Genomic DNA, 72,089 nt, shown 5'->3' on the forward strand with positions numbered 1-72,089 from the left:
AAAAATCTCTTACAGGTTACATGCAGTGATCTGCATGCTAGACGACCCGCAAGGGTTTTTGACCACACCACCAAGGACAGGCTTTATCGTCTTGCATGGGCCAGGGAGCAATTACGCTGGACGAGGGACCGGTGGGCCTCAGTGCTGTTCACTGATGGAAGTAGATTCACACTGAGCAGAATTTATGGCCACCAACGATGATGGAGACGTTAAGGAGAGCATTATGCATCAGCCACTGTTGTCTCCAGACGGGCCTTTGGAGTTGGTGATGTTAGAGTGTGGGCAGATGTGTCTCAACAATACAGAACTGCCCTACTCTTTGTGAATGGTACAGTGACAAGCCCATACTTGAATAACGTCATTAATCCAACCATTGTGGCTCTGCATGAGCAACACAAGCCTAATTTCATCTTCATGGATGACTTCATGCTACACGACTACAGCTCATCAAGGCTGCATCATTATGGATAGGCTGCTGGAGACTGGGATATCTAAAATGGAGTGGTCTGCACTTTCTGCAGACCTGAGTCCCATAGAAAACCTATGAGCTGAGTCACCATGTAGAGGCTCGTAACTCTGTACCCCAGAACCTCAGTGAAGAGTGGGATGCCATGACTCATCAGCCAATAAGTCAACTTGTGAACAGCAAGAGATATTGTTGTCAAGCTGTAATTGATGCTCCAGTGCACATGACAAGTTATCGAGACACTGACATTTTTTGTTGGAGTATACATACCACCACATACCACTGTTTTGCTTTTGTTTCAATAAAGTTTTGATATGAGGGATCACCATGACATGCTTTTACTTAAATGCCCTAGTTTCATGATATAATATGACTGTTGAGTGAACTTTTTGTGTCTTCCATAAATAAAAAAAGTGACACCCTTGTTTAAATTCATTCAGCCTTGTTTAAAGATTCATTTTGAAGTGCTCTTTTCAAAGTATTAAGGCTATGTCACAGCTAATAGAGAAATACTGACATGATTATTTAACATTGCAATTTTACTCACATTAAAATGCAGTTGCACTGTCACTGCAAGTGAAATTTTTGAAAAACACTTCACATTTTTGAGTGAAATCCAAATGCATATTGTGGTGAAGTGACTATTGTAGAGTACAGGTGATTTTATTTTTCCTCTGTATTCTGTGTCAGGAGTCACACATTATTTTCTTCTGTGGCACTACAAATACATAGTATTATATATAAAAATTATATCAAATGTAGTTTTTTATTGTGCTGTTATTACCTAATAAGACCTATACATATTACATAATAAAACTTTTCAGCTTTTTTAGAGGTTTAATTCTCCATAAAAATTAACCTGTGGAGTTATGAAGATCATGTAAAGAGCAGCTTGTTGCAGACACAAATAGAGTCTAGAATTGATTCTAAAATCAACTCAATTCATGTCATTGATTTGAACTTCAACTTACCACAAAACTTGCTTCTATCAGGCTTTAGGAACATACTACCAATATGTTAAGTACAAATAAGTATATGAATAGTGGACTTTTCAAGGATTACAAAGGTCTATTTTTGAAGGGGAGTCTAGAATGTAAACCAGTAGAACAGTCATTCTTGCACTACGCACTTGAAAGTCTTTCAAAATTGCTTATTATAAAACAAAACTTGGTTCATATCTGTAGTGCTTATTCACTGTAGTTCAGAAATGTGTCCCCATGCCAAGTTCCTACCACACCCAATTACGAGAATAAAACAGGCAGGTTTGATGAGAATAGTCCAAGCATCACTTGTCTGATTTAGTGCCGGGAAGTGAGAGGCATCTGAAGACACACTGATTGTTACCTGCCTACATACGTCAGCACTGTGAAGAAAGAGCCGTGAAAAGAAATGTGTATGGAATCCTACTGCAATAAGCTCCAGCAAGGATGAAGCAGGATTCTGGCTGGCTGAGACAAAAGTCCTATTATTATTAATATATATAATATGTTGTTGTTGCTAGTAAGACTTCAGCTCTTAGTTCATTATAGAAAAATGTAAACAAGTTGCGTAATATTTCACGTGGAAATTTTTCAGTGAGGAAAAACAAAAGAATGGTGACGAAACATGACTAGGTGAGTAAAAGTTAGAGGAAATCACAGAGGCAGGAAATGAAGCTGCCAATAAAACACTGTTGTACTTAGATATTTCAAACATGCGTTTTTAAGTTGAATGAGATCATCTTTATGTTGAATTAAATGATTAACAAGTTACTATACATACCACTGTTATCTTCTATCATCTATAAAAATTGTGAAAGGTTGCAATAAAATTATCATTTTAATCCATGTGAGTTAAATGCTATTAAAATGCTTGCACCAGAATGTGTAAATTTCTGCAGCACATATTTATATAATCTCCTCTTATCCGAGGTTGATCTGATAATGAATTAATTGTCTTTTTTTCCTCCCAAAAAATCCTAATTGCAAAGTCACAGTACAATTGCAGTAAATTAAAACTTTACATATACAGAGTTTATGATGTCACATAATAGCAGGGCAATTTGTATGCGCATAGAAAAGCACCAGAAGCACTCCTTCACTGTTGGTCTCCACCCCTAGGATTAACAGAGTGATGGCACCCATGGCTACAACTTCCTCTTACAGTAAAGGTGAAGTTTGCAGATTTCCCCATCCATCCTAATATAAGGGCCACTAAGGACAGCATGGAGAAACACAACACTCTGAGCAAAAGCGTGCATCAGACATCACCAGGTAACAACACTTCACAGACACTGCCATGAGACTAACTACCATAGATATTTGTTAGATGTATTAAATGCATGTGGTGTCACAAGACTAGGTAAAATGACAGATATGCAGGTAGTTTGCCTGCCACGACACCTAAATTATTTATATGATGTGTTCAGTAATCAAGGTTATATGATTATAATTGCACATATTTATTCATGATTAGTGATTATGATTAACTTCTTAGATCTTATTACAGTGAATGTTTATGTTGAAATTATACAAAGTAAAGGTAATAAACCAGCTGCTATGTTTTTAAGACATCACAAAACTCTTTAAAAAACTGTTTCTCAACCCAGTCTTTATTCAGAACCAACCTGGTCTCATCTTGGGGCCCAGTAAAAAGTCTACATTATTGCTCTGTCTGAGCTCCCACCCATCTGACTCAAGACGTTAGGAACAGCGACTACCTGGTACAGGTGTGCCCGGAGCAGGGCTGGATGGATAGTAATGACTGAGTGGTGGTCTCCAAGGACTGGGTTGAGAAACTTTGATTTCAAGTTTGATTTAAATGCGTGAAATTAACACAGGTGTGTCCTGCAGGTCAGATAATCAAGCTTGCGATGAAGACCTCCCTGATAATCTGTGACCTGTTCGTGTGTGCCTTGCTGGCCAACCTGTGGGGCTCATCCATGGGGCACAGGCTTCACCTGGGCCCCTGTGCCCTGACCGTACATACTCACGAGCTCAGGCATCACTTCCAGCACATTCGCAAGAACATGGTGAGAAAGTGAAGCCTTTAGGCTCCAAATGGCCATTGTTGTATTAGCAGTGAAATGCGAGCAGTTATGCAGTCTGGCTTGTAACTCTGAAATACCCATGATCCTTTTGATGACATAAGAGATGATGTCAGAGACAACTGGAAGATTATGACATGGTCCTTTCACTATTAGAGTGAGAATTTTCTATGACTCCTGTTAATTCCAGCCATGAAGACAGCTACATTTTGGACTATGCACAATAGAATATTTGTAACATTATTTACTATTATTGTTGAACTATTATTATTGGTAAGTCTAGAGACCTGTCACAAAAGCTTAATGGGAAATTCTTGTGTCATCTTTGAAATAATTACACTAAAATAGCTACACCGAAGTAGGAATTTACAGCCAAAGATAATTGTAGACACAAAAGAAATTCTTTCTAGCAGAACTTAATCAATCATGACCTCATCATGCCTGAACCAGAGCCAAAAACTCTGAAGAAGCTTCTTTAAGTTTGACCAGTTTGACAACGAAAGTTTTGTAGCCAAGCATGTCTGCAATCCACACTCACGATGCCATCTCTTGTTACTTACAGATCTCAGAAGACAACCACAAAGGCATGAGACTGCTGAGAGGAGATATATTGAAAAACCTCCAGGTGAGATACTCTCAAACAGCCTGTGTGTGTGTGTGTGTGTGTGTGTGTGTGTGTATGCTTGCAGGTATTAATTGGCTATTTGAACTGCATTCCTTACCTTTTGTTCATTTCCAGGTCACAGACAGCTGCTGTTTCCTCAGGCATGTCCTGCATTTCTACATGGACAAGGTCTTTATCAACTATAGCAGCAGTGTGTCTCTCCACCGCAGAACCACCAGTGTGCTGGCCAACTCATTTCTCAGCATCTCCAAGGATCTAAGAACATGTGTATGTAGCATTCTCTTGCAATACCATCGCACAGTAAATATGTTACAAATAAGCATTTATCACAGTTGGCACCCTGACATTGTAAGATGACTAACGGTGTAAATTAAGCTATTCCCTTCTGACCTTGTGTGCTAATTATGAGCCCTTTGTTTTTGTTTTAAAGCATGCCGAGACACACTGTCAGTGCAGCAAAGAGACCAATGATAAATTTCATACAATTCAAGTCAACTATGATAAGGTAATAATGAGTCGCATTCAACCAGTGATCTACAGCTACACTATAGCCAACACTGAATGATGTAGGTGATCTGGGATCAGTTTTTGTACACAACATTAAATGAACACACACTGGGCAAGAGCTGCCTGACCCCAGCTCTGTCATGGGTGGTAAGCCACTGGTTCTTACTTTGCTCATGTTTTCACATAGCTGGAGATGGGCGCTGCTTCTGTAAAGGCCATAGGCGAGCTGGACTCTCTGCTGGACTGGCTGGAGAGATTCCACAATTAACTGGGGCTGCAGTCTACATCGCAGAGGGCCCACGGCATGCAGGACCCTCAGCGTGCAGAGCACCACAGGTGCAGGACACCGGGCTGCTCACTTATTTAAACAGTAGTGGTTCGTTTAATGAGCCGCTTCAAGACTTTTGTATAAATATTATTTATAAAATGCTTACAAATTGAAAGTGAATATATTTTATTTTTCTGATTGAAACCTGTATTTATAACTGTTGTATATGCTGTGATACAGCAGAAAAGCATTCCTATTACTTGTGTAAGTTTAACAGTAAGCCAAACAGCTACTCTACTGTGCAGCAGTAGGCTATAATATGCCTTGGTTAATATTCATGGTTTAATTAGTGCTTTTTAAAATGTATGTCTGTTTTATTAGTTATCACCACTGTGGTACCAGTTGTGTTTAATTAGTGTTTATACTCATGATGCTATGGTGTCATTCCTGAGAGTAGACCCCTGAGAGGTCAGTTTATTGTGGCTTGAGTTATATTTCAATTTAACTTGAAATGACAATAAGAACATTAACTAAATAAATGTTGACTAACACCAGGTCTTGTGTCTGGAATTGTTGTAGGATTAATGATTTGTTGAAAGAAAGTGTCCTGGCACTGGACATGTCCAGAAAGACTTTTAGCTAGGACAGTGTTCTTGACAATTGCCTAAGAGAGACAAACACAACAAGATGTTTTGTTTATATAGTGCTTTTCCAGAACAAAAGGAGGCTTTGGAGATGAGAACAAGGCACATATACGAATGATAAAGCAAAGACAGGAGCAGACATGAAACAGTAGACAAGCATAGCACATTAATACAGAAGTTAACACATTATAATGAGCATACACTAGACGACAACACAGTCAGTCAGATGGTTGGCACCAAGATGAGTAATCCAGATAAATAACAGGGGTCAAGTTCGTGTGGAGATTTAAACATTTTGATATTTAATGTGAGCAGTAACTGGTAACCAGTGTAAGCTACAGAGGACAGAGGTGACCAGGGCACTTTGTTTGGCATGTGAGAGTACTCCAGCCACTGAGTTCTGAACATACTGTAATATATCCACACTTTTGGTGTGCAGCCTATGAAAAGAACATTACAGTAATCGAGTCGAGAGGTTGATGTATGGTAGTCTCTACTGGCCTCTTGTGGCTAATGATGGCATGACCTTTACTTTATGTCAATACAGCCATTGAATTTTAAATACATTAACTTACACAGAGGGAGAGTGACTCAGGAGATATCAAAGTGAAATAGTTACATACTATGCATATATGTACATCTGATAGTATGTCATTTATATAATTTAGATAATATTAATTTCAGTGATTAAATGGGTAGTTTAATGGAATTAGTTATTGTTATACTGATAATATGGGGTTTTATATTGGGTCTTATATGGTTAGTCTTAAAAGAAATAACTGACCAGTTTTGTGTGCTCATATGAACTTAGCAAATAACACCAGGTGTTTTATACTTTGGGTCATAGGTCAAATTATGTGGGATGGGGGGTCGGACCCTACAAATCAAATTGTCATTTGCACCATCCTACACATCTGTCAAATACTTCCATTTTCCTATGTGTGTCCTCAAAACAGGCCCACATGAGCAACTGTGAACCAGTTCTGTGTCATCGAGAAATTCTGATCAAACCAAACTATGCTTCTGAAAACCTTATAAGGTCTAGCGTTGTGTGTGTGTGTGTGTGTGTGTGTGCGTGTGCGTGTGCGCGTGTAGAGCCGGAGTGGCTAATCGGGAGATTTGGGAGGATTCCCGATGGACCGGCTCTAGTTTGGGCCGATTTGGAGGGGGAAAAAATTTTGGGCCGGATTTGGGCATGAAACTTCCAGGGGCTGGGAGAAAAATGAAAATGGATTCTTTCACATTTTTATAACTTTAGGCAAACTCTTGATGTAAGCATACACCAGCTGTAAATGGCAAAATAAGAAAAATGTGCTATTGATCTAGTCTAAAAATATAACCATGCTGGCCATGCAAGAATCTTATGATTCACCGATGTTCCTTTTTGCACATGAATTTGCGTTGGTAAAATGGAAATTTGAGACCACAAAATAGAGGTGTTAGGCTGAATATTGCCAAGTGAGAAGAGATATTTCTCAACAGTTCTTTCATTAGATCTGAAGTGAAAGGAAGTGAATGGAAAACATGGGTTTGCAGTTTTTGTGACGCATAGCATAGCACTGACCTGGCTTCCTCTGAAACTGCTGCTTCAGGACAAAAAAGTCACTGATTTAACATAATATCACATTCCAGTGCACTTGCTACTGTACAGCGAGTTCTTCTACTGACATGTACAGTAATGTCACATTACTTAGAGCCATTAGAGTGCACTTAGGTCAAGTGTTGCTGTATGACACCATGGTGTGCCTGGTGTGTTGTGCCATAAGACATGATGCGTTTTCCTGTGGTCATTCCCTCACCACTTTGCTTTGACTCATGTGTTATGAAAACAAAAGGTCAAAGATTCTCAAGGGCACTCAAACATCAAAGGTCTGCTTCAAATCACAGAAGTGGGAACCGATGGTAAACGAACCAGCTATGTTGTTTTATTTGTAAAACCCTCTGGACGTGGGGGGGGGGGGGTCATTGGGAGATGATCACGTGTTTATTCCATGGGTGAGCACGCTGACCACAGGCCAACCTCTGGGTGGCATACATTTACACCACGTGACGATCATGTCAGAAAACAGTGCGCACTGCACTCCACCAACAGGAAGTGAAGGCTTGCAAAGACATCACAGAAAAATAGCAACAGGTGTGCAAACTGCAGAACGTGTATGTAACGGATATTAAAGCACCTAACACCCCCCCCCCCCCCCCCACCACCACCACCACCACCACCACCACCACATGCCTTCCTTTGTTTTTGTTTTTGTTTTGTTTTTTCTTTTGCTCCACAGGCCCTGCAGAGTCCGGTGTCTGCCGCATACACGCGCTGTGCTACTGCGTCACTTGCGGCACAGCCATATAAAGAAGAAAAAAAACAGACCTGCGAAACTAAAACGACCGCAGGGAACGATGTGGCACGTTACAGTTCAGCAGTTATTTCCGTTGAAGACAACAAAAGGCCTTTCCCCAATAATTCTATTTTAGCCCAGTATAAGATTTACCATTTATAGCCTGAAGTGTAATTGACCTCTGTCTGATTCAAAATTATTTTGTTGTTATAATAATTATTAATTATTTGTGTCTAATGACTGGCTGACTGTAACGAAGACTAACCCAACCAAATCCAGTTTTGCATGTGTTAGCTTTTCAAATCAAGTCAATTTTACTCATAAAGCACCTCTTACATCATATGTCACAATGCAGCTTTACAAGCGCATGGGTCCAGATCCCTAATGAGCAAGCCAGGGGCAACAGTACCAAGGAAAAACTCCCTAGTCTGGGATTAGGAAGTTTTTTGGAAAGTAGCCCTGTGTTTTCCCCTTACTCACTGACAGAGCCTCTCTACATTGACTGTGACACAAATGACGAGGCAGGCAGTTTATCACATGGAGGGTGTGACAATCTCATGATAAACTGAGTCACAAAACCTGATCAGAGAGGGTCACCACTCCAAATTAGGGTTAATGACATGGCAGGCAGTGACCCAGTACTACAGTAGCCATCCCTACAACTCCACACTCATAACTGAACTGTGGAACAGGTTATCCACGTTATCCGATGTTCCCACATTACAAAGCTATTCATGAACCACTAAGCTGATTCTGAGGTAAAACTCATGAGTAAGGTACTATTACTTTAGGCACTATTCATCCTGAAATGAAACTTTCTATTGCTTAACAGAAACCTGCCTCCCATTTATGTAAAAGAATCGGGGCTTCACACAGTATGACATAGCGGTAATATAAGATTTTATGCAAATCCTGTGGGCATTTTTAACTGCTAAGCTAAGAACAAGAGTTTATGTATTTTTAAATGTGTTGTGTAAAATGTGTGTTGGTGCAAAATGTTTGGACACCCTTGGTATAAGGATGCACCAAATGTTGCAGTTTCTAATTAACATTTGTAAAATGTTAATGTAATGTATATTTTGCTCTGCTCACACCAGCACTGCTAAGTGAAGCCAGATGGTGCTCAGCAACCTATTTTCAATTAGAAGTCTTAAACTACCACCAGCATCAAACTAGGGTCATGTGCTCAGCTTAATGTTTAAAGTAAATAAATATTTTGCGAATCAGGACTTTAATCTAAGTACTGAACTCCAGAAACAACTGTGGGCAATGAATGTTGGAATGTCAAAAAAAAACTTGGAAATAAAATCTAACATGGTTGTCATTCACAAAAAAAAAAAAACCCTGAATGAATGGGAAGATGCAAGAGAGAGAGAGAGAGAGAGAGAGAGAGAGAGAGAGAGAGAGAGAGAGAGAGAGAGAGAGAGAGAGAGAGAGAGAGAGAGAGAGAGAAATAACGGTGTAAGAGGGGGTTATGTATACATAAGACTGCAACTTCACCCCACAGGTAACAGATAGCATTTTATTGTAAATGGGATATAAAAAAAAAGAGTACACACGTCCAAGTGCACTGTAACAATATTTATTGATTGTAACAATATTTATTGATTGTGATTGCCCATTTTTGACAGTTTTACCAGTGTAATACACACACACACACACATACGCACTCACGCACACACACACATGCATGCACATACTCACCAGTGAAGATGGACATTCCAGATTTAGAAAGTAAAACTCCTTCCCAAGACTTTACTCAAGCTTGCTAGATTTTCTAATTAGTGCCAGGTAAAATTAGTGGAATCAACACAATCCAAGAAGCCTGAACAAAACCTTGGTGAGGACTTTTACATTCTGAACTTGGAATGTCCACATCTGCTCACCCACCACTTTATTAGGTACACCTTTATTAGGTACACCTTTCTAGTACCGGGTTGGACCTCCTTTTGCTTTCAGAACTGCCTTAATCCTTTGTGGCATAGAAAACATTCCTCAGAGAGTCTGGTCTATATTGATATGATAGCATCACGCAGTTGCTGCAGATTTGTCAGCTGCACATCCATGTTGCAAATCTCCTGTTCCACCACATTACAAAGGTGCTTTATTGGATTGAGATCTGGTAACTGTGGAGGCCATTCGAGTACAGAGAACTCATTGTCACATTCAAGAAACCAGTCTGAGTTGATTCGCACTTTATGACATGGAGTGTTATCCTGCTGGAAGTAGCCATCAGAAGATGGGCACACTGTGGTCATAAGGGGATGGACATGATCAGCAACAATACTCAGGTAGGCTGTGGCATTGACACGATGCTCAATTGGTACTAATGGGCCCAAAGTGTGTCAGGAAAATATCCCCCACACCATTGCACCACCACCAGCCTGAACCGATGATACAGGGCAGGATGGATCCAGGCTTTCATGTTGATGATGTCAAATTCTACTATCCAAATGTCGCAGCAGAAATTGAGACTCATCAAACCAGGCAATGTTTTTCCAATTTTCTGTTGTCCAATTTTGGTGAACCTGTGCATATTGTAGCCTCAGTCTCCTGTTCTTAGCTGACGGGAGTGACACCCCGTGTGGTCTTCTGCTGCAGTTACCCATCCATCTCAAGATTTGATGTGTTTTTTGTTTTCAGGCTATTTGAGTCACTGTTGCTGTTCCATCAGCTCTAACCAGTCTGGCCATTCTCCTCTGAACTCTGGCATCAACAAGACATTTGTGCCCACAGAACTGCTGCTCACTGGATATTTTGTTTTTTTTCTGACTATACTCTGTAAACCCTAAGAGATTGTTATGAGTGAAAAACCCAGTAGATCAGCAGTTTCTTAAATACTCAGACCAGCCCGTGTGGCACCAACAACCATGCCATGTTCAAAGTCACTTAAATCACCTTTGGTTTGAACTGAGGCAGATCGACTTGGACATGTCTACATTTCTAAATGCATTGAGTTGCTGCCATGTGATTGGCTGATTCGACATTTGCGTTAATGAGTTCTTGGACAGGTGTACCCAATCAAGTGGCCGGTGAGTGTATACACTATATTACCAAAAGGATTCGCTCACCTTCCTTGACTCACATATAAGCTTAAGTGACATCCCATTCCTAATCCATAGGGTTCAATAAGACATTGGTTCACCCTTTGCAAGAACAGCTTCTCTGAAGGCTGTCTACAAGGTTTATGGGGATTTTTGACCATTCTTCCAGAAGCACATTTGAGAGGTCACATACTGATGTTGGACGAGAAGGCCTGGCTATCAGTCTCTGCTCTAATTCATCCCAAAAATGTTCTATCAGGTTGAGGTCAGGTCTCTGTGCAGGCCAGTCAAATTCATCCACACCAGACTCTACCATCCATGTCCTTATAGATCTTGCATGTTGGAAGAGGAGGGAGCCAGCTACAAACTGTTCCCAGAAAGTTGGGAGCATGGAATTGTCCAAAATGTCTTGGTATGCTGAAGCATTCAGAGTTCCTTTCACTGGAACTAAGGTGACAAGCCCTTAACTGACTACAAAGGAAAGTAAATATAAGATGTCATTCTTTAAAATAATCCCATGTATGCAATGGGGGAGAATGGAGGAGAGAGAGAGAGAGAGAGAGAGAGAGAGAGAGACAGACAGACAGAGACAGACAGAAAGAGTGATGACATAGGGCAAGAAGGGGTTACGTATTACCAGTAAAATAATCTCCAGTCTCACAGGAAACAGGAATGATTTTTTTTCTAAATGGGGTATAAAAAAGACCTCCAAGTACTGAAGCACATCTCTCCACCCATAGGGGTTCAGGCAGCTCTTACGAAAGAGTCAACAGCCAGTGACGGGAATCCAGCTTCAACAATGATCCTCCTAAGGGCCCTCCTGCCTTCTCTTCTGACAGCACTGCTGCAAATGCTAAGAGTCTGTGGAGGGCTTCCCAGTCAGGCTGAAAGCTTTACGCTCCTCGTACTCAAAGATATGAGACTATCACGTGAGTATTTTCTGTTTAATTCCACAATAGTTGCAGAGAGAGAGACACACTGTTGCAAAGATTAAGGGCTTGGAGACCAGAGTGCTTTCATGTAAACACAAAAAGGCATAGAAACTTGAGGGGTGGGGGACATTCTTATCTAGCACAGCTGCTGTTCATGTTAGTTTGAATTTGTACATAGATACAGTAGGAAAATGATGTGATTGAGACTGCACTATTAAACAGGACAGTGCTTGAAAATGTTCAAGTATCAGAATCAAACACCTACTCCTTTCTCAGCCGGTGTTGCATGACTAATGCTGTTACGGTGTTACAATGTTAAAATTTGTTTATTTTACAGATTTTCTTTTTTTTTTAAACCACAACTGCACTTTTTTTCCCACCAGTTCATATCTGCTTTGCAATAACAACATAATGCTTTCACGAGAGATGATAAGGTTCATTTTTGTGTGTTTGAACCTGCTGGTCAGTTAATGACGAAGATGTGAAACAGCACTACATGATACATGATTTTCTCAAAAGGCAGTAAGTCAGGCCTCAGGTCTAGAATGAAGACACATGTTGACCTTTGGTCCTACAGCTGCCAATCAACAAATGACCTGAATATGAATAAAACAAACAAATAAAAAAAATGTTAAAGAAAAAAAAAACACATGAGATGGCTACAGCTGACACTGGATGGCCAAAGAGAAGACCCAAATTCCAAAAGCATCCCTGTCAGAAACTGTTCTGAATCTTTGACTTTGAGTCATCATTTACATGCAAATGCTCGCGTTTATGATCAGTGGCTTACAGTAATCAAAACCAAAGCCCTGATGCTTAAGCAAAGTAGGTTTCTCACCTCTCATCTCTGGGGCAGAGAGAAGAAGCTCATGCATCATAGGTTGGTCTTGCCACAAGCACCATCTGGGTTAACCTAGTGGGGTCTGCTTTATCAATCAGTCATGAAAAGATGTGTCAGTCACACTCACTCTGTGTACCTTGAAGATAAACTCAGCCCTTTTTCTTTGAACTCTCAGGACTGAGACGAGTAAATAATACCAGAGATTTATATGCAACTGTCAGAGCGTTTGATTTGTCATAAGCTCATTGATGCCCGCAACACATATATATATATATATATATATATATATATATATATATATATATATATATATATATATATATGTGTGTGTGTGTGTGTGTGTGTGTGTGTGTGTGTGTGTATTCAAATGCTAAAAATGTCCATACATTATACTCAAAGAAAACGTTACTGTTCTACACAGACTGAACTTCCTTTATGTCTGTAATAATGGACAAAAATACACATACATTTTCAAAATGCCCATATTTCACACATGAAGAAATGTGAATTTCCATTATTTACCTTATGCAATACAAGTACACACATGCAAGTGCACTGTAACAAAGTTTATTGATTGTGATTGCCCTGATGCCCATTTTAGACTATATAGATATAATTATAAATATATTAACAAATATAATGTTTTAATAAACATCGTCTCACATTCATTCTGAAATTATCATCTTAAGCCACATACTACAATATCTCTGTCAAATTGGATCATCTAAAGTTGATGATTAAATTCAATACCCTGGAATATAATGCCAACTACCATGGAAATAAGGCTGAAAGAAAATGTCATTGTGTCATCATATGTATCATAAGTTGGATATGTGATTTTTTTTAAAGCTGATTAATAGAATTCTAATGTACTAACATCATGGATAACTGACTATAAAGGAAATTAAATCTAAGATGTCATTCATTTAAAAAATCCCACATATGCTATGCAATGGGGGAGAATGGAGAGAGAGAGAGAGAGAGAGAGAGAGAGAGTGAGAGTGATGACATAGGACAAGAAGGGGTTACGTATTACCAGTAAATGAATCTCCAGTGTCACAGGAAACAGGTAGGAATTTTTTCAAAATGGGGTATAAAAAAGACACCTCCAAGTACCGCAGCACATCTCCACCCATAGGGGTTCAGGCAGCTCTTACGAAAGGGTCAACAGCCAGTGACGGGACTCCAGCTTCAACAATGATCCTCCTACGGGCCCTCCTGCCTTCTCTTCTGACAGCACTGCTGCTCGAGTTCGCTGAATGCAAAAGATTCAACTGCAAAGACAAATGCTGTGAGTTTGTGGAGGGCTTCCCAGTCAGACTGAAAGCTTTACGCTCCTCGTACTCCGAGATACGAGACTATTACGTGAGTATTTTCTGTTTAACTCCACAATAGTGAGAGAGAGAGAGAGAGAGAGAGAGAGAGAGAGAGAGAGAGAGAGAGAGAGAGAGAGAGAGAGAGAGAGAGAGAGAGAGAGAGAGAGAGAGAGACTTAATGCAAAGATTAAGGGCTTGGAGACCAGAGTGCTTTTATGTAAAAACAAAAAGGCATAGAAACTTGAGGGGTGGGGGACGTTCTTATCTAGCACAGCTGCTGTTCATGTTAGTTTGAAGTTGTACATAGTTTTCATGGAGATGACTAAGACAGATATGAGACTGAACTCATGATTCCACATTTGATGTTTGTTCTCCCTGTTCAGGAGGAAAATGATGTGATTGAGACTGCACTATTAAACAGGACAGTGCTTGAAAATGTTAAAGTAAGTATCAGAATCAAACACCTACTCATTTCTCAGTGTTGCATGAATAATGCTGTTACATAGTACATTATTTAAATGTTTTTTTACAGATCTATTTTTTTTAAGCACAACTGCAGTTTTTTCCCACCGGTTCATATCTGCTTAGCAATAACAACACAGTTGTCATAACGAAAGTGGAGAATCTAAAGAGAGTACTACCGTTGAAAAACCGGCTGACTAACCAGATCTGATATTCGCTGTCTCGTTTCTCTTACAGAGTCCATATGGATGTCATGTAATGAAGGACATTTTGCATTTTTACTTGGAAACCGTTTTACCAAGTGCTGCCTCAGAAGTCAAAAGGCACTTCAAAACGCCAATAGACGCGATCGGAAACATCTTTCTGGAGCTGAAGAGGGAGCTTGTAAAATGCGTAAGTGCCGCGGTTTTTTTGCTTACTGAAATGTCGCACTTTATGGCCATTTAAAGAGGCGAGTGTCCACATGTTAAAATTGCAAAACATAGTTAATCAGCGTCCATACAGAAAACGCACTGCAAGAGTATCAATGGCTCGGGCTTTTAACGCGCAAACAACCAAATTAGTAATGCGTAAAAGTTCGTAAGACATGCAATACCAAGCGTCAGCGACAGGTGTTTACGTTCGCCCTCCAATATTACATTTACCCATAACGTGCAATTAATACATGTGTTTTGCTACAGAGGAGTTACTTCGCTTGTCAAAAACCATTTGAAATTTCAACCATCCAAAACTCATATAATCAAGTAAGTGTTAATAAATAAAAACATATGCAAACCACAAATCAGTCATATACGCACACATATACATATCTAACATATGCATATCTATCCATATATATACATGAGATGTATAATGATGGTTACGCCTGTGTGGCTCAAAGGGTAATTTTTTGTTTTGCTTTTAGATGGCGGATAAAGGATTATACAAAGCCATGGGAGAGCTGGATTTGTTGTTCAACTACATTGAAGATTATTTGGCATCAAAAAGACTTAACAACTAAATGCAAATAAGGACACAACGGATAACCTGGGATTACGTGATGCATAATATTATAGTTTTGGAATACGCACTGGATATTGTATAGAAGTCTTAATGTATGATTATGTTATTACCATGATCTGGCCTCTACTTGAATAACGACAGGTCCATCTCTGGTATGCAGTCACACTACGTCCGCCATGTTTGTTTGCTTTCTAGAGTATGATCTCTTGAAAGGTTCTCAGGGATGATGTTCTTAGAACAACCAAGTTCAAGAAATGTTCTTTTATAAGTCACATTGACCAAGGCTATTCGTAAACATAGTTGCTTTTGGCAATTATAATTTAAATCTAGGGGAAAATTAAGTGTGAATAAATATTTATTAAGATCGCTTTATTTTCTAATTTATTTTTTTATATGTTGTGTAAATTATATCTGCAAATGTTGAACATGCCAATGTCTGCTAAAGTATCATGTTTATGATGTAATATATTTGGAACTATTAAACAAACTGTAAGTTACATATTGTCTCATGTTCATTTTGTTAGTTCTTCAGTAATGCTGCAAATCATACATCTTGTGAGGGAGTGTAATTAAAAAAATACTGAGGACATGAATAATACAGTCTTGGCATGGATATGCGAGACCAGGGTGTGCCTAAACCTGAGTAAAGGCAGTGTCTGAAGAACGAGATCTCTAACCTCAGTACTGACCTAAATAGGCGCAATTTCCAGCAACTCACATCTTTACAGTAACATCACACAGCTCTTGTCGCTTCACAGACTATATAAGAACAAAAACGTGTAACTGTCATGTAGCTCCAGCACGCTGACTCGGGGTGAGAGCGGTCTTGTGTCAGCAAAAAAAAAAAAAAAAAAAGAAGAAGTAGTACTAGTTTCAGTTATGGCGGTGCTGAGTAAAGCTTTGAGGTGTTAGTTAGTGTCGCATTGTAATTTCGGAAACCAAAAGCACTTTGCATGAACATAAAATGAGATTACATTTGGATTGCACAAATTCGCACCCATCCTTCTAGCTCAAACAAAAAAAAAAGTTGTGCGCAGCTGTGACTGGGACTTGGAGTGCTGATGTAGTTCAGAAGCTCATCCAAAGAAGAAAGCTGAGGTGGAACTGGGATTGGCACCAGAATTATTTCCAGATTCCTCTATCAACTCTGGCCTCACCATCTCTTACAGGAAGTACCCTCCACATCCTTTCTGACAGGATATAGTCCACGTCACCATAAGGAACAAACTTGGCCCAGCCAGACTGAGTCAACTTTTTAAATTATGCCAATCTGGGAATCTTGCTCAATAGACCCAAAGAAAAAAAAATCCTTGTATGACTGAACAGACATTTTTCTTACGAAGACTTTCGTGGCATTAGCACACATATGCAGGAATGCAAAACCAGTGGGACGATGAAACTACTTGCACATGCACATTCAACAAACATAAAACCCATCTTAGACGTACTAAGTCTATAGGTCATCTGTTTTCCATGCACATGCGTTTACCATCCACTAGCCCTTGTGAGTATGTATGCAAAAAAGAAATCATAGCTGGATGATGCATGATGTCCAGTCTTAACTGCTGAACTATGGTGTCATGAACTTCAGACTTAGCTCCAGTATTTCAAGACTGCAAGTGTACAATAGTACTCTTCATATTAGGTAGAAGGTAACCTGTGCTAACATCTGTGTCCTTTCCCCTGGACATGGAAGCCATCTATAGTTATCTGCTTTAATTTTGCAGCTTAAAGATGAATCGATCCAGGATTCTGCATGCCTTTTAAATAAGTGTCAAATTATGTATTTGTGTAGGCGTGTATATTCAATTGATCATGTGAAAGTGTTCTGTGTATCACATCTGCCTCTGCCCACACAAAGAACTAAAGTACATACTGTACTTATTATTTAGCGGCACACGGTGAATGTCGTTTGTTACTGAATGACGTGTGTGAAAAATCGCACATGCTATTGGATAATTACACTATCCATCTTTGAGTTTCCTTTTAACAGATGCTGCAGCTGCTTTGACATACCTCTGCCAGGTCAAATTAAACCATCAATAAGATTAAAGTATAAAATAAAATTAAGATGAGCTTTTTTGGTTAGAATCTTACCACAGCAAAGACGTTAAAGCAAAACATTTTAACCTCAAAAATGTAGATGCACTCGAGATCAGCACTACAGCTATGTCTGCAGTTCACACTGCAGACATATGCAACGAGTGCATTTGGAGAAATCATGAGGGCTAAGAGAAGTTCAGCAAGAGCACAAGTCCCCAGTGTCAGATTGTGACAAGTCATCGTTCTCAGTAGGAGGAAGACATTTGTGAATTAATAAGTATTCATTCACAGTAACAGGATCAGAGTATACCATACATGGGCATCATTCACAGAAGCACTTATTGGATTTGAAATTTTTTTGTATTTCAAAATTATTCCAGTCATCTGCTCACTGCCAGCCAATGATCCAGATATTAAATCATTGACATGTTGAAAGATGTACATCTTAAATGACGTTCGTGTTACTGAATGACACACTTAATGGTGTACACGTTGAAGAGGCTTGTCGGGTTTACCCTTTTCTTTCTTACATGAAAGTTTTTTTGTTAATTCACCAAAGCAGTGCACATTGCATCGAGCAGAGTGCAACTTGAAAAAGGCGTTAAATGTGTGAAAGCGCACATTAATCTCTGGAACAGAAAGATCTCAGACAATGATTGATCTAGATCCAAGATAAGCTTTTGCTGCTTGTAAATGTTTATTTCACAGATCACTTTACTTAAATGGGTGTGGCTGAGACCGATATTCACCTAGTTATGTTTACCAACATTGAAAGTACTTTGAGTCGGATTCTGAAAATCAAACTATTGAGAGACAACTGGCTTACAGTCAGACGACACCCAGAGAGGCAGCTGACTTGCATAGCACACTATTGGACTTCCAGGCATTGTTCAGACTTTTCTAGGATGAGAAAGACTCCCATCGTATTATTGTACATTATAAGTTTCCTGATTAGGTCTACACCTGTGCAATGTGCAAAATGTTTTCTTGAGTGACCTTTTGCCAATTTCCTGCCTTCCCATCATCCAACAGTACAGCAGTGTAACAAATGCAACCTCACGCCAAGAGAACAATTAGCCAAGCAGAACTCAGAAAGGAAAGGCCAATTTTGGTGAGAAACGAGGTGGAGTGTTAGCCTCACATGGACAATGCCATTAAAAATAAGATTGACCAAAAAAAAAAAAAACATCAAAATGAAGACTTTTTATGTTCTTCAGAAATCTCTGAACGGTGTTCTGAACACATCCCACAAAGTATTACAAGGTGTATAAGCCTCGTTTGATCAAAACCAAACACGCTTTGACAAACTGCCAATATCTAGAGTTGAAAAAATGCCAAACCCCAAAACCTCAGTTATGTCAAGGGTTACCGGAGGGCAACACAAGGTTGATGTACAACCTCAGCCACAATTACCAACTGTCATTAGAACCGCTCACATCACACATGTAAAATGTAAAAAATTGCTCACTTTAAACATCCAAAATGAATCATTTCTGTATCACAGCATTGTTGCAAGTAATTTACAACTACATTTACACAAAAATACACTATACTGCCAAAAGTATTCACTTATCTATGCAAATCATTGGATCCAGGTGTTCCAGTCAGTCACTTCCATGATCACAGGTGCATACAACAAAGCACTTGAAACCATGGACGTAATTTTGATTTCAAAAGTGGGGGGGGGGGACATGGATTCGTCGCTATTTAAATATTTGGTTTTAACTGTAAAAACTGGGGGGGACCAAAACCAGCTTTTGAAAAAGTGGGGGGGGACATGTCCCCCCCCCCCAAATTACGTCCGTGCTTGAAACAATGAGTCTCATGGCCGAGCAGCCATGTCCAAACCTTGCATCACAAAACGCAATGCAAAGTGTTGGATGCAGTGGTTGTCAGCACGCCGCCACTGGACTCTAGAGCAGAAAAGACATGGTCTCTGGAGTGACCGTTCACACTTTTCCGTCTGGCAATTTGATGGTCTGGTTTTGGTGGTTGCCAGAATGGTATGTCAGACTGCATTGTCCAAGTGTAAAGTTTAGTGGAGGGATATTATGATGCAGGATTGTTTTTAGTTTGGTTGAGGGTTTTATGGGGTGGGGCTGGTTTTAAGAGTTGGGTTCAGCCCCTTAGATGCAGTATAAGAAACTTTTTATGATTTAGCAAACCAAGACAGTCTCATGCTTCTGGAAGAATGGTCAAAATCCCCATAAAAAAAAAAGAAAGAGAGAGAGAAAGAGAGAGAGAGAGAGAGAGAGAGAGAGAGAGACACACACTCCTAAACCTTGTGAAAAGCCTCCCCAGGAGAGTTGAAGCGGTTATCTCCGCAAAAGGCTGGCCGATGTCACTCAAGTTCAAATGCGACTGAAGAAAGATGAGCTAATACTTTTGGCAACATTGTAAGTATTGTGATGTATGTATTGTCATGTACAAATAACTTTTGTATGGTGGAAACAAATATTCTGGTATACTGTGAAGCACAGTATCTCTACAGTCGCTTATATAAAACATGACTCGTGTCGTTTTTCATGTGTTTTAATCCAAATTTGAAGCAGACCAAAACCTGGGTACAGCAGCTGAACACTGAACACATTTCTTTTACTCCCTTGCATGTTTTCCTGGGGCTTACATAACAATCTCTGCAACCTATTTGTCTTTTTTCCAGGAAAAAAGCAAAAAAAAAAAAAAAAAAAATAACATTTTTGAAATGAAAATGTAACAATGGCTTACAAGTGATTAAGAATAATTTGGAACAAATGGATCAAAGAAATTCAAAAGAATGTTCTTCCAAATCCCAGAGTGAGCAAAAACAAGCACATCTGAAGTGGCACAGGAATTATCTGGGTGAGATCTTGGGGGAGCAGTCATCTGCTTCCGCGGGGTAAAAACTTAAGCTGCATTCACAATTGAGAATATGGACTCAAAAACAAACAAAAAACACACCCCACAAACATGCCCTCAGTGCAAAGCCAGTAGAGCCGGAAGATCTCCAATACAATTTTTTTAAATAAAGCAAGATACATTCTCCCCTTAAACCTGCTACTACTCTGCGTCATCTGGGTTTGCATCTGTTAAAATCAGATTCCTACCATGTAAATTCATATAGGAGAAACAGAGAAAATCAGCATAAATCTTGGGGCTAAAAGTCAGAGGGTCTTAACACAGCTCTTCTCAAAAGTTTATCCACACTGTTGGCTAGGGCTAGATGTTAGTGGTGGGCGGGGTAGGCTTAAAAAAAGTACAAACGCATTGCTATACGAAAGACCACAGCTATTTTCCCAAGAGAAACTGTCCATCAAGCAGTATATGTTCACACCCACAGACGAACGTAAGCCGAAACACCATTGACCTCAGCACTGATTGCCTGGGAGAAGATCTTGCTGTTTACTGGTACAGGTTAAAAACAGTGTAAACCTTGCGTCACATGTACAGCCATTCAACATTTTTCTTTTCTTTTTATAAACACTGACCAACATTCTTTAAAAGACTATTAAGGACCATTAACAGTAGCTTGGGAAATTTTATGCATAGCACTGATGAGGTGAATCACAGTATACCCAAAAGCATAGAATCCAGAATCAAACATGGGAAAGGTCAAGCAGAAATAAAGTGTGGGAGAATGGGAGTGTCCTTAAATAACAAGGCAATACTCCATGGGGGGTGGGGAGGAGATGAGGTCCCATTACTTTCAAACAAAAAAGGACAAACCTCAGCATCAAGAGGTCAATCTTAAACCTGTAGGTGCAAGGAGTCCAAGCGCTGTGAGGAGCTGGACCTCGGCCATGAGTCTCCGAGCGCTGCACCAAACGCTCCAGAGCACATCTACATTCCACAAGTCATCTCAGAAACGCGCCTGCTCCTTTCGCACATCGGCAACTATGGCGCATCACATTTTTTTGGAACTAGCAAACCGTATACAAGTGCAGGGGTGTTTCTGAGAAAAGGGGAGGGTGGGGGGGGGGGGGGGGGGGGGCGCGTGCTTGGTGAGGAAGCTTGCGTAATGCTCAAGTTCCTCAGGTTGGCCTTTCATGAGAGCCTGAGTTATACATCCACAAACTGGGTGTCCTATAGATATACAGTGCAACTCGGATTGCATATCTACAATCCACATAACATAAAAGAGAAGTATGAAATTAAACTGCAGTGACAAAAGTGTGCGTGAGAAAATGTACCAAAGGTGTTGATTTAAAACAGAGCATTTTTTCTCTTTAGCATTTGAATAACCCAACACACCTTGTGAGAAAACAGTAATTATGCCATTATGATGAGTATGTATAAACATCAACTCTAAATTCATAATCTTTGCTCTTCAAATTTTATAACCCTTTTCAGGGTGCAGAGTGGCTGATTAGTTACAAAGGCTGAGTAATAAAAAGAAAAGGTTCACTAAAAGCAAATCAAAATAAAAGAGATAAAAGATTAGGATAAAAAATAAACACATTGTTTTAAGGAATTACCATTGAGTCACCTTTTACCCATGTTCATGAATTATTGCTTCCTTTTCAACAACTTTTTAAAAAGTATGCATGTGACTTGAAGGTGTGTGCGTGTGGACTGTAGACAAAACTCATCATGCTGGGGTTTGATTCTCAGCAGCCATGTTGGCTTTCTTTCTTCTCTTTACCAGTAAAGGATTGGTAGAGTCCTCAATGGTTTTGATTTTGATCTGCTCATAATCCACTCGCATTGTGGCCAGGGCGCTGGTCATCTCCTCCTGTGTTGGGCATAAACACACCGGCAGTTAAACATCTGGGGACAATGGGACTGAATGCTGAGTTAGGGTTTCCCCATCAGTGCCCATTAACAGTCATGCACTGCAAAAACATGAGCTAGTTTGAGGAAAGCATGTAAATGCGAAACATACTCATGGCTAAACCTAAATGGACTACAGGTGGACTTAACTTCCCACAAGAATCTTTTGTTTTTCAAGTAACATGTTGGTTTGCATGTCCTAGTCACATTTTAAATAACTGATGCAGCACATCAACAAACCTATATACACCATGACTTTTTGATGATACACTCAAAAAGTAAATATCATACATTCCTTTACATTGCAAAAATTCCTTTACAATTGACCACATTATGGCTTTTGCTATATTGCTGAACTGTGACTGTTCACTGATACTGTACACAGTTGTGCAGTATCAGGGAGAACTTCCTCACCTTCACGTCCTCCCACGTGTCCTTCTCCTCCTTCAGCACACGGCTGGTGTGGAGAGGCGTCTGGGGCACTTCCATCGATTGCTGCGCATGGCATTGTGGGTTAGCAACACTTGTTTGCAAGGGGCACAGCAAAGGGTTGTGCAGGTAGCGCATGTATGGAGGTGAGCATGCAGGGGTCTTACGTTGATCCAGGGATGGTTCATGAACTCCGTGATGGTCATCCTTAACGTGGGCTCTGTCTTCAACAGCATGCGGATAAGCTGTTTGGCTGAGAGGGAGCAAAAAATGAAAGGGAGTAAAACTATTATAAAAAAATTATTTAGAGTAAGTGGGAAGAAGTGTGGCAGTTCACAGCCTCTGTGATCTGACTTTGGAACTGAAAAAGAGAAAGTGAACACACGCACACACACACCTTCTTCTGAAACCTCTGACCATTCAGGATTGGGAAATTCATACTGCCCGTTACGGATTCTCGTCTTCATCCCGGGGGATATGGCAAGACCATGGTTGGAATAGAAAGGTGGGTAGCCACAGAGCCTACAACACGTGAAAAGACAAAACAGTTAAAACCAACAAACGAAAAACCCCTCAGACTACTGAACACACTGGCCCCTCATTCCTAGTCCAGCAGGAACAACCTCTCATCTTAAATAAGACACACAAACGTTTATGGAAGACAGCGTGCAAGACAGAGGCACTTACAGAATGTACATGATGACACCCAAAGACCACATGTCACAGGACTTGTCATATTTTTCAGGACCAAGAACTTCGGGGGCTACAACATGAAAGAGAGCAGTGAAAAGACGCATCGCTGGGTGCAAATACTCCAAGCAAGCAACAACGAATGGGAGGGGAAAAATAGTACAGGAGTTCCTAGAGAAAGACAGCCTCACCGACGTAGTAGGGCGTGTAGCACGGAGTATTGAGTGAATTGTGTGTGGTCGTCTCCTTGGCAAAGCCAAAGTCCGTTAGCTTGAGGGTCGCATTGGGCCTTTTTGTGGTGTATAAGAGGTTCTCTGGCTGAAAGAGGGAAGGAGCGAAGCTTAAAGACAAGGAGACTCTGTTGTCTCTGGGCTAAATGAAGGACAGAGGGAGTCTCACCTTGACGTCTCTGTGCGCAATGTTGCTGGCATGCAGGAAAAGGATGGCTTCTCCTATGCTCTTCATGATATCGGAGGCCTCTAGAGTTGGGGAGGTGAGAGAGTGGTTAAGCAGGCGCCCTTAGAGGAAGTCAGGGTACATAACTGCAAAGTCCAAAATGAGGGCGTACCTCTCTCTGTGAATGCCTGGTCCCCGCGGTCCTGAATACGGCTAAACAACTCACCACCGTCCATGCTGCAATATAAACGGCACACAAAGTGGAATATTCCCAAACACACCAAACGGGCCCTTTCTGAATAGATATAATCATCAAAAGAAATGATTTTCACACTTTTGGGCAGGAAGAAAGCCATGCATTTATTACAAGGTTCTTTCTTTTTTTCTTTTCTTTTTTTTTCCTTTTTAGCACATTCAGTCTTTGTCAGCAGGTCATCTGGAACATCTGCCTTTCAAAGAAACACACTGCTGCTTATAAGAATCTGAAGGGATGTGAGCTACTTTGAGGACAGTCACTGATGTTCAAAGTTCGAAACACCCGTAGGCCTGCCCCTTACTGTTAAGGGGTGGGGGAGAATCTAGCGCATAAACCCATTCAGAAAGGGGTGAAATGTTCTCAGCAAGGCAACCATACACATAAACCACATGAAGGGTCACACATGCCACCCCCCCTTCGGTGTGGTTATCACAAACATGCAGAAGCTTGAAACCAGAGCGGCCGGGGGTCGGCTGCCCTGCTTGGAATCCCGCCAGTTATAAAGAACTGAAATAGGTCAAACTTAGAAAGCCCATCGGCGGTATGAGTGTGCACGAGAGAGTGAGAGAGAGCGAGAGCGTGAGCATGAGTAAGGAGGCGCGAGAGAGCACACGCGCAATACGACAGCATGTGGGCAAGGTGTCGTTTTGGTCCCATAACAGTGTTCACAGTGACCATAAACAACCAAGGGAATCACAGTAAACAGCTGGAACTTTCAGGTATTTCAGGTGTGAGGTGCATTAACCCCATCCCCCTTATTCATCTGGGCAATAGCAAAAAAAAAATCAAGGTGATGAGTCCAGTCTGGTTATATCTATAACTAATACCTCCCAGGTCATACAAAATGTAACATGAAAAATTAAGAGGTGTCACATTAACACTAATGCAGATGAAACTGGTTAGGTGCCTCAGTGACACTGCAGTGGGGATTAAAGTTCTTCTATACTGCGAGACAAGATTCATTTTCTCCACTTTTTACTGTGAAACACGGGCGGTTTCAGAGGAACCTTTCAGAAAGGTCCCGCTTGCACAGAGGGAGAGGAATGAATAAGGTGTTAGACACAGGATTTGGGGTCCTCAACACGGAGAGAGAGAATGAAACAAACCACAACACGTGTTGCCACTTTCAGTATGCATAGGCTAAAAGGTTTCTATTGAATTTGTAGCCTCCAGGCAACCAGCGTAGAAAAAAGGGAGTTCTTCAAAACAGTACTCCCATACAGATAAGCATTGCTGAACAAAGTGCTTTATTAATAGGGGGTGGACACAGTATTAATTGTAGCAATATGCCCAAATATCAATTACTCCAACATTAAGCTCAGTAAATGTTTTGGTATCTCACAGAATCTGACAAAACTGTGCATAATGAAAAGGTTTTTTGTTTAGAAAGCTTACAGATCAGGTACCGTGCCGCCCGAGTCTTGACTGAGGTTTAACTACACCATCAAAAAGGAATTCCACTGGACGTTGGCCGGCAGACCTTACAACACTAATGGTCAAAACAAGGTCAACCGCCTTTTCCAGCTTATTTTTCAGGAACGCAGGTTTCCAGAAATAAGAAATGAGGAGGTTACTGCCGAACAGGACTGTGGCCCCGAGTGGCGGGAAGCATGCATAACCACAATTCAATGGTTTAAATTTCGAATCAAATGAATTAAACCATCCACGAGGTCCAGTCGTCACACGGACCTCAACTCTAGACGTCGCACAGGCAGGCACCTGTGCTACACACCATCCTGGGCTGAATCTGAACATAAATCTCGCTTCACTACAGTATAAACATGTAACGCGTGAAATGGCGCACTTTACATCTTACCCTAGCCTGTGCAATGAGTCTGAATGAACGAAATCATGCGTAGGCAAAAACAAGCCATATGCATAAAGCCTGCGTCAGAGATGAAGGATTAATGACGGCACTTGTGAGACAAAAGTCATAAATTCCACTAGGTCCATGGCCTTTACTAAAATACCATATTCTAAGCAAATTTCCACCCATCAAGGGCATTGTATTGTTTTTGATACAACGCTCTCAGAGGAAACATACTGCAAAAACAGACAGCAGCACTTTCCATTTCTACCTGTGTGGTGCTGGGATCCGTCATGACCTCCAACCCTTGTTTCCTGTCACTGCTCAAGTGCTGCATGCTTGCTCTGGGTTGGATTTCTTGTAAACTTTCTTGAACCTGCATTGGAACAGGTGTGATTACCTAATTATCTGTTAACCACTGAAGTAATAAATCTATTTCCTAATATCGACATCCGTCTACATGTCTTAGGATCAGGGGTAGGGGGTGTGCGAGTGTGTTTGTGTTTCTGAACACTGCAGAGTGAGCTAGTCACACTTTTTTATTTTATTGACCATTCTGATGAATGTAGAGCTCAAGCTTTATTGGAGGAAATCCATTAAACTGAAAGACCTGATGTCTTCTACATCCCAAATATGATGCATAAGCAAGAACCCTGGAGAGAAAGCAGACATCTCACGCGATCTCCGTGTCCCTGAGGTTTCCAATTCTGCTTTTTCTCTCTGTTTGGGGTAGCATTTATTTGCAACTTATGATGACTCATATATTAGTTATTAAAACTAGGCAAGTCTGAGGGTGCGGGGTAACCGCGAGATGGCCGCAGGGGGGAGGACCTGCAGTCCCTGCTCTCCCCCAGTATCTGTTTACGGTCAGCCTTATACACGCTGCTGTCCCCCACTCAGCGCTTTGGGCCAGAACGTCTGCGGGGGCGGGGGGAGGGGTCTCTGAAGAAGTCTGTAGCAGATACGATGAAACCTGGTTTAGGAACCGAGACGGCAAAGCTCCATCAAAGCACCTGACTAACTCCAAGGACACAATAGGACCTAGTTTCAGCAGGGCGGATGGAAGTTTGTATCGAGTTGATTACTGTACTTACTGAGATTCACATGGTGTAAAACAGTCAAATGAAAATTAGTGGTGAAACCCCAAATGATTTCACCGATCTTAGAGGCCCAAAATACAGCAGTCCTTAAGTTAGACATCCTTCAAGTAGACATTTATACACTGTAAAAAAAAAAACCTATTTTTGAAGTGGTGCAACTTTCCTTAAAGCAGTTAAAAAAAGGAAAAAAAAAGAAAAAAAAACCCACTTTATACCAGTTAATTCTGAAGGGCAGAAAATATTCAACGTCTCACTTTTCCATCAGACATGTACATCACCAGGAGTCAAGCATGCAAGTCACTGCCAGTCTGAATCGTGAAGAACTCATGCTGTGTGAACGTGTCCTGTTCCTTTCTTCACTAGACCCAACTCATATATGAACAATATATTCACTGCCTAGTCAGCTGAACCAGAAGTCATAGCGTGTGCTCATCATGAAAGCAGGCTGCATGTGTGTATGTTTCAGGGAGCGATGAGCACTGTGCAGTGCTCCTCGCTCACACATCTCCTTGCTAAGACATCAAAGCGTGAAACAGCCAGGACCCAAGACAACCATCATTTCACATGCGGGAACAGCGCTTTGGTTTACCAATCGACCAATGCAGTCTTTCAATCAGTGTGGTTTACGTGACCAGATACCGTAAGACCTGTGAGAAAACGTTCATCTCTGACACAGAGAGAGCAAGTGGATGAAATGACACGCAAGATCTGATTTTTCACATTTCAGAGGAAAGAGAGGAAAAGGGTGTTGGTGATGTTGAGGGATGTCAGGTCGCCGAAAGGGACGAGAGGCAAGCGTGAGTGTGAAGGTGTGAAATGCCTCGAGCTGAGAAACGTGCTGAGCCTGTGCACGACACTGGGATACGGGCCTGGGGTGAATCAGAGCAGAAGCCTGCGAAGGGTGCGAAATGCGGCCACAGGGTTGCGTTTCACCCCAAAACACCATGAGGCGGAGTTCGAAATGCATGCTCTATAGCTTCTGCATGAATTTCACAATGTAATCTTCAGAGTTTCACAAACGTGCTTTGGAAAAGCTAAATCAACATCTTATTTTGCTCAAGCACAGGAAAAAATTTAAAGGGCTCTTCAGTTTCGTCATAACACTTTGTATTAACTGAAGCCGTGCATATTTTAAAGGGCATTTTTCGTCCAAGCCGCGAGTCATGCTTCCTGCCTCCCTACAAACTACTAATAAAATAAACCATCACTGATTAAGCTCTAAAGATAAAATACTACTTAAATACCACAAACTGCACGTAGGCCAATAGAGGGATGTGTCACAGATCTACACAAATTATGAAACGGGCGTGGGAGACTTGGTATCATTTTGCTAAGCATGTGTATGTATTATATGGAAGAGAGGTTACAGCCTCAGGAAGTGTGCTTTTCTATATGCTTAAGCCTCTTTTTCCGAACAGTCATGTGAAACATCGCCTGGTCATGCCTTCACCACAACGTTCCAGACACCTGCTAGCACTCATTTACCCACAAGGTATGATGAGAAACCTCCAGATGACGGTGCAGCAGCAGACATGAGTGTGTGCTCAGGAATGACAACCAGGGACCTGAATGATTCAAATCGGTCAAAAATGACATCGACATTGGCAGCAAAAATGGTAACGGTGTGGGGTAGGGGGTGTAGAAGCAGGTCTCAGGTGTTGCGTGCTGTAAGTACCAGTACAAAGAGCATGGGGTACTACGTGTGGCAAGCATTTGCAATATTGATTCTACTAATGCTGGGGGAGGGAAGTGTGCAATGAAGGGGATGCACACTGCATGCCGTATCCGTACAGTCACTCATTACAATAGCAGCAACAAGCACATGGCAACCATGTGGCCCAAGGGGGCCAGGGAGGGGTTGGGTGGGGGGGGTGTACGGGTGACTCACCACTCCATGACGATGAGTAAGCACTTGCGGCCCTGGTAGAGGTTCTCATACACGTCGATGATGCGAACGATGTGTGTGCAGGGTGACGCTCGCCAGTGAAGTTCCACTTCCCGTCTGGCTTTGGAGCAGTCTTGCAGCATCTACAGCAACACAGCAGGGGCTTCCGTTAACGGCAGCTACCACAAACCATTACACAGACACAAACACCACATCATGGTAGAGAGAAATCCGACAGGAACCCCAGACCAGCGTTCACATTCACTCTTCTAGGCGGGTGGTAATTTTTCAGTTCACTGGCTGGATGCGCAAGGCTGACTGCTTGCAGAATCCGATTGTACAGATGTTTGACCATTTGTCTGAAGACTTGAACATAACGTTCCATGGTCCAAGCTGTGTGCTCCATCCCTGGGCTCCAGACATGGAAAAGCCTCAGGGAAAGTGTGTCCATGTGCAATAGCCTAAAAATAACATCCACATATCCTCACTGATTCATGTTTTGTTGCTAAACATTCCTGTACAATGATGTTTTGACAAAGCTTGTGACACTATTAAGATCAAGATTTCATTATAGTGTTGACTCATTTGAACAGCTGAACTTTCTGACAAACTTCCAGCCACTTGATTCTGAAGTGAGAAGTCTGTATCCTGGAGTTTTGGCTCCCCCTGTAGGAAGGACTGCTTCAATACACCTAGTTCCCCCTCTGAGGCCTAAACCAACGACATTCCCCGTGTCATATGATCAATTTTCCTTGATTACTGGTCATTTACAATTTAGCAAACCAGAGGAGCCAATAGGAGAGAACCAAAGAGACACAGCAGCAGCAGATCTTGTGTTATGTATCTGCACAACAGGCCACTACCGGTAGAAACCGCACTGACCAGAGAGACTTACGGCAGAATCTGCAAATGTTCTCCAGGGACAAATTAAACTTCAGCACGTGCCTCGTGCTCGGAAGTGCCCCATCGTGCCTAACTGGATTTATAGCAGTTAGTACAAATGTCGTGACCATCTGTTGTGGTCATGGCACCAAAAAGGTTCTGACAAAACTGGTGCGCTGTGGTAGGTGAATGCATTTCAGATTGCAAAAGGTTAGAAGCTGGCAGGCACCATGCTGCAACGCCACAATGCATCTCTACCCCATTTTCTTTGCAGAGCAGAAATGTAGACTGCCACCCAATTCTCACCCAAACAAACCCATGTTCTGACTCGCTGGTTAGAAGTCATTCAGAGCAGCTCCACATGTGCGACATGTACTTTGTGCAAGTGACCCACCACTCACCACAATGTGGAGGTGGCTTTGTGCCTGGACTCCATCTACAGCGCTGCATTAACGCACCGCTAGCCGTTCAAAGGAGGTGATTCTCTCTTCATTCACTGCTGCTCGTCCTGCAGAGAGTGCGTTCAGGGAAGACTCTCAAACAGCAGGGTTGGGAGTGGGCCCAGTGTCCTGGCTAAGGAGAGAAAAGCCTCTACAGCTCACCAGAAAGGCATTTCCACAAAGAGGACCTTCTCATAAGCACAGACGCGGCCTACACGAACGCCACAGCGAACAAGATGACGTGGCTGCTTTCATTACCTTGGATTGGTTTTTGCTGAATAATATGGACTGAACCAATAAAGAGTAAATCTCAGTATGGATTAATATATTGTCATCCCACAAAAACCACAGTCTTAATTTATCCACCAGGTTACTTTACAGGAGTGAACAGAAAGACCCACGGGTTTCAGGTTTTAAGCACTCCTAAAAAACACCTCAGCAACATCACAAGGTACTATGTTTAAGAGACATGTCAAGTGGAAAGCAAGTCAGCAAATAGACATTGTTTACTATTCAATATTGCTATACAGGGCTCTGCAGTACAGATATCAAAAAGCTTATAATATGCAAATTATCTCTATTGTCATAAGATCTCTAACATGATTTTAATATTAAAGCGTATTACGATTAGTGTAGTAGTATAGTTGCATTATGGTGTTCCTCTCCTTATCATGCAGCACTAATTCAGTTAATCTTAAATAAATATTATGTATACATGCACAGACAGTAGTAAAAATTGCAGTGTAGTACACAGGATTCCCATAGAAACAAGGAAGTAAACAAGGATACAGGAAGGGCACAAACAGCCCAGGTGTGTGCGGTCTTAACGCAGTAAGTCTGCCAGACAGCATCAATGCTCAGAAGATAATGTATGAAATGTACATGGATGAAATGCAGTTTTATATCTGCATCTACCGTGGCAGAATCTTGAGGCAGGAAAAATCTGGGTGAGTTAGGGTCCACCTCAGGCATCCCCTAGCCAGAAAGGTCAAAAGGCACGTGTGTGTGCATGCGCAAGAGTGAACACACACCGGATACATCACCACACAGTTATGCATGACAGCTGCTGGAAAGAATTTAATGACAGTGTCCTTCGCGGGGAGTCTCTACCCCTCTCTCTGCATGCAGGACTCGGGAATCCTCCCTCAGACTACCACTGCCCATGTTACAGTCCTGGTAGAGTTCCTCATCCAACCTGTAGGTGGAGCTCAAATCACCTGGTTAGACCAAAAGCCTCCACTTACAGTAACTTAAGACTTCAGTGGTCTGACTCAATGACATTCTTAAACCAAAGCCAGTCAGGTAATATCACTGCTAACTGCCGCCCCTAAAACATCAAAGCTATTGGTAAAGACTGAAAAGGCCTTAGCTTTAAGCCTTTTACTTTTAGCAATGCTGTGTTATAATAATAAACTGAACTACTAAGCCTGCTTTTGCCAATCAGCTCCAGTCTCTGTACATGCATAAAACACCTAAAATAACACCCAGCAGTGATGGCGTGTGTGTAAATGTACTTGTGTGTTCGAGGCCGACATCACCCACACACTGCTTGACGGGCACTGCCAGTCACAAAGTCTTTCTCCCTCTTCTCCTCATCCTCTCTCTCCGTCTCAATCACGTAGGACTGTGCGGTGCTGGAGACATTTCTGTGTCGGGAGTGCTTTGCGGGGGTAGCCCACAGATCTGCCAGTGCACAGAACAAATGCTGGTTGTGTCTGCAGCGCGTTGTGTGCCGGTTCACAGCCTCTGTAAGCCAGAGCACTGTCCAGTCCATCAGACCGGCGGGGTTAAATATGTTCCACGGACTAAAGTCCAAACCCACTGTACCATCAAAACACACAGCCTACAACCCACAAATCTACCATTTTACAAATGGATTCAAAAGTGGGAAAACAAATATAAAAACGACAACAAGAAGCTCCCCACATCCAAGACATGGTCCTCTGGTATGTGTAGAACGTGGTCCAAATCAAGACAGAAACTCTAGCGTGACCCGGTACCTCGGGTAAGGCGATATCCTCCTATTGTTTAAGCCACGTTAAGCCGCTCACGTAATTATACACTGAGCCTGCAAACGAAGAGCAGGTTGCCAAGCCAATGCGGTCAGCGAGGCGCTGGCTCCTACAGGCACCTGTTGTGCACCTGCACTCGTCAGGGAGGACAAAAGGACTATGGGTCCCTGAAATGGTGGCACCTGGACACCAGCTACAGACAGATCCCACCCACCATGGCACAGGACGTTTAGACTCTGAAATGAGCGAGAGCGCCAACTTTCCATGTTAAAGGAAGATTATTTGCAGCACACTAGCTCCTTTCGCCTTTTCCCACCAGATGTCTTGTGCTGGACTACACAGCATTGGGGAGGGTTTGGAGGAGGAGGGGTGGGGTGGGCACCTGCTTCCCAGCCACACAGGGCACCAGTTCAAAATGTGACATCACAGAAGGTCCCCAAGTGACAGGAGCACGTGCGCTTGCGTAAGAAGTGCGGACCCAGAAAGGGCAGCCATGAGCAGCCGTGAAATCTCATGTGACCGACGCACAGAGAACACCTAATAAAACTGCCATGGCGTCTTATTAGCATTGAGGAAAGGGCAGAAGACAGGTGGCATGAGTGAGCCGTGTCTGGGGGTGGCACAGTCACGTGTGCAAAGGAGGAGGGGATGGTGTGCAACCATCTTCTATTCAACATGTGGCAGAGTCTAGAGCAGCCATCCCCGCTCCACACACTCACTGAAACGCTGCCAAAGACCCAAGCAACAGAACACTCCTTCCTTCCCACCAGTAACTACATACTCACATGGCAGAGGGACATGAGGACATTCCCAAACACACAGGCAGTGTAGGATGTCCAATTTAAACTCAATACATCACAGTTCAAAAGTTTTGCTGACAATGTTTCTCCATTTAATCTCAGTGCCTAAACCGTGTGTGGTCACCAAGACACCCACTTGCATGTTGCTTTGCACTGAACATATTCACTGACTTTGACTGATGATAAAGCAGGGTTCATACACTTTTCCATGACTTTGAGGCAAATTTCAATGACTATACATTCTCTAAACATATGTGTAGACATGAAAAATAAGAAAAAATCCAGGCCAAAATTCCACAGTATATCATAAATTAATGACAAGCCACGTGGTTTAATTGAAAAAATAAACATTTACCGTATTTTCAATATCAATATAAACCGGAGTTACGACCTACTTTTTTTTTTTATTTCGCGCGTGCACGGAGGAGCAGTGGCAGCACAGTGGAGTGTTGTGGAGTGTTGTGTACGATAAGCTGAGGCAGCACAGGCTCCACTGCAGCCCATCTCGGCAACACGATCGCTCTTTCTCGCGTTGTACGCACGAGGACATCGTTAGTTTTTTTTCTATACTGTGTTTACGATCAAAACGTATCTAAATCTAGGGTCGCGCTTAACGACGAAAACTGCTTTATGACGGACTTTTCAGTCTCTAACCCCATCGTTAACCGTGCACATTTTGCACGCCCCGTGTCCTTGTCTTTCACAAGCCATAGCTTGTATTTGTCCAACTGAAGCAGTCATTGTTTAATCGGCATTTACCAGCATTACGCTGATTTACATCAAAGTACAATCTACAGCTCCGCTTGGAGTCCGACGCTAACGCAGTGAACTAATGTGTGAAGTTACGTTAGCGGTCCGCACAATGAAAAAAAATGGCTATATTATATTTATTAATTTTTTCTTCCGGTTATCAGAACAACATACATTTATTGTGTCAAGCAAATTTCTATGACTTTTCCAAAACATTTGAGCATTTTTTATTTTTCCAAAACTTATCCAGGCCTGGAAATTGCTATTTTCAAATTCCATAACTTTTCCAGGTTTTTCATGACCGTACGAACCCTGAGCTTAAAAAATCCCCATAATAAATACACAAACCATCATTGGCCGATTGAAAATGACAACTGTCAAAATAAATTTCAGTCCTTGATATAGAAACAGGATGATCGCACACAAAAACAAAGGAAAAACTAATTAAATTAAAAACAGGCAGGTAGCATCTGCAAAGCCAGTTAATTATGTAGGTGAAAGGTGAACTAAAAGGCTCAAAACAATTCCCAACTCTATGCAAAACCAATCTCAGATTCACAGAACCAATCTCCTCTCCTTAGATACTAACGGATCTGCAGGCAATCATGTCCCCATCTGCTGCCCTGAGCTCAGTGGGGGGGGGGGGGGGGGGGGGGGGGGTGTGTCGTGGGTGCTTCCAGAGCACCAGCACAATGGAGGCCTCAAAGGGGGTGGGGCAGGAGCGCCGTGTCTCCCACCTGCTTCTGTTTATAGAGAGCTCTGAGACAACAGGCAAAGCTTCTAATCCTCGTTCTGTAGAGCTGGATGTTAAACAGGCCCATGTCTCATTAGCATGTGTGCGCACACATTACTGCCCGTTGGTCAGAGTGCGCACCAGGCTATGCGTCAGGGCAAATACGCCTGTGCAAGTGCCTTGATCTGACTGAAAACATCTGTTGGCAGAAAACCTGTTTAACCAACAGCTGGCAACAACACGGGTCATTAGCCAGGGGCAACAAACACAAAGGCAGACAATACATGTCTTCCCCATTCTCCATAGCGTAGGACAATGGCTAAACAATTTCAGCAAAACAAACCAACAGGAGAAACCCATCTCAAACACTGGGGAATTGGTCACCAAGCAACGACTTTCTACCAACTTCCTCCTCTTCAGACGAGGCATGTTTGGTATGATGAGTGAGCATTTCAATTCCCATCCCACATCAAAATCTGATGGAACAAACTGCAAAGCAGACAGTGAGAACAGTGTTGGGACTCCTGTGATGTGAGGGCAGTTTCTGGACAGGAACTTTAGCAAGTTTACAGATCTCCAGGAGGGCGGTCCCGGGCTTCCTACGGACACTCTACTGAGCATGTGCAGGACGAGGCCGGCTTGTCTAGTTGCAATGGCCATCTGTCACCCCACTGATGCCACAAAGTTACCCCACTGTGCAAGACCGTTAAAAAGGGCAAGGAATCAAGAAGTGGATTGCCAAAATAGGATGAAGCAATATAGGCAATAACACAGAATATAATATAATACATGGAAGATTATGATGAAGAAGCGATTTGAGAAGCTGGCCGTTACATGACTCCATCTTAGGATGTACCATCCTGTATTTTCCACTGAAATATTCAAATCAAGTATAAGAGCAGTGGCGTTGACTCAACATCAAGATGTTTGTCAGCCATTGTCTACTGGTCCAAGCCTAGACTGAAGCCACAGAGGCAATATTTACCACAAGGCTTTTCATGCCACTGGATTCAAAGCAATTTGTGGTGAGTCTTTGACCTCCATGCCTATCAGCCCACAGCACAGGCATCAGGTCTGTCACAATGACCTGACACACACACACACACACACACACACACACACAAAAGACAACAACCAAACATGTATCCACAGCACAGCTGGGCTTGATCACAAGACAGTTTGATTATCAACACAAACTGCATTTATGATAATGTTACTAGGAGGTCATTCAAATGTTACTAGGTCATTCAAATCACAGACATGAACTATTCAAAACGATGAATATGACCTAATGCAAATATTGAGGTTCCAGTATTTTTTTTGTTGCCTCCTAACGTTCAGTGAGCAGACGTCGACACATCCAATTCAGAACTTTAGATAATTCAGTATTTTCTTAGATAATGCATTTTTCATACACCTCAACTATGTTTAAGGCAACATCATAGCTTTAACCCATATAAGTTTAATATATATTTTTAATAAGCTCACCAAGATTAAAGAATAACAGCTTAACTTATAGATAATTGTCTCTTTTTTACTTTATTTTGTTTTATTTGCATCTTACATAATCCAACGGAGATTGTTGTTTACTTATATGGATTAGTGTTAACATCTGAATAATCTGAACACACTCACCTATGAGAAAAACCCTTCTGTACACTCAATGGATTTCAACCCGTTCAAATGTTCAGATAAAAATAGGCGAAAAATCTCAGGTTACTCCTACAATATGCTTAGGGACCTAATAAAATGGCCTGCTAAATCCCAGCGCGATGAATGAACATGGGGGAGGATGTGTCTCGACAGGCTTCTGCTTTCTAGCAGGTCATGCAAACATACAAGCACAGGAAAGTGTTTCGAAACTTTGTAGTGTCAGGATGTTGTCTGGCTCAGGTGTGAGAAGATACTATACACCAATCGTTTATTGGCAGGCAAAGATATAGCCAGGGTAACAGATAATTTCAGGAAAGTATGATTTCAAAATTAAGGAGACCATGAAGACTTTATTACTGTCGTTCAATCTAAAGGAAGCGCCATTAACCCGCAGCGTCCTGGGAATGAATTTTGCTTTTTAAACAAAGATCTAAAAACTAAATTCTGCACAGCCCCCAAACTGACTGTGTGTATCCAAGGATGTACAATAACGGTAGCGAGAACATTGCAGACCAAGTGAGACGACACAAGCAGACAAGACCATTTCCTTAGGCACACGTTTCTAACAGTATGCACGAGCAGAGTCTGAACACTACACTGCTCAGGGAACACAAAGCATAAGAAAAGCCCGTTCAACGACGTGGACCAAACCAAATAAGACGGTTCATCACTTGAACTGCTTGATCCAGAACTGTGTGTTACATGTTGGTTTACCACAAACAGAAGGAAAAGCAGACTGGGTGGCCAGGAGACTCCGACATTCTGACGGCCAGCAACACTGGCTGGAGTTAAACTCCACCCACCTTTATGAAAGTACATACTTTAGGTTTTAGTTAAGATTAAGCACTAGTTAGAATAAGGATCCGGACACATGATCCTAATTACAAGGATGAGAATGGGTGGAGGGCAGACGTATTTTACAGAGACTGGAGGCAAGTGTCTGAAAGCTTAAAAATGGTTGGAATGTTATAATTTTGCACACACCCTACCCCCAACCTGTGTGGCACCTACACACATCCACCCACAAACCAGGCCATTCACTCACTCATCACTTGTACAACCCCTGGCAAAAAGTATGGAATCACCAGTCTGGGATGAGCACTCATTCAGACACTTTATTCTGTAGAACAAACTTGGATCAAAAACGATGCAATACTAAGGTCATTCCAAAGTGCAACTTGTTGGCTTTCTGAAACACTAAAAGAAATAAGAGTGATTTACATATTGGTTAGTGTAGGATTCATTTCTGTGGAAGAATGGAACTAATCAGAACTGTTCATTAATATCACTCCATGGAGTCTCTGCTGTGCCCATCTGCCCCTTCCGATGACACTTCTATAGTGGCAAGGCATTTTCACACTTGTCCCGAATACCTAAGGACCGGTTCTAGACTCGCTTGGGGAGGGGAAAATCACTGGTTTGCTTTCACCCAGACAAATTCCATGTGAACTTCTGCAAGTTGCATTAATGACACAATGACAAAAATAACTAACAAAAGGCTCAGATATGGATCAGAGCTAAAATAGCAGACCCTGATCTACCAGAACAGGCTGAGCTGGAACGTGGGGTATGTCTGCTTGGCGTGCTTATTGGTGAGAAAAACAAAACAACGATATTTCAAACAGAGTCTTATTGTGGGGATCCTTCCTTACAGGTGTCTGGCCAATTAAGTTAGGGTGGAGTAATTATGCTAGTTAAGTAGGCAAATCAAAGTTTCAGGAGTTTGCTTGAGGTCATTACAAGATGGCCGCTAAAGTGGACCTTCGTTCAGATCAGCTAGACTGGAAAGATCTGTAAGATTTATTCAACAAAAAGGACTGGGACGTGTGTGCCATGTGCTATGAAACCATTCATTAGACCAAAATGTGCACTGCCATTTTAAGACAAAAGACTATATGCTCATTTGGGAATGCCCAATTTAGGGTTGCAACAGTATGAGATTTTCACGGTATGATAACCGTCTCAGGAAATACCGCAGTATCACGGTTATCACAGTTTGTTACATATATTATTAAAAGATACACTGACCCTTAAAGAAATTACAACAAAAGTTTTTTTTTTGTTCAATGAACTATTTAGCTATTGTAGAAACCTGGAACTGTTGTATACAAAATGTCTCCTTAAAAAAAGCTGTACACCTGTTTATATAAATACTGCAAAATTAGAGAAACCTAAATCGTGGATTTCAGTAGGCCTACAATTATTTAAGTTTAAATTATTTAATATCTGATAAACTGAGCCTGGGTCAGTGTCTGATCAACAACTAGGGATGCACCGAAATGAAAATTCTTAGCCGAAACCGAAAACCGAAAATGAGGAAACCAAGGCCGAAAGCCGAAAACCGAAACACCGAAATACATAAAGCACTTTGAGTTACATGTATGTATGAAAGGTGCTATACAAATAAAGATTATTATTATTATTATTATTATTATGCCAATTATTAGTAACATTGGATTTATGGCTAACCTCACTAAAATCAAGGCATTGCTATTCAAAGAATAAATCAACTACAAAATTTGATTTGTATATATTTATTTAGCACTGACATTACAGTAATGCATATTATAAAATAAAATTAGTGGTGGGCCGTTAACGGCGATACCGCTGACAACGGCCGACCACTAATTAAATTAAACTCGCTTGCAGACCGTTTTTATCTGAGAGGATAAATATATGTATTTTATACGAGTTAAATTTAGTTATAACTGACTGGCCTGAAAGATAAATATAAATTCTCTCATAAAAACGTGACGTGAGTTGCAACAACATTAAACAGCTCAGGTAAACACACTTCTGAGAAATGTCGTCTGCTCGGCAAAACATAACGGGGCTCAATGTGCTCTATTAGCCTACGAAATCCCTACGACAGAGAACGGCTGATCGTCTAAGGCAACGAGTTCCATAATTTTTGGTGTAATGTCTTTTGCCTCGGCGCCATCACTGGAAAACTTTTTTGCTAGCTTTATCCAAATAAGCGCGTGCAGGTGGCGATTTTTGCTTGCGTCATCACAGCACATTGTTTCGGCCGTGTTGTTTCGGTGATGAAAGTATTTCGGCCGAAAATGCAAATTTAAGCCATTTCGGCCGAAAATTTTCGGTGGCCGAATTTTCGGTGCATCCCTATCAACAACTGTTGTAAACGTCCTTTTTACTGCCAAGTTGGAATATAACCAGATACTGCAGAAAGAGAGGATTTATTTCTGACATGATCCTCACAATAGATATTTCTATTTTAAGGCTTTCACACAGAGTCTGGCTTTAACATATGAAAAGGCACGTCAGAATTTGAAAATTAAATCATGTAAATTAATGGCGTCTTTCACATCCAGTGAAAGCAAGGACCTTAAAAAGCTAGGTTTATACTTTCGCGAGTGACCATAGCACGCGACTCCGCACACCTCGCGCGAACCTCCGCGAACGGTGGAAGCGTTCATACTTGGCGCGTCACATTCTTTTCAGTGTTGTCCGAAACGATGTGTGTTAGTATAAAGCAGGTATCACCAAATGGCGGACCGCGGTCCGGATCCGGACCCGAACGCCGTCCTGTCCGGACCCAATCACATTCCTGATTAACTGGATACGGACCCAAATGCCAAAAAAATTTTAACGGGAGACTATATTTTAAAACGGAGAATTTATTTTCAGACGAGTGTTACGTTCACCACCCATTTGAGTGTTGCGTTCAACCCCATTTTCGCCACTGATTTTAGTTTAGCCTTTTTTTTTGTTAAAAAATTTGTTAAGTCTTTTTGCCATTCTCACCGCTGTGTGCCGAGTAGCTGAACCGGCGCAAAGTTGCACATGCGTGTGTGAGTTTCTCAGCTGAATTGCCTTTTACCGGGAATAAGCAAATGCACACGGTATGATAACCGTGCATTTTAATACCGTGGTATACCGTGAAACCGGTTACCGCTGCAACCCTAGTCCAAACAGAATTAGAAAAATAGAGATAGACTAATCAGACTAGTTCTTTAAAATCTAAGCCATAGTAAAAGTTATGCAACACTTAGTTTCTAGATAACTTTCAAGTGCATTGCTAAATGTGGAAACCCCTTCAATGAAGCATTTTGTACAGCAGATGATTAATTCAGTGATTGTTTACTGAACAAGGAACATCCATTGCTACACTACTTAAAAATACTTATAGATCAGCTTATGATCACTAGGGTTAAAGAGGTGCCCAATCCAGCAAACGTGTGATTGCACCGAGAGAGCGCGTTGAGCAACATGTCCGATGAAAGCACAGACATGTTATTTGACAGTTGTGGTTTTGTGATCAACAAAGTACAAGAGCAGCAGTGTCATTTTAATCCCATATGGCACCGCAGAAGTAAGGACATGGAGAAGACCTTCGTTCTACATTGTTTACTTGAAAAACTCCTGTTGACGCTGAAGCCATGCTGGGACAGCTAAATAAATAAATAAGAAAATATAAAGGATTCTCTAGTATAACAAAGTACTTGTTCTTAAATATCAATGCATTACATACCAGGAGCATCTTTGTGCAAATGTGTGAAATTGTAATCTTTATATTGTGAACAACTGAAAATCAGGAATTTTGCTCCGCTTTGAAACTCAGGCCATTCTTGAGCACTGCTTGAAGCAACGGCACGCACATACAAAGAAATCCTTCACTCCGGTGTCTAGTGGCCGAGTGCTGCAAAAGTGCTCAAGAGTCTTGTGAACCGCATTGATGCAATCAAGGCCTTTCTGGTTGAGAAAGACCAGCATTACCCAGAGCTGCAGGATGTCAGGTGGCCTAAGAAACATGTTTTTGACAGCCATTACATCACATTTGAATTAACTCAAGGTCTGCACACAGGGAGCTGAACAAATGTTCATGAGGCTGTTTGAGACATGGAAGGCATTGATATCCAAACTTAAGTTTCTGTGGAGGAGAAAAGAAAGGGGGAGGGGGCTGCAACTTATTCTCACCATTTTGAGGTTTAAGAGAGCCTCACTAACGTGATATTAAGGCCGTGAAACAGGAGAGAGCAAGATGACCCTGAAATATGAAATTCAGTGATCACAAGTTCCACAAAGATGTTATACAATTATCCCAGCTGGACAATCTCATAGAAGACATTCATGGGAATATTGCAGGCTCCTACAATATTAAAAATTCCATGATCTTGCCAACAGTATCTATAAACTCAATACTGACATATTACATAAAAACATATGAAAAAATGTTTAAAACTGAGATGAGGGTAATTTTACAGATAAAATGTGTGCTAAACTAATGTCGATATTAAAAATAATAATTTCATAATTGTATAACCCCAAGGTAGACCTCAACTTATGTCATCTCTTTCTCCACAGCGCAAGTGTTAAGAGTGGGATGCCCCCGGAAAAAAAATTATAAAATTAAAAAAAATAAAAACCCAAAAAAACCGGTCTGCTTCAACACAAACTTAACCTCCCATGGCAAGACAGATTTTGGACTCTGAGCAAGGTGAGTGAAAGAACATTAGTTTTTGTAATATGACAATTTTTCTCATCCCGTTAGAAGAATTCGCATTTCGCGCTTCCGTTTCTTTTTGAGCCTGCTTGAAATTTAACTTCGCATTTGGACCATTCAAAAACATTGTGGGACTGTTCAAAAGATATTAATAGATAAGTGGACCGTTACATTATATTCTTGTTTATTGTTTCCTTAAGTTTTATCCCAGTCTGTACAGTTTAAGGTAGTTTTTTTTAAGGGTCCCAAGACAACATGTTGGTCTGATGAACTACGATAACGGCGTGCACGGACTAGCCACATGCTAAAACTAGCACACATTTCTTGATCACAAGATTTCCTTTCATTTTAGGTTAATTTCATTTGAAAAAATAGGGCCGATTTTTAATGTGAATATCTTTGGACTGACTTGATCAAATTTGACAATTAAGGCATCTTTTTTTTAGTTCTATTGTGCTGCATCTAATAAAACTATTATAAATGTGATTAAGTAATGTTGAAAAAAAATGTCCAAGTCACTATATACTTGAATTAATTTGAGAAGGTAATAACACTCAATAGTGGTGTATGAATATAGACTAGGAAATCAGCACATCACTTCCAAGCTTTATAAATGACCAGTCTTACCAGTGATACCAGTTACCAGTCTCTCTATATTGAGCTTAAAATCCTCCACCCTTCATCTTGCAGTAGGCCATCGGCCAGCAGAGCAGGTAGACCTCAACTTATGTCATATCTGTCAGGGTCATGACCCCGCATGAGTCCAAACTCTTGATCAATGCATCTCTGATTTTTCCCCCAAGTATTAGAATTGAATAGCATTTATTTGTCATTGCACAACAAGGTACAACGAGATTGGTACCACCGGGGCCACGGTGTAAAGCACCGCGATCCCTATGGCGGCCATAGCGTCATAAACGCACCGCCATCTCTAGAGATTGGGAGGAGAAACAGAGAGATAACATTTGGTAAGTAAATGTGACTCGGATGATCAGAATGCTGCATGTAATGTATGATTTTGAAAGTGTCTCTGATGCAGTCCTGGAGACATATATAGATATAAATATATCCACCAGATGTCCTTCACCACAAAGAGAACGTAGACGTACTGAAAATAGGCTAGGAAAGGTTTCGCTTTGACTACTGAACCACAGAAAGTACTATGCAAAGACTGGCTTCCCACTGCTTTTTCCATTGCTCGTAGTAACTGGATTAACACCAACTTTTTATATAGGCTGACTATTAAAATGTGTATTTCACCCACCCACCTAAACAAAAATACTGTCATTACAGCCAATGGTCAAACGGAAGTGAGCCACAAAGTTAACGCTACAAGAAATGTGCTTCCTCATTGGCCGAGTCACCAGATTTCCCTTGGGGGTTTCCACCTGCCTCAGAGGTGAGGTGAGAGGAAGTCACTCTCCAGCCACACTACGCAAATATGGGGTATGAGAGCTCCGGCCGATTTCACAGATCCGATTTCAACAGTCACAATCGTGACACTACCTGATCTAAAACACATGACTGCATTTGAAATCAGAACCACAATCACTAACCAGGAGGGCAGACAGCGGAGGGTGGAACGCAGACCCACAACCCTCCTATCCCGCCTGTCTCTCTCCCCAACCATCTCACCCCTGGCAGACCGACGACCTGCCCGTCTCTCTCACCAACCATCTCACCCCTGGCAGACCCACGACACGAGCTCATGTACGTAGGCACAACCAGGGAGGTAGAAGATGGTGGTCCATGGCAGAAGCATCCGTCTCAAAACATACAGATTTCAAATTAGAGCTGCACTCCTTGGAAAACCACACCATATGGCATATACATACACACTGTACATTGACTGACCAACTGTGATGCACTGCAATGTGTTTAAAACTAGGGCTGAACGATTAATTGCATTTGCGATAATTTCGCGATTTTTAAAAACGCGATTGTCTAATCGCACAGGCTGCGATTTAAACTGGTCACGTGACTTGGGAGCGAGCCGAGCCGAGGACGAACGGAGCAAACCCGAGCAGGAGGCAGGGAGTTGGAGAAGTGAAGTTAACACAGCGCACTTTAACTTGTTGCACAATGGCTTCAGGCTCGACAGAAGCTGACACAACTGAAAGTCTAATACCAAAGAGGGGCAGCACATAAGTTGTGTGAAATTACTTTGGCTTTTAAAAAGATGCTGCTCAACGTCAGGTACCCTGCAAAACATGCCTTGCTACTGATGCTACGACGCGAGGTAACACTACAAACCTTCAGCATTAAAAAAACACCACAAAGCCTCGTATGATATTTGTAAGGCTAAAATGCCAATGACCAGTGCTGCATCTTCAAATACGCCAAAGTGTTTCTCTGCGCTTATACAGCTTTTTAGTATGCGGTGAGCAGCGAAATACCGTAAAATCACGCATATAGGCGCAATAAGATTTAAACCACGGATGAATCGCGAAAGCGCGAATAGCTTGACCGCGGTCCAGCACCGAGGGTTCACTGACCGAACCGTTTGAAAGTGTAACTCCTTATGGATGTAATTCGAAGCGGCACGCTGAAATAACTCGGGCAGTAACGGAGTTCATAGTGAAAGACATGATGCCCGTTAATATAGTGAACAAGCCCGGCTTCATGGCTTTGTTAAACACACTGGATATGCGCTACCAAATGCCCTCACGCACATATTTTAGCCATGTTGCTATACCTGCAGGGCTGCCAACTCTCACGCATTGAGCGTCTTAGACTAAAAAATTAGTAGTTCGCTCTGGCGCCAACCACATGGCGATCGATCGATCACGATATAATAATAATATTTAAATTTAGTCCATTTTACACCCAGTGGCGGACTTAGCAATTTGGAGGCTCAAGGCGAATTTAGCTAGGGGGCCCATCAACATTAATATGCGAGAAATAAGTTCAGGTTCACACTACAAGATTTTAGGATGGTTTTTCAGTCGCCGACTGTTTTTGTAGATCGCCGACAGAAACTGTGGTCGGACGCAAATCGGGGATCATTCGGCGCTCGCTCAGTCGTGTAGTGTGAACTGCTGAAAGACGCTCGCCGAGTGGCCGCCAACTCATCGCAGACGACCGGCAGATATCTAGCATGTTTAATATCTAGCATGTTTCATATCTAGCCCAGTCGGCGACTGTGAGTCAACAGCAGCGTCTAGCTTCATACAACTTTACTACAAGACTGTGTTTAAGTTATTGTGACAGCACTGGAGAAATAGTGCGATTGACTATATCTATGTTCACTGCAACGGAGAGATGAAATAATTCTGGCAATTTGGGACTATGGGGTGGTTAAACGGTAAAAAAAATAATAATAATAACGAAAATGTGGAGTACATGTACGTTGTTTTTATTTTCTTCGTGGTGTTGCTGGTTCTCGCGAGTGTTTCATTTTCGTGTTCTCGTGTTTTTGGACGGCAGCCAGATGAGTCGGCGATTCCCCAGTCGTTTAATTCGTGAGCCCACGTCACCGATCAGTCATGTAGTGTGAAAGCCACAACAACTGAAAGACTTGCGATTACAGCACAACCAGTCGTGTAGTGCGAACGGCACAAAAACCTGATGACTGAAAAGTCGTGTAGTGTGAACCTGGCTTTAGCTAGACAAGGGGGCCCTACAGTGGGAGGGGCCCAAGGCAATTGCCTAGCAACGCCTCTATGCAAAGACCGCCTCTGTTTACACCCCCCCCTCCCGCAACCCTGTATCTGAGCTGTATAAAAAATGCCGAAACAGAGTTTCCTGAAGTGGAACAATGGGAAAAAATCGCGATTTTAAATCGCAATCGCAATTTATAGATAAAAAATTGCAATTAGATTATTTTCCAAAATCGTTCAGCCCTATTTAAAACATAGCTATGAACCCTTGATGCTACATCGTTAAACATTGTGGCTTGGCCTGCATAATGTGCACTGAATGCACCAGGGAAATGCCACAAATCAACTGCATATGGAAGACTCATAAATGACTGATCAGAGCACTCAAGACCAACAAAAGCTTAACATTTAATATCTGCCTACATACTGCATGCCTTAACAAAACTGCAAAAGGCCAACACAGTGTTAATTAATAAGCAACATATTGTGCAGGCCTGTTTCACCAAAGACTTAATACCACGAAATTGGACTACAGCCTACAGCTCCATAATAACCGGTGGTTCTTCAGTTAATGCAGCAGGTGGGGAGGGTGGTTCTCCTTTCTATTCTCATAATGTACTGAAAGCTCTGAGCTAGTGTATTCATATTTACAGCCCACCAGCTGTGATAAGCAAGCAGAAGTGGGCTTCAAATACTAGCAATTTTATTTCATTTGTAAAAATGTGTAGACATCACTACCTTCTTCCAATGCTTACTTGACTTAACTCGAGAAATTTTTGAATATAGTCTTTTGAATATAGTCATGGCAATCTTTCTACCCCTGATAGACTGACAGTCAATGTGAACCAGTTTAACAGAGGGATTTGTTTTTGAACATATATACACACACATTGGAATGCGGAATTCTGGGCATTTCTCTGCAAATCTATGGAGGTTGAAATGTTTTGTTTATCCCCCCACAACGACATCACTTGAGATTCAGAACATAAGTTTCTAGTACTGATCTATACTGATCTTGGTCTGGATCTTTAGCATGTCACTTTGTTGCAAGGAATCATTGATCATGTTACATGCGATACAGCTCCTGAACACCCACAGGACTTCAAGTGACACCAGACTTCATATTTCAAGTCCATCCACCCATCAGCAGGGACTTCACAACATGCTTGAGGTCAGCCCCTTTTCCCCTTCTTACTAATTAACTGAAAAAGAAAATGTCAGGTAATCACATGGAAAACTGAAATTTCGGCCTTTACCCTGACCTTTACCCAGCATGAAAAAGTGTTTAAAGAAAAGTCAGTGTATGTGTGCATGCGAGCTTGTATGTTTCCAAAAGGTTGTTCTGAAGAACAGCCATTCACAAAAATCAGTCACAAGCATAAAAACAAGTCTGGTTACAGACCTAAAAAAAACCTAACCTAAAAAGAAGAAGTGTTTGTTACCCATTTGCCTCAGCATTGAGGGAAAAAAAAACAGTTCCTCTTTACACTGGAAAAAAAGCACCAAGCCCATCATGTTCTGATGTTTGTCCAATATAGGACACCATAATCATGCGTCCTTCGCTCCATTTATTGTAAGGGTGACAGGTGTCGTAACACAAACCGCCCATAAATAGAAACCCCATGTGACTAGGTGTCATGTGAAACCCTGTCCTGATCTCCTTCATTCAGGTCCAACACTTTTTTTCTTGCATTTTCCAAGTTGCAAGTTTCAAGTTTCTGTGTCGTTTGCAAAACATACAATGTTGGTCACTTGCCAAAAGAACCAGAAAAGCAAAAGGCCAGTTTAATGGCACACGGTCATTCAGATGTTACAGGTCAGCCTAAAACTGTTGCCTTAGACAGCAACAGAACAGGAAAGGCTTTCTCTGATCGACACCCACAAGCATAACATCCTGAACACTGGGCTAGACGAGCACTTCCCACGCAGGCCATTTTAACAGGAAGAATGGTGATACAGAAACCTGCAGGCTTCTTCCACTGAGATTTCTCCTTGCGAACACCACCATGTTGCAGAAACCTAGCGAATCCGTATGACGAGGTGTAAGATGACGGAACATAATTGGAGTCCAACAAATTGCAATAAGGATTGCAATACGTTAAAAAGTGATTAAACAGTAGAGTCTCAATCAAAAGTCATGGATTAAGAGTTCATGGCTGAACACGGTGGACTTTAACCCCAGGTTTCTTTTCCTAGTTGCACACTAGTTCGAGAAGCAGCTCATTCTTTGCAGTCACACTGAGCATGAGGAAAACATTCCACAGCCATCATGCACACCTCGCCGTGTCTCTCGAGATAAGATACTACAGATGCCAAGCCAACAGACATCATGAAGCCTCAGACATTTGAAAAGTACTGGATCTTGTGATCCTCCTTAAACAGAAACGACCAAGTCTGCAATAGAACTCATTAAAACCAAGCTTTGCTTTGTGACCATTACTTTTTTGGAAATGTTATAAAGGCAAGAAAGGTCAAATGCTGGTTTAATCAAAATAGCCCTAATCACAAAGCTCCATGCATGTAACTAGGGCTGGGTATTGATTCAAATTCCAAGAATCGATCCGATTCCGATTCTGAAGATTAAGAATCGATTTTTTTCGATTTAATCCGATTTAATCGATTCGATCCAATTCGGGGTTTAGTGTTATTAAAAATGTATTTGAGCTGTTTCCTGACTGTGTACAGAAGCAACATGTTAAAACTAGTATTATATCGATATTAATCAGCAAATAGTTACTGGTAGTTGGTAGTTACTGATGGCTGGAAGACTGGTGAAAAGGGTCATCATAAATCTACCTTCAAGAAAGGTAATCCAGGACAATAAACAGAGGACATCTTTGAGGTGTCTATATCTGCAACAGTGGGCTCCTACTGGGACACTAACCAGTGCATTATTATTATGATTTAAATAATTAAGAATTCACCCATAAGCTGTTGCTACCAAATGCATTTTTATTTTAAAAGTGCTCACACTTAATAAACTGAAAGTATAAAATGTAAACGTGTATTTTTCTTTAAAGTGAGAATACAAGAACAGAACTCACGTTACAGTCCCCGACCCCTCCGTTTTGGGCGTGTTAACGTCGTCTGCGTCTAATCGTCTACGTCGGTGTATCTCCGTGGGTGCGGGTGCGTCTTGTGATAATCCTCACCTGTGGCTCGTCTCGTCACGTGGGGTTTATGTGGTTTGTCTATTTAATTTGCACGCGCGCAGCGTCCTGTGCTCGTCGTTGTTTGAGTGACACATGTTCTATGTAAACGTGTTTTATGTGCGCTGTCTGCGCTTCGGTAAATGTAATAAACGTAACGATTTGGAAAGTGCAAAGGATTCTGTGTCGTCCATCGCCTTGCGCCCAACGTTACAAGAACATTAAAAACTTTTTTAAACTGTAAAAACACTGGGTAAACGGTCAGTGACACGGACTAACTGTAAATAGTCACTGACACTGGATAAACTGTCCTTCTGTTTTTAGATTTCCGATTTGACTATCGTCGTTACCGGCACTGTCCGACGCCAAGTCGTTTTACAGTTAGTTAGACCGAGCACGCCTGCGTGAATTGAGGCGGAGTAAAAGTTCACTAAAAAATTGATCTTTGGACGTACGAATCGATAATCAGATCATCATATGCGAATCGATTCTGAATCGGAAAATCTATTTTTTCAACACAGGCCTACATGTAACGTAGAGAAAGTGATGTTAAACTGTTAGCAACCAACACCATTGCCATCTTGTATGAAAGTACAACCCAACTGTCAGTCCACACTAGCCAGTTACATTCACAACTACTGCCCCATAGATAGTGAGATACCAAATTCTTAAACAAGAAAGTGGGGGAGGGAAATAGAATATTTAGAATACATTTTTTAAAATTAAGAGTATTTATTTCTTTACCTATTTGGAGTTTGACAACCAATTTGCTCCCATTAGCAACTAGGAGCTAATTCAACTGCCCAAACATAGTCTAACAAATGATAAAATCTTCCTGCAGCATGAGTGTTCGTTTCCTACCAATCATCAGGTAAGAAACAGCAACTACATTATACTGACAACTTAGATGGAGCTATTACAGAGCTTTTTCTTAAGGGTTCTCAATGTTTCCAATCAAACATGATATTCCTTAAAAATAAAAGGCTTAACAATAAGCTATGTAACAGTAACCTTTCCTTTCAATGAGCCCTTGTGTGCATGGCTTTTGAATGTATGGTTAAATCCTAATTACAAATGTAATAAAAGGTCAGTCTCCAGGTAGGGCTTCTGGAATGTAAACCGATAGGATGTCTTGTATTGCTGAGCCAGATTACATGTTTAGCATGCTAGTTTCAGATTGAAGATTCATAGTGTAGTCAATAGAAATTCTGTCAGACTCTTACTATACAAACGCAAGCTACCAATAGCCAAGGGCACTCTTGTGCCCAAACCCCTTCTACAATAATCAAAATAATGACTTCCTTAGGATGAATTCACCTTGCAAACAGATGTGCCCTTCGTTTAGGTTGATCACATTTTTGGTCTTGCAGAGGTGGAGAATTCTGGGCTGGATTTGAAACAAATTTTTAACACGATCATAACAACAATATATCTGTTTTTCCACCCAAAAAGGGAACAAACTGTGATTCAAAAAGCTATTCAACAGGTGTAGACATGATGGTCATAACAATATTGAACAAACTAGAGTACGTCTGCTGACAAATTTCAAAGGCCTGTGGTTAAAGCGGTAGCAGCCAGCTATGAGACAGGCAGACGTAGGTTGGGGACCTTTACCATAGTGAGCAATGAAGGATGCAACAGTGCAAACAAATGAAGAGCAGCATGACTGTACGAGCTTTAAGTAGAACTTCTGCTAGTGAGTCCTGAACATGAGTAAGCAGAGGCCTTAACACAACCTGACAAAACCAGGTGTCACAGACTGGGGCGTTATTAGATCACCCTAACTGAACAACAGAAACGCTGTGCTGTAAACGCGTTTCTCCGCAAGATGAAGGGCTGCCCTAATTTCTAACTGAGCTCAAAACGTTTCCGCTGCCGTCACACCGAACTGATTGTCCACTTCTATTTACCCGACATGTTTCCACAGCAGACACTGTTGCAAAGCAGATTTCCAGATGATGTCATATGGGCTGACGTCAGTGCATCTCAGAGAGCAAAGGTCAGGGCAGGGAGGACCCAGAACACTTTAACGGTACCCACCCCCCCAGCCCAGTGGTTCGAACAGCCAAAAAGCGGAGCTGCCGATGTGCACAGCGGGCATGTATACGTCAACAGACTTCAGAATGGAAATGACAAGGAAGATCAAAATACGGACTAAAGGATTAAGGTGACAGGAACTATGCATGGGTGTGCATGCAAGGATATGTGCAAGCGTGTCAAACTTGATGCCATCCAGCCCTTAGTAGGACACTTGCACCTTCCGAAACCAGCTATATTAACCAGCATGCTGCACTTATGAGCTGCAACATAAATGAGCTGCAACATAAACTGGAGTTTACAAGACGATACAAGCTCAGAGGTGAGCTTACACACACATTATATTCAAGTCCGTCAGGATTCTTATCATGAACATCTCTCCACTCAACATTTGCTTCAGGTGTTCGCACAAGTGTGTGAGACAGAAGGCAGCCATCAGCACTGTACTGAAGTCCTAAAAAAACAGATGGTGATGCCTTCCTCTGAAAATGATCAAATCACTGGTGTCTAGTGGCAATATGGCTTCCTCTCTGACCATTATCAAAATGAGATCAAACAGTAGTGCAGCTAAAGAGAAACGAAGGGAAAAATGTAGCACATGTGATGGGGTCTGAACAAAAAAAGATTTTATGCAAAGAAATTATTTTGCTAAATAAATATTTCAAGGTACAAAACAAAAAAACTGTTTTGTTAGCAAATGAAATCTGTTTTCCAGCTGACTGTGGCTTCACCTCTACGATATTTGTTTTCCCTGTGTTAAAGACCCCATTTGACCTCTATAATCTTAACAGTACAGTGATTATGGGGAAGTGTGTAGTGCCTAGCTGACATGCTGATAAATTAGTGGGCATGTCCCAAACAAGGCAGGGCCACCAGGAAAGAACAGATAAACAAGCATGATCACAAGGCTCCCACAGAAATAACCTCGCCTTGCAGCATGGAGACGTCCAGCTACACATATCTCAGCTAGGTAAAGAACAGAGTATGAGCACTATTAAACACGGTTTACCATTTTCATATTTCAATAATAAGCATGATTACCGGAGGCATACATCTGAAGCGTCATCTTAATCCACTATAACTTCATTACCTAGTTCAGTGATCCCAATTCAACATTACTTGAAACATTAATTGTTCTTGTAACTACCAGTGATTATCACACCAAGGACAGGCAATCCCACTTCAGATATAAACAGCAGATAAAAGCCTAGATGTTATCCGTAGAGAATAAAAGGACCTTACAAGTTATGATACCAATCAACTCAGAGCAATACCAACTTCTGTAGAGTTCACATTCAACTATGTAACTGTAGATCACAGGAAGTCAGGCAGGCTCTGGTTTAGAAGCTCGCCTGTGGCTGCTGACAGGTTAAGGCGCAAAGGCGTTCATGGTGGCTCTATATCCCTCGGGATGGGCCAGTCAGGCTGAAACCTGCAGGCAAGGCTGTGGTGCACTGCCACGAAATGCCGCCCGGGCTTGGGAGACTCTCTGCGGTTTCCTGAAAGTCTTCCATTTTCAGATGGGCCTTTTGTTGTCGTGCAGAGGGCATTTACCTCGAGGGATCCGAGCTGCTCCGCACAAGCCTGAGCACGAAGTGGCATGCGTGCATACGCCAACACTCATCAAGCGCTTCCATGTGCAGAAGATCAAGACCAGAGCCCCAGTCCCTCAGCATGCACAGACAGCAAATGATTAAAAAGAACCCATAGTTCAAAGTGGGGAATCGCAAAGCTTCCTGCATGTGACATGACATTGTCAGGGTTGGGTTTTTGGAAGTCCATGCAATGAAGGAAGTGTGTATAGGTGTCTGCCTATAATTCTGATGTGCTGCACGAGAACTTAAATCTCCAAGTAGGCTAAATCATTACTGCACTCTTGCTGAAAAACAGAAATGAGGAAAGGCAGAAGCAGATCTTGCTCATTCACGGGTATAGCAAAAATTAAAAAACAGATCTCCAATAGATGAGGTAGCTTCAGGTCAGCCATGATTCATGTTCCCCCTAACGTATTGATCAAAGAATTCCTGACACACGCTGGAATAGGAAAGCTAAATCTTCCTCCTTGCTTATGTGATCATTCTTGTGCTCTCCGATAGCCCCACTGTCTGTGAGCCTCTCTCCATTACACTGCCAATACGTCTGTCCCTTGCTCGGACACATACGCACGCACACCACACACGGCTCCTCTGCAGCTAATGTCAGTCAGGCCAAGAAGAGGTGATGAATGCGAGGTGGTGCGCGATCTGACACCAAGCAGCAGAGTGCTCCAGAACAGGGACAGAAGCCCAGACAGGGCACTGACATCACCACCATTACTGTTAAAGCTTAAGTGACTGCACAGGGGGCCCTGCCAAAGGGCACAGAGGGCCAGCAGCGGCCCGAATGTACTTCATCCACTTGATTTGTTCACCACTAGAGCTTGCCAGATTGCCAAACGTTAAAACACCGAATTTGGCATTCAAACCAACTTAATTACGCAGTTATTTTGGGGCTGCTGTAATATTGGCAGTCGCACCCAAGGCCTTGAGACGATGAAACGAGTCTCTCCTGCTGCCTTAAAGGCAGCAGATATGAGCCAGCCGCCAACAGCAGGCTTGACTCAGCAGCGAAGTACTGAATGAACGCCCGCACCTTCCCTCTACGTCACACAACAAGACAGCTAGTGGGAGGAGAACAGAGGTGCAAGTGCTTTGACCTTTGAGACAAATAAACATTTGTGTGCTCTGGATCCTGTTAAGTGATCCGATTCTTTAAGAACACTCACAGCTGGAAGCACCCGAGGTACGCTGCCAAAGACTGTTACTACGTTCAATAGTAAACCCGATTCATCTGCGCTGATTCTATGAAATGTTCCGATTTCTAAAGAAAACAAATGAAAGGCATGCAAAGTGACTGAACCGCAAGGTAAACTACACTACATTAGTCTGGGCACGTCATTCATGCTTTGGAGGTCAGGGTATGCAGTAGCTGAAAATGTACCTTTGGTCAGTGTGCCAGTAAAGAGATTTATATCACAGTTGCGCAAGTGCGAGTACATTTGCGTCAATATTAAACCCGTCTTTCTCACGGAACCGATGTATTACAATGTACTGCGCGACAAACTGAAGACTAGACCAAGGTATCGGCATCAGGCTTCAGAATTTGAACTAATCTTTAAATGATTGATTAACCCATACTGTTTTTACGCCAATGTAAATCCTCCTTTATGAAAAGAACACGAGACAAGAAACCCAAAACTTCGTCTTCACATGCGAGTCGTTCACTTGGTAAACGTTACACTATAAACATTTTGTGAAGCTAAAATGTCCAAAGGCGCCTTTCGCCATCTACACTATAAATAACATCTGACAGGTGACTCCACAAACGTCCGGCGGACTAGAAGGCAGCCTACAAGTCCATTTAATCAAGTCTCAGCGTATCTACAGGTCTCCCCATGTTACCATCACCCAGTGTCTTCAAATGAACACACGGAAATGTCCAAAAGGCGGTTCCTCTCACCTTCAGCGCATACTTGGACCCGTGCTTCTTCTCGAAGATCTCCAACACCTTCCCATTGATGCCCAAACCAAGAACCTGGCTGGTGACCTTGTAGTCGTCTGTTATAGCGTTTTTCTTTATTTGAAGCGTCGGCTTGGCGTGAAACTGAAGAAACTGCGCGGGGTTCTGCTGCTGTTGCGGCTGGTTCGGAAACACCGGCTGGTTTTGGGAGTTGGACAACATGGTGAGCGGACGGAAACGAGGAGGACGCGGCTCCTCTCCCCCTTCGCTTACGGAGGACCAAGTAGCTAGCGCGTTTTCCTGAAGTTTAGTCCCCCGGGCTGGTGAAGGCCAAAAAAACAATAATACATAAATAAAAAAAGAAAGCCGACTCTATAGCGGAATCTCGCAACGCTCATACACAATTATAAAAAAAACAGAACCAATAAAACTGCCTCTTCGGTTAGTTTGGACAACTTGACTCTAGATGGGTACGTTAGCTCGTAAGCTAACAGCTAACTGGCTATCTAAAATCCATGTCCAAAGTCGGTTCCGACTATTTCCGCCTGGGGAGAAAAAAACAAGCAGCATAGATTATTTGTGGGTCAGTATCGCCGACAGATCCAACAGTGTGTTCAAAACAAGAGTTCAACAACACTGAAAGGCACAATATTGTTAACAAGACGACAATGGCGAACGGTAGCTAACCAGCTAGCGCTCGAGCACACCGACTGCCCCTACGTTACTTTCGACCAGTGTCTCGTGGCGCTGCCTCGACGTTATTGTTTTTTTTTTTATCTTGACGTCACGCCAGCGGCTGGAACGCTGATGCTCTTAAAGGAGCAGCGGGACGGGCAGGTCGGCTCGCGCGTCTCATTCCAATGACCAATAAATGACTGCAAATCGAGAGGATAACGTAGACGTTAAATCAAAATTTCTTTTGATTTAATTTATGTAAACGTCTTTCAGGCGCATTGGGGGGAGGGTTTGGGACGTAGAACTGCTTCGTAATATATTTCGTTCAAATATGTTGCCTATATGATGCCCTTTATGTGTTTACATTTGTATTTATAAAATCGTGTATTGAATGTGTATTTATAGAATATAACACGTATTTATATAATAAATATGTATTTATATTATCGAACTGGTTAATAGCATATTCCAACAGGTGATCTTATTTCTTGTGAAATTGATTGCAGGAAAGCAATTAACCACACGATGGCACTATCTGTAAGGCTACAAATATTTCTCAGCAACGTCTTTATTCCTCGAATTCACAGTCGAGTCTGACACGTTTTGAACATTTTGCATCTTTTTTTTTTTGTTGTCGTTGTTGTTCGTCGCGGTTTAAAATATAGAAGAATAATACTCTCCATAACACAATGACACATAACAGTTCATTGTTTCAATTCATTGTTGTTTCAATTCATTATACTATAATTATAATTATACTATAATTATACATTGTACAATTGTTTGCTATCTGCCATGCATTCAGTCGAATCAAGTTTAGTTTTAAATTAAATCTCGAAGGTTTTAGATGCTTACTCTGTAAGAGACAAAGCATGAAGAAACGATGCAAATCTGGACTAATTAGATGTACATGTTATAATTTGTTAAATCTTATTGACATTTTTAAAACATATTTTATATATTTAGTGTGTTTTTATCTGCGGTGTTGTCTTTCTGTACGCCGAGCTGCTGCAATATGTAAATTTCCCTCTGGGTTTAATAAAGTGATCTATCTGTCTATGTAAATTTCTTCCATGTCTGATTCTCTCAAGTACTACGGATTCATATTGTGAGACACGAGAGGGCGCCATTGACTCTGTCTTGAGTTTAAGCGATTTGGACATGAGTACACGTTTAATCTACGTTTTAAACTTAATTTGTTTTTGCACGTTATGAGACAGCAGGAGTCAAGTTATAGGTTGTTACCTGGTCAAGTAACCTGTGTGTTAATGAAAAGTCTGACACGAGAGTTGTATCTTGGGTAAGAGGAGGAGCATTCTAAATACTTTTAACCCCAATAAACTAGGTAATCAGGACAGCTTTTGACATTATAGCGGATGCTATAACTACCTTCGTAATGCTTTGCTAATACTAAATCAGACGATAAACCGTTTGATGTAGCTATCGATAAGTAAACACACAACTTCAGGTTGTTTACAGTGCAAAGTCACTCATTTAAAAGGTTAAATAAACAACTTCACATTTATAGCATATATTGTATATATAAAGAGTACTCAAATCGTAGTTTGCAGGCCCATACCTTTCAGGGTAAGTCATGACGTCTCGTGGTCTCGTGAGTATGTCAACTCAGCCTCTGTTGGTGCAGTGAAAATGGCTAATAAGATAAGTACAATATTCTATATTTCACTGACATACTTCATCTCTAACTTAGTGTGGGTAGGTTTAACTGTGATCTATAGGTCAGTTATAGACTTAAAAGTGCAGTGTAGTGCCAGTGTGCAGATGCATTTTTAATCGATTGTTATAAATTTAAGTCCTGTTGTATAACCTAATGGCAAATTTTACTGAAAAATATTTGATGGAAGCAAATATGGAATGCAATATTATTTACATTCAGTAAATTGCAAATTTACATTCTACATGAGAATAGTGATTTTATCAATTGAGTTTATTTGAGATTCTTTCTTTCAATACTTTTTGGAAGAACATATTTTTATGGCACTGATACATTTTTCCTGTAGCATTAAACCCCGTGGCCGCGAAAATGTCTTCAACAAATGAGATTCCACTTTCTGAATCCTGATAGGCTTACAAATAGAGACATTTCATTGGCTAGCAAACGATACATTAATGAAAATACAACTCATAATTATGTAAATAAATGAAAGTCCGTTCATTTTGAACTCATACAGTACTAGAGTGGGCCTGACTCATTCTACCTTTTCTATGCTAGTGGCTATTTAACTACAGAATCCTCAACACTACACAGTCGGCCAATGCCATCTATACCGTGCGCATGCCGTAATGACAGGTGTCAGAAACATGAACGGTTTCTCCGAATACAAAGGCCTCTATGAGAGCGGTACTCTTTCTGTTTCTCATACGGTCTCTTGGCACGAGCTTGTCCATTGCTTTCCAAGCCAAATTGACAGCATCTATTTGCGGTGAGCTCCGCCGGGCCTGCTCGCCTCCCAAACGCTTAAAGCATCCTCGGCCGGCGCACGCCTCTATATCGAGGTATGGGTCTGATTTCATGTGTAGTCTATGCTATCGTCTTGCTTGTGTGAGTATACCATTGTGAACCCATTGCACCCAGTCATCACCCAACCGCTATGATTTGATATCCCCTCTAGAGACCGCTCTAGGGCAAAATGCATCAATGATTTATAGGAAGTAGGACTTATATAGATGCTTTGTCTAAATCCGTGGCGATTATTTATGCATCGCAGCAAGGTTGGCAGACATTGCCTGTCTGCATGCTCCAGCCATGCCGACTCCACCTGCAGGTAGTACAGGAGACAGGCTTATTTTTATGTTATTAGAGTTATTAGAGTCTCCCCAATTTAAAAAAGCAGGGTCAGTATGTTCCACTTCTCCAGAGACAGGAATTTAGACTCTGTGACATCAGATACAGTTATATTAACAGTAACGACAAGCTGTCTCGCCAGGGGAAAGCAAAATAATCGACAACATCAGCATCAAAGTCCTCAAACCAAACCTTTACACAATTACCAGCAATAAATACAAAAAAATGTTAAGACCACGTAAAATGCGCATGATATAAAACTCAGTGCTCCTTACTCTGCAGTGTGCATGTGACATTTTTATCTGCCATCTGAATGCTTCATTAGTGAGGCACTGGCTGCTTCTCTGTGCCTACAACTTGTTCATCTTGCTGTTGTATTTTCTTAAAGGTCAAGTCTTTATTTTTGTGGGCTTTTAACGGAGCTGATATCTTAAAAGCACCGCATATACTCTGGGACTGCTCAGATGTACACAACCAGTGCAAAAATAGCATCACACAATGTCATCCTCGGAATAAAGAGAGTGAACCTCTCAAAGCCACACTGCAGCTCTGCATGTGTTCTTTGGTAAGCTATTGTTTATGACAGAACACAAAAACCTAACATTTAAATGAACAACTTGTCTGGAGGGTCTTTACAACTGTTATCTGCCATTGTGGTTAGTCATGTGACATGGGGTGGAATTTCCCAGGGTGACAGTGTTCACTAGTTGTTGAGAAACAAAAAAAGCACTGGATACAAATAAATACACTGGTCTGGAGCAGGTGTGTACCACCTTCCCAGAACTCCCAAAGAAAGCAGAGCTCGGCGAACACACCACATCGTCCTTACAGAGCCCTGGAGTTTTGGGTTACAGGCAGGCTGCTCTCCCTGGATCCATAAACCAAGCCACAAGGGCCTATGGGGTATATAATGGTTCCAGGCATTGTTTGTTTTATTTCATTTTTACTGTTTGTTGTTTTCATTAAGCTTATTATGTAAGTCAAACAGGCTGACCAAGTGCCAATTCGTCCTGTGATGTAGCTCGGAGTCTCTTTTATTAGCTTACAATACAAAGAAACAATAATGGACTAGACATTCCTATAAGAGAAATGTACTATATCAGTATGACACCCTCATATTCATAAAAAACAGTCATATGCAAGTATAATTTAAATTATATAAGACAAGTATCGTAGTTTCGTTAATATTTAAAGAAACATACGTTCAGTAACTACAAATAGTTCCCAGCCACATAAAAAAGTCAGAGGAAACAATGTTTGACATTCTTTTTTATGATTCAGAGAAATACCACAGCTAATGTTTTCTTATATGTTTCTACACATCTGAGATGAGGTGATGATCTTTACGATCCAAAACAAGTTGTGACATTTTATTGATGTCCTGAGTTTGTTGGTATATCATCATTGCCCCAAGCTGTAAAGCAGAGGTGGGGACTCGAGTCACATGACTTGGACTCGAGTCAGACTCGAGTCATCAATATTAAGACTTTTGACTTGACTTGAAAAAATATTCAGAGACTTAGACTTGACTTGGGACTTGAACCTGTTTACTTGCAAAGACTTGATTTTTTAACCCCAAATCAAAATTTTAAAACGCATATTAATATTTATAAAGTGGGCCCCATTAATTTCATTTCCGTCTTTCTAACGCAGACCGGTCCTATGCTTTTCCACACTCTGTACGTGTGTGTGTGCATGAGCTGCAGCACAACCAATCAAATGGGGGGGGTCAGCGAACGTGAATTGTTACCGGGCGGGGTGTAAAATGGACACAAATTAAGTATTATATCGAGTATTATATGAATATTTTTGCAGCTAAGTTTAAAAAATTGAACTGTGCAATAAAGAGGTGTAATTTTAATTTTTTTTATACTTCGTGTTTTCAGTTGCACATGTTTTATCAAGATTTGAGGAGAATACAGATTTAAAAAAAAACACATGTCTATTATTTACATTTAAAATATACCTGCAACATTGGTTAAAAAAAAAGACTCGAAAGGACTTGAAATTCCAAGTTTCAGACTTGACTTGACTGTTGCCCGTCTTGACTCGAGACTTGACTTGAGTTGACTGTCTTTGCTTGAGACTTGACTCGGGACTTGAGGATAAAGACTTGGACTTACTTGAGACTTGCAAAACACTGACTTGGTCCCACCTCTGCTGTAAAGAAAGCAGTGGTTTCTACTGGGTTTTTATAGTGAAGCACGCTTCATAGTGTTTCATCCAGGATACAGGGGAGGTTAGCAGTGAGGTTAGCGGCGAGGTTAGCCACGAGGTTAGCGGTGCCACACTAGAGTGGCTCTCATGGCATTAGTGCTCGCACATCTGAGTCACATCTTAAATTCCTGCCATCCACCCGCTCGGCTTTCCCATAAACAATGAAGACCTTCATTTGTGGGATGTTGCCACGACCCACACGTCTGTGCCAAGTCTCACTGGGTCCTGCTTGACTGGAAGAGCCATCCTGCATCGGCCAGGCACAGCTGAAGCACACAGGAGCGCTATGACCAAATAGCTGGAATGCCACAGTTGTCATATACAACAGATTATGAGCGACTTTGGGAACCAGTGTGAAATGTGGCTCCCAATGGACAATCTCCACACACACACACACACACACACACACACACACACACACACACACACACACACACACACACACACACACTGCAACCCAATACTCCAGATGAACAGCAACAAGTCCAGCAACTGTAAAACAGGCTCAGCCACACAAACAAGATCAGACTTGTGTCTGGTCACTGAGCGGTTATAGAAGTTATTGGGCTTAAATGGTAAAACACAGCGACCTCTGTCTAATGACCGTCATGCACGTGTCCTAATGAAGGCAACCCTGGCCACTGCCTGCCGTCTACATGGTGTTGTCCCAGCATTAACGCACCGCAGACCCACATGCCTACTGGCCTGTCTGCCCCTTCCCCCCCACAGGGAGAGGCTTCACGAGCTGCCTCCTCTGTGAGCCGTCTACATGCTCGCCTCTGGGCAATCGGGCACAGATGTTAGGTCTCCCTAAACCCTCTGATCTTGCATTTAGATTAGTGGTGGTGAAAGAACCATTTTAGTGAACAAGCTTAACCAGGTAAACATAAGTCACTTTCATAATGTGCCGGTGGAGTAAGCTACAAAGTTAGCAAAGTTATGTCTGGGGGCCCTAATCAAAAACATTTCATACAGCAAAAAAAAAAAAAAAAAAAAAAAAAAAAACAACAATTTGTTACTGCAGTCAGATGAATTGTCCTTCTTTTTGGGGGCTGCTGGGATATGAGCATTTCCTGGTTGCATTCAAGAGTCCCAGTTAGCTAGTTAGCGTGGTACGAGGTTACTGGTGTCAAACTATGAAAAAAAGAATGCATTTAGCCTACTCTTTCTTTCATCTCAGCCAGTTGCTTGTGGCCAGTAGGGACCCCTGATCTCTGGAGCCCTGGTTTGCATAGTGGTATAGACCTTCTACAGGACAAGTTTGCTGATCTACAATAAGTAATTGTTGTTGCCATGGTTTAAGTAGTGGAAGAGGGCCTTAGGTCAACATTAACATTAGGTCAGATGTACCTGAAGAGCAAGCAAGAATCTTTTAACACCATTTAACTTTCCAGTCATTGTTGTCCCTCGGCTACCCACTAGGGTAGGTCTGTGCATCAAGAAGACACGCCAGCCGGTGGCTCGCTAATACCTTGGGCGGACTGTCTGATCCCTGTCGCGTTTCGGAACCCTCAGCGGACACAACATGGCCTAATTACCAATATAAAGCAAGACCTGTTTTTTTGAGCACGCACGCAAGCTTTTTGCGTGAAAACTGCACGTATTGTCTCCTCGTGCCACTATGCAGACTCCAAACGCAGGACCGTCGATTCTTTGAAGCTCGTACATTTTGTGTGCTCTGCCTCCCGATCTATTTTTAGCCCGTCCAGCTGACACAGGTTTCCCTGCACCCCCAACAGAGACTCGCGTAGCACTGCGGTACGTGGCTTCCCCGCAGCCCGAAGCTTTATGTTAACGCTTGGTCCATGACCATGTTGGGACATCTGACCCAAAGGCCAGCCGGCCCATTCTGGTGCCGTCCCCACACGGCTTTGGACTGGTGTGTGGGACGTGGAGAGACGGGGATAATCCTTCTTCGTGTCTTTCCAGAGGAGAGAAAGTAAAAATAAACCGCCAGGCGACAACCGCATCGCTGCTGCTTTCAGAAATTACTACAAATGCTGGCCAGCACGTTCGCAATGTAGATGTCGGTGTCTAATAGGATTCACCGAAATACCACTTAAAGACATCTTGACTAATCAGAGTTCATCTGAATTAGTTCATGCAGATGTGTCTCAAGCCTTCCCTGGTAGTGGGACACGTCGTTGTGAGGACACGCCTCCCCTTGGTTTAGACTAATCTTGTATTACAAACAAATAATAATAAAAATAAATAAAAATCGATGTAGCTGTTTTTTTTTTTTTTTTTTGGAATATCAATCATTAGAGGATAGAGGGACAGAACTCATAAAAGAGGGAAAACATGCAAAACCAGTATCCCATTTACCTCAGCAAGAAACCTCAGGATAAACACTATGGCTGTGTTGGTTACTATCTAGCCATAGTGTTTTGAAGCTGAATTATTTAGAGGATCCTTCTACATGGCCTGCCACTATTTGCTGATCTATTTTCTTGGGGAAGGGTGTTTCTTGTTTATGGCCTGTCTCATCCTGTTGTATTTCAGTCTTTTTTATGTTTCGTTTTATTTCGTACTTCACATTGTGGAGAAGCACTGACCTTTCCTGACTCAGCTGTGTCCTTAGATCCACTTTTACTGAAGTGAACCAAGAGAACAGAACCCTCTCATCATTTATGGCCTCTGGTGATTGAATGGCAAGGAATACAGCTTTTTCATTATCTTTTGGCTAATCTTTGTGCCTGATTTGCACGCCACATTGCACTGTAAAATCTGTTATCTTTTAAGGGTGACACATTTATGACTTAATTTCATTTGTTGATGTTTTAGTGTATTATCAAAGTTGTATTTGCTCTCTTTGATCCCAGACAGCTTCTGTGATTTTGTTCCACATTCTGAGTCATGGTAAATGTTACAGTAGACACACACATGGCTACTTGGTATCTCATTTCATGGTAATCCTCTACTCATGGTTGTTTAATCCCTGATCAGGTGTCTGTGCCTGCCAAGCATCATGCAATAGTTTAATATGGCACTCACATTCACTTCAGCCCGGTGCCCATTTCACCTGTTCTAGGATCAGTTTCCCTCACAGAATTCCAAAATAAAAGACTCTTATGGGGCCTTTACTGAAGGATGGCTAAGAGGTTTGGGTCCTAATTGCCAGGACCGGATTTGAACAGCAGTAGAATGGCTTGCACCTCTCAATCCCGGATATCTGCTGGCTCATGCACACAGAACTGGGCCAATGAGCGCTCTTCTCTGAGCACATCCCGCTGGCACATAACGCTGTGTGAGCAGCAGCTCAGAAATAAGCAGGGGGCTGGCGTCGTGTGCTGAAGGAAGCACGTGCCGGCCTTCCTTCTCCCAGATTGGTCGGTGATATATGAGATTACATGTGTAGGATTTGGTGATATATAACTGGTGAGATAATCCAAACATCTATATCCATACATAAATGTCATTAGTAAAGCATGGGACAGAGGCCTCTCTGAACCTCCTGTCATGTGCAGGGCTGCTGCTGCCACTGACATAGTGAAGTACTGAGTGGTCAGTGTGGGAAGCCAGCAGTGCTGAGAGAGCCTCTGCAGGCTATCAGCTGTGAGGGAGGAGGCCCACCTGTCCCCCTGCTCAACACACACACACACACACACACACACACACACACAAGCAGCAGAACACATGCAGAAACACACGGACACACACATTCCTCTGAAAGTGTTTTGGTAAGCCCTTTTCAACAATGGATTATTCTGTTCTAAACTGCACAGTGAATCAATGCTATCAAGCACTGATAAAACCAAGAACATGTTCAGCCGTTCTAAATGCATTTGATGAGCCTGCATGAAAGGTACCACTCAAATAAGCAATACTTGATTGTACGCTACGTTTCTTTATATCAGTAACGGCAGAAACATTAGGGAACAGCATTAATAGTGCTAGTTAATGTATTTGTAATGTAATTGGGTCAGCCAACTCAAATATATATTGTCTGTACGATGCGAGAAAGACCAGTCAGATGACTAAGAAAACAATACAAGTCTTAATTGGGAACATCTTCAATCTGTTCTTTACTAAATAAACACCAATTTAAACTCAGTGTTGACAGCACCAATAAAGGCTGTGTTTGGGTTTATAATATGTTGATAGTGGCGCTTCAGAACAGGTCATACCCGTGTGTGTGTGTGTGTGTGAAAGAGAGAGAGAGAGAGAGAGAGAGGAAGAGGAGGAGGTTTCTCAGGAGGTGAGCTGAGCAGAACGTCACCTGTAATCCGGTCTGGGATGGTTTTCCCGCAATGCTTCCCCAGCGAAACTTGACACAAGCCAGAAATAAACTTGTTACCTAGCAACAGCAATATCCCATTGACCAGCATCGAATACTGCAATATCCCTCAGACAAAGCCTGTCTGGGTAAAACACAGGAGAAGAACCCCAACATGCATACATGTGTCTGAGTGAAATATTTGGTAAATTACTGTAAACACCACATGGTCTTCAGCACAGTTCACAGTAGATAGAACATTAGTAGATACACAGTAGGTAGAGCATCCACCATGTGTGAATCAGAAAAGAGTGGTGGGCTAATGTCAAACATCTTGTGGCCCTGGGAGCAATATCAAGCAATGTTTCCATGTTAGTGTCCTGAGGATTTGGGCTTAATGTAGCTTTGAGTTGAACCAGAACTTCTTTCCTCAGTCACGCCTTAGTTTCACTCTTTGGTCAGAGTAATACGTCCGAAATAAGAGGAACGTTCACTGAAATCTCCCACACAGTAATACATTCATGCTGGAGTGAATGTGTTGAATAAGACCTTTTGGCCTAAAAGACAGTTAGTAATGATGACGTTGGCTTAATAAGGCTCTGGTGTGCTGCTTCTGTTGGAGTGAATTACTGAGGAAGCCCAGCACGTCTTATTAGCTCCATGACCTAAAGTAACTTTCTCACCAGACTAAATGATGCATGGGTCAACATGTCCCCTATGCTTAGAGTTAAGGAGATGTTAAACTGTCAGCAAAGAAAGTACCGACACAGCTTACGAAAATCCATGCAGGCTGTAATGGGACATGACAGACATTTTCAACAACAGACCAGGCTGGTCATTCCACTGGCAGAACTCGAAACTGCTTCCACTGTCTACGAGCTATGATACCATAAGAAGAAAACCCAGACTTGCCATGGTGTCTCTCATCTCGTCAACACTTTTCAACACCTCACCGCTTTTGTATAATTCATTCTGAGATTAGAAATACTGCATCGTCAACTTGTACCTATTTTTGTACTGGGAGAAAATTATTTACACATGCAGTTCCACATCCTGCCACTGGAGACAGAACAAAAAAAAAGAAAAAAGAAAGAAAGAGAGTAAAATATAACCCATTCGTCTTTCTCCAGTGCTCTCTAGAGAGATGGTACAGAGGAGCTTTTCCATGCTGTCTGGGGCTGTTCCAGGACGCATCCACTGCGGTCGAGTCTGCACATGCAGCAGGGCCGTATTCCTTTTTCAGTTGGGCAGGGGGAGAGTGCTTCACAGCACCAGGGGGAGGAAAAGTGTGAGCAGATGCTGGGATTTATTTATGAAGATACCAGTAGAAAACTTAAAAGTATATAATTATTACAATTATTTATCAGGATCATTGCAGAAACACATTAAAAACCCCTTTTCTAGGAACAGGACGCAAGGTTACTACCACAAAAACACAGGCCTCAAAACATTCCTTTGCCCAAGACGCTGTTCTTGGAATTTTCCTAGATAGACCTTCCCAATGGCCAGAGTGGAACATGTGCTCATTCTGTCAGTGTCTGGTGAAACACAGCAGTCATGTGCTATTTCAGAGCCGCGTGAGACATATGAAACTGAGGAGTAAACATACCACAATAAAAATAAAAGAAACAATAAGGTGAGAAGAGGTGAGCGCTTGTTTTCTTTAAAAGTATCCGTGGAAAGGTCTGAGAATGGATTCTATAAAACCTGACTCGTGATTTGAGGAATCTTGTCTCTGCTGTCTGTTGTGCGCCGCCGTGACTGTGATGACACTCGGGTGCTTATCTGCAGTCCTTGTTTGTGTCTTGTCTGATGAGCTGCTGGTAAACTCCAGGCCTCCACAGCAACAGCCTCTTCTGCCAGTCACGACTCTGGGCGTCACCCTGGAATGTGGAATGTGAGGGCTGCCGGGACGAACGCTGTGGAAAATGCGACCTCGCCTCCCGAAGACGCTCGGATGCACAGCTGTGTGCCCCCTGCGTGTGGCTCACACCTGCCCGACGCCGTTCACTCTGCTTGTACGGGCTTGTGTGTTGCGGGATGGTCGTTACTGGGTTGGCTGAGGCGTTGGGATTCAGAAGGAATCCCCCCCACCCCACAGAAAAACCCCAAAGCAGTAGCAACATTGAGCCAAAAACTGCGGCCGACCATAGGGGAGCTTCCACATTTGATTCCATGGTACTCGGTTTCATTGCGAAACCAAACTACTGATCTTTGTTGAGCTTCATTAATTGGGATGCATGAGACAGCATCCTAGATTAGTAGCCTAAATGTCAAAACACACTTAATTTAGCTATTATGCACAAGAGTCAAATGACCTGATCATCACAATACTTGTATAATTATAATGGTAGCTGTAAGACTAGGCTTACCACACACCAGTGCTGGAAGAATAAAAAAAAAACCAACAGCAGTTTGCAGTAGCTCCTAAATGGCAGAGCTCCATCCAGGTCCCTTGGTAAACAGACGTTTACAGAGCTGACAGCAGATGTGTAACAGAGGTGACATCATTCACATTTGGTCATGTACTTATGAGACAAGCCTCCCATCACACTGACACAGTTGGAGTGAACACAGAACTGATCCATGTGACTGAAACTAATCCAGTCAAAGATCAAACTAGTGCTGTTTGTGTTTCCTGGCGGACATGACCATGGCCCCCTATGTCTATATATCCCATATTTCCTTCTAAGCTACTATAAAGGTGACCTCATGAATGATGTCGATACAACCAGGACCTGAACTCTTCCAAGAAGCAAGCGGTGCAAATGTGTTGCAACCATTGGCATCCACAATGTACTACACAACAGCCGATGCCTGTACCCAAACATATTATAAATCATAGTGGTAATTGTAGCGCTGTTGTGTTACTCTCAGCAGGTTTGACAAATGAGGCCATAAAACCTGTTGTGAACCTCTTTCCTTTGGGCCCAGAACTGATTTTTTTCCGCCTCTATGAACTGGCATGCCAGAAGACGTTTATTAAGTATTTCTTAAACATGAATTTGAGGGACAGCCGAATTGAATACAACACCTGGCCATTCATGTCCCAGCCCTTTTTAAAGCAACATTAGCATTTATTTTATCATATGGAAGCAAATGTACCTAAAAACATAACATTTATGCATACTCATTCTCCTTCATTAAACAGATCATGAGATTACGTTAAACATGCATGCAATAGCTAATATCAGAGATGCATTACATAAACATAAAAATACATAACAAAGCAAAACCGACTCTGGAGGGGTGAACAGTCTGTATCATGTGATGCCCGCAGTGTTTCAAATAAAACAGGCTTTTCTTGGAAGACCTAACTCTTCGAATTAGGTGAACATCACTGCAAAACAACTCCTACATGCGGTTTTGACTCCGTCCTTCTTTCTTGCTTTCCCGCAAATCTATAACAGACCCTTATTTTGCAACTCTGAAGTCTCAGAGAGCACGCGTCACGCTTCCTAGCACAGCACAGGAGTACGCGGTCAACTCTGCACCATATACATCTACAAACGGCTCTCCAAAGGCTGTTACATCTAAGCCATAAAGCTTTTTTTTAAAACAGAAAATACATGTTTTTAACACAAAAGTGCATCTTCTACAAATGTTCTACCCTGGAATTTCTGTGCCAATTTTCAAGTCAAAACAGAACATATACTATGGATGTGTGGCATTTCAGAATAAGTCATGCTTATCCCTGTATCATATGCCCAACGAACACTAATGAGAAGTCACTCATCTCACACACACACACCGGGTGGCCCACAATCACAGCTGAAGGGTCCATATGGACTCAAGACGTGTGGCGGATGGATGAGGGGCGGTCATGCTCGCCCTCCACACTCCCTGCCTGGTCTTCAAGCAGCCCATATGGACCATGCGTTCAGTGCACTGCACCCATAATGAGATTTTCTTAATCTGCTCACCTTTAAGAGGACTCTTATGAATACAGTGCCCTATACTAGGGGATTGAACGAGGAAAGGGCAGCACCTTGACAAGACTGCTTTTCTGAGCTTATTTGGGTGCTGTGACTGATGAAGTGCTAACTAAAAGTGTTCCTGCCAGGCTTCCGTACTTCCCACACCTGCTCATCTCATGTGCCAGAGATCTGCTACAAAAATATGTACATAATAATGTATGTTACCAATGCCTTCTTTTGAAATAACAAAATGATGCAGGTTTCTGATGAAAGACAGAAAGAGATAAACACTGTGTTCCCTCCCTCAGATCTCAGTGTTTTTCCAACAATTGTCACATTACTTTTAATACCAACTGTTATATTACCTTTACGCAATAGACAACATGAACATAATTTTTTTATGATGTATCTTCACAACACTCAATTGCACTTTAGCAAATGTCATCCATAAGACAATTTTTCGAGGACTATTTCAGACACCTGGTGACTGTAACTCGACTTGTGATGCCACTAGGGTGGTGGCAGGACGAGTTTGTGAGGAGCCTCCTCCCTCAAGGTGACATCTAAACCAACCGGTTCTTCATCTACATGATAGTCTCTGGGTTTCAAAATAACTTTTTTTTTTAGTCAACAGTATCAGTCCGACAAGGAATCACTATCTGGCCCTAAACCAGTAGACTCACAATGTTACCAATAAGATAAATGCTAAAGGTGGCAGGTGTCTTTAAACAGAGACTCTGAAAACAGCATAATGAACCATGTGAAATGGATGATGCAATTCCACATGCACAACACCACAAAAAATGAACACCTGAAATGAACTGAAAGCTACTTTAAGCCATCATTGAGGGCCATGGAGTTACACTGGAGGGCTAGAAAATGGCTAACGAGCCCAGAAATCTGCTTGGGTTTACTAGACATGTGAGCAGATTTACATCTCAATCAGTAATGACTTTGTGCATGATTCTCAGCTTACAGTTCACTTATGACTCCGGTCACAAGTTTATCACAAGCATTTTTTATGAACTATGCCAGTTATGCGTTCATCTACAAATTCCTGAAAGGTTTCAGTTTAAATACCTATGCAAAAAGTATCACTGATGTAGGTGTGTGAGTTCTGTGGTTGAAGGTGGACATGGAGCAATGTTCAAATACACATAGTAATGGCTTCCCAATCATGTAAGCAAATAGAAAACTGTTTATCTAAACACCTTGTTCAAATATATATTACGGGTCCCAAAAGAGACGGTTAAATATTTTTTAGCCTGAAATGTGTTCCACCAACACAAGGACATACATCAACAAGGAGAAATCTAGAAAACATTTCATTTAATATTGATTTTATTCTTCTTTAAAAAAAAAAAAAAAAAAAAAAAAAAAAAGAGAAACCAATACAAGCTCATTTGGTTACTTTATGTACACATCTATCTTTTCATCATTACACAAGTCTCATCATTCAGTCCTTTTACACTTCGATTTTCATGCTGTGAACAATAAATGCCAACAGGCCATAAACATACATCCCAGGACAAAAATTACACAGTTCTGCCATTCGGCCCTCTTTGAATTAAACTCTTCATTCGTAAAGCAGTAAAAAATTGACAACTTTATAAAAGAAGAAACAAAGGAAGTACGAAACCCTGACCGCAAAAGCTGGAAGAGACAGTAGCCTGTGCTGAGCCCAGATGACTCGGTCCAGCGCTCGACCAAAGGCACAGGAATGTGCGTTCTCCTGACAGAGAGGGCCGCGCATTAGCGCAACAGACTGACATATTGAAACGGGCACTGGTGAGGGTTAAAGCCTGCAGGCAGACACGTTAATGTGAACAAAACAGCCAGAGACAGCTCTAGAGGGGGACAGATGGACACTGCAGTTTGGCTTTGAGTCATGGGGCTCTTGTAGAGCTCGGAGAGAACGTCTGTTAGGAGTATTGTTTTTGGAAAGAAGAGGTAGACTAAGAAACATCAGATGCTTTCTTCAGTAACTACACCAAAGACACTTCCATGACAACTCCGTTTTCACTGAATATGTTCCATAAGAGCACAGTCCCAGCAGGGCTAGTGAGGACAGCCAACTGATTAATCGAACTGGGCTCGATCCCATTTAAGACACATCAAGTAATCATCATAAGTCCTTTCATACCCTTCAACAGTGGTTAGTGCTAGTTACATCGAGTAAAGCACCAGTGTCTTTAGAATTGATTACAGACTAACTCTTCACAACTCTTTAGCTCATGTGGATTGTGTGTACTAGCTAAAAAGAATTATCTGAGTGGAATCATACGTCCTCAAAGCGTCCATGCCATCAAACCCGCTAAAGTGGGGTTATGACCTGAGAGAGAGGTGTGTTGTACAGCATGAATAAGAACATCACAAGAGGGAGGAACAAGACAAACATGAAAAACTCTATGGCAGTGATTTTTACAACCACTTTTGTGGTTTGTTTCAAATTCAAGCCTTGGTCCTGTGGACAGAGACGCACAGCATTTATCTGTGAGGACCATAGGGTTAGCACCTTTAACTAAAATAGTGTATTTGCCATATAAAACAATATGCAGTTCAGTGTCTGTTCACAGCCAGAAAATGAGATAAAACCTACGATAGTGCCAACAAAATGTGCTTTTGTCATATCTCCTTGATGAGGTCATCAAAAGCCTTGAACCCCCCTATAAAACTTGCATAAAAAACAGCTCAATCCACCTTCTCTGAAGCTGTCCTAACACTGAGTGTGCGCGGATAACAGCATGGCGTACAGAAGGCTCTGTGACAGGAAATGGCTCAGGGGCAGCTGCATATTAACCACTCCAAGTCATCACAGGCTAAACAGCTCTGTGCGTACACTGCGATCCTGTTCAGAGCTCTGGTGTCTGGACAGGAAGCTTGTAGTGCTACCCTGGAAGAGGTAGTGCTACCTTTCTGAATCAGCAAGGAGTCACTGGAAACCACCCACTGAACACCCTGCCACTCCTTTATATCTGACTGAGCACCAACATTCATTTGTTGCTATTCCACGAACCAGCAACAACTGATTGGAAGCTTTAAGTTCCCCACACAGGCCAACTCAACATACCGCTGATCATCAAACATCAACCTTTCAGAACAGCACATGCTAAAAGACAGCAAGGCTGCCGGTGGAATAGCATCTAAGCCCCCTTCCCCATCCCCACCCCCCCAAGACTCTGGCTGCAGGACAAACTCAAGTCAAGTGAAACTCCACATCATTCTGGGGCTCCCACCCCAACCATCCCATTGCTTTGCTGTAGGGGATACACTTTCTATTATGCAACAGCTTCACAGAAGAAACGCTGAGAAAATGAGAAAGTTAAAAGTCTCTGTAGTACAGAGGAGGATGGGCTTGGACTGCTCCCAGTCCTTCGGCTTACTCACACAGTGTTTTGGCCAGAAGAAGCCAAGGAAGTCGTATCTTCCTTGTAATTCAAACCACAACACTAGACACCGGGCAGTAGGAGAATACAAATAAAACAGCAAATCCCAACAGCAAATTATTGTTAGAATCCTCGTTAAATTAGTCTGTTAAAAAGAACGGCTTGTTGGCAAAATGAGAGGGCTTCGGGAGCCCTGGGTGACGTGATGAGAATCAGACTCATCGCTCTTGATGCTTTGGAGACACCACGTGACATTTACTTATTTAGACAATTTCAGAAGACCAGAATTTTCAAAAGCCCTTAAAAGTAGACCTATAAAAGGCAGTCCTTACAACTGCAAAAGTTCAAGTTTGTTGTAGCAAAAGTGATGGTGTAAACCCTCAGGTGGGAAACAGCATATTTTTAAGCATTTGTGCATTTCAATAACATTCTACACCAAAGTGAAAGAAGAGGCAACACTAAACCCATACATTTTCAAATACCTTTCACCTTTTCCCAAAGGCCATCTGAAGAAAACAACAAAAAGTACTGTTTAACTGCCACAGAAATGTTTATCGTGTTGTTTTTGCTAGTGTTACTTCATTAAAAATCAATGTCAAACCACAGAAGATCGACACTTATTTCAAAACCAAATAAAACTCACCTCTAAACACTATGCTACAATGTCATTTTAATCCCTGAATAAGTGGCTCTACGAAACAAGCTTTGGTAGCACTGTGCGCAATGGTATACTCCCACTAGAGTCCCCAATCATGTGGGTCCGCAGTTTATTGTTGGTCGGGCCCATTACAGGGGGTGCCTTAGAGATGATACTGGGGAAGGTGGTGCTATGCTCAGTAATCCGCTTGGGCACCAGACTCTTCTCTCCTACGGGCACAGCCTTGGGAAGTCGCTTGCAGAGCCAGTGGTGTCGCAAAGCCAGGACGGGGGTCATGCGTGTACTGGGCTCCCAGTCGAGACACTTCTTCAGAAAGTCAATGAAGGTGGGGTCATCGCAGCCTTTGAGTGCCGTCACCCACTCCTTGCTGCCTG

The 72,089-nt window shown here is 42.0% G+C and overlaps 4 protein-coding genes across 5 annotated transcripts in view; 2 read left to right on the top strand and 2 right to left on the bottom strand.

Moving 5' to 3' along the window:
- Positions 1-2,496: 2,496 nt before the first annotated feature.
- Positions 2,497-5,398, top strand: il19l (interleukin 19 like). Its single transcript, XM_076989222.1, has 6 exons — positions 2,497-2,718; positions 3,298-3,476; positions 4,054-4,116; positions 4,231-4,383; positions 4,547-4,621; positions 4,811-5,398. The coding sequence occupies exons 1-6, from the start codon at positions 2,670-2,672 to the stop codon at positions 4,889-4,891; spliced, it is 600 nt and encodes a 199-aa protein (XP_076845337.1). The 5' UTR covers positions 2,497-2,669; the 3' UTR covers positions 4,892-5,398.
- Positions 5,399-11,636: 6,238 nt separating this feature from the next.
- il10 (interleukin 10) lies at positions 11,637-15,965 on the top strand. Of its 2 annotated transcripts, XM_076989153.1 has the most exons (6): positions 11,637-11,844; positions 13,926-14,053; positions 14,388-14,447; positions 14,704-14,859; positions 15,147-15,209; positions 15,371-15,965. In XM_076989153.1, exons 1-6 carry the CDS (start codon positions 11,715-11,717, stop codon positions 15,464-15,466), a joined length of 633 nt encoding a protein of 210 aa, XP_076845268.1. In that variant the 5' UTR covers positions 11,637-11,714; the 3' UTR covers positions 15,467-15,965. The 2 variants fall into 2 exon arrangements, with proteins under 2 accessions (XP_076845268.1, XP_076845269.1); XM_076989154.1 differs by lacking the exon at positions 11,637-11,844 and having other exon boundaries at positions 13,043-14,053.
- A 4,062-nt stretch (positions 15,966-20,027) lies between these two features.
- On the bottom strand, positions 20,028-54,597 carry mapkapk2a (MAPK activated protein kinase 2a). The gene is made up of 10 exons (XM_076989152.1): positions 53,841-54,597; positions 28,827-28,966; positions 23,948-24,012; positions 23,779-23,858; positions 23,571-23,697; positions 23,377-23,452; positions 23,087-23,211; positions 22,857-22,942; positions 22,675-22,755; positions 20,028-22,222 (listed from the first exon to the last, which is right to left on the bottom strand). The coding sequence occupies exons 1-10, from the start codon at positions 54,060-54,062 to the stop codon at positions 22,079-22,081; spliced, it is 1,146 nt and encodes a 381-aa protein (XP_076845267.1). The 5' UTR covers positions 54,063-54,597; the 3' UTR covers positions 20,028-22,078.
- Positions 54,598-71,707: 17,110 nt separating this feature from the next.
- The window catches only part of dyrk3 (dual specificity tyrosine phosphorylation regulated kinase 3), a 6,070-nt gene continuing 5,688 nt past the window's right edge, over positions 71,708-72,089 (bottom strand). Inside the window, exon 3 of the mRNA XM_076989179.1 lies at positions 71,708-72,089. This exon is cut by the window's right edge and continues 1,246 nt beyond it. Within this exon, the coding sequence (XP_076845294.1) occupies positions 71,749-72,089 (341 nt within the window). The 3' untranslated portion in view covers positions 71,708-71,748.

The sequence above is a fragment of the Brachyhypopomus gauderio genome, unplaced genomic scaffold (genome assembly GCF_052324685.1).
Source record: "Brachyhypopomus gauderio isolate BG-103 unplaced genomic scaffold, BGAUD_0.2 sc66, whole genome shotgun sequence".
Lineage (NCBI taxonomy): Eukaryota > Metazoa > Chordata > Actinopteri > Gymnotiformes > Hypopomidae > Brachyhypopomus > Brachyhypopomus gauderio.

Coding starts and splice junctions, on each gene's coding strand:
- il19l (XM_076989222.1), top strand. CDS start 2,670: ATGGAGAAACACAACACTCTGAGCAAAAGCGTGCATCAGACATCACCA. Junction 4,117..4,230: donor ATATATTGAAAAACCTCCAG/GTGAGATACTCT, acceptor GTTCATTTCCAG/GTCACAGACAGCTGCTGTTT. Junction 4,384..4,546: donor CCAAGGATCTAAGAACATGT/GTATGTAGCATT, acceptor TTTGTTTTAAAG/CATGCCGAGACACACTGTCA.
- il10 (XM_076989154.1), top strand. CDS start 13,775: ATGGGGTATAAAAAAGACACCTCCAAGTACCGCAGCACATCTCCACCC. Junction 14,448..14,703: donor CAGTGCTTGAAAATGTTAAA/GTAAGTATCAGA, acceptor TTTCTCTTACAG/AGTCCATATGGATGTCATGT. Junction 15,210..15,370: donor TCCAAAACTCATATAATCAA/GTAAGTGTTAAT, acceptor TTTTGCTTTTAG/ATGGCGGATAAAGGATTATA.
- mapkapk2a (XM_076989152.1), bottom strand. CDS start 54,062: ATGTTGTCCAACTCCCAAAACCAGCCGGTGTTTCCGAACCAGCCGCAA. Junction 22,943..23,086: donor GTCAGAGGTTTCAGAAGAAG/GTGTGTGTGTGC, acceptor GCTCCCTCTCAG/CCAAACAGCTTATCCGCATG. Junction 22,756..22,856: donor TGAACCATCCCTGGATCAAC/GTAAGACCCCTG, acceptor TGCCATGCGCAG/CAATCGATGGAAGTGCCCCA.